This window comes from Mytilus californianus, unplaced genomic scaffold, assembly GCF_021869535.1.
Source record: "Mytilus californianus isolate M0D057914Y unplaced genomic scaffold, xbMytCali1.0.p SCAF_16, whole genome shotgun sequence".
In the NCBI taxonomy this organism is placed as follows: domain Eukaryota; kingdom Metazoa; phylum Mollusca; class Bivalvia; order Mytilida; family Mytilidae; genus Mytilus; species Mytilus californianus.
Genome location: NW_026262648.1, coordinates 3,151,620 through 3,221,348, shown reverse-complemented (window position 1 = coordinate 3,221,348; position 69,729 = coordinate 3,151,620). Strand labels below are relative to the sequence as shown.

At 33.5% G+C, this 69,729-nt stretch overlaps 1 protein-coding gene across 2 annotated transcripts; it reads right to left on the bottom strand.

Annotated features, from left to right (window-relative positions):
• Window positions 1–25,035: 25,035 nt before the first annotated feature.
• On the bottom strand, window positions 25,036–45,682 carry LOC127726090 (uncharacterized). 2 transcript variants are annotated; one of them, XM_052233427.1, is made up of 4 exons: window positions 45,647–45,682; window positions 44,488–44,967; window positions 32,538–32,696; window positions 25,036–25,915 (listed from the first exon to the last, which is right to left on the bottom strand). In XM_052233427.1, exons 2-4 carry the CDS (start codon window positions 44,903–44,905, stop codon window positions 25,749–25,751), a joined length of 744 nt encoding a protein of 247 aa, XP_052089387.1. In that variant the 5' UTR covers window positions 44,906–44,967; window positions 45,647–45,682; the 3' UTR covers window positions 25,036–25,748. The 2 variants fall into 2 exon arrangements, with proteins under 2 accessions (XP_052089387.1, XP_052089386.1); XM_052233426.1 differs by lacking the exon at window positions 45,647–45,682 and having other exon boundaries at window positions 44,488–45,238.
• Window positions 45,683–69,729: the final 24,047 nt, after the last annotated feature.

The following is a 69,729-nucleotide window of genomic DNA, read 5'->3' as shown; positions in this document are numbered from 1 at the left end:
AAAAGACCTCAGGTCTCTATAAGTTATGGTTTTTCAGTTACAAATGCACATCACTTATATCAAATGCATAAGAGTAAATAACTCTCATATGGAGTCTCGAGATAGCTTCGGTCAAAATTAATCAAATCATCCTGAGGATATAACGAGCAATTTGGTAAAATAAATTAGTCAGTTTCTTATGCGGTTGCGACGTATTAGTAATAACAAGAAAAACAGTGTTCTGGGAGGTAACTCTTACATCGAAAAGTTTTTGGTTACGCGGTGTCAGTTTCAAAAGCGTATTAACTGTTCGATATCATATACTATAGGTCTAAGCGACATCTTGCAAAACAAAAAAAACAGCAAAGGAAAAAAAAATAGGCGGAAGAAAAAAAATAATAATCAGAACAAAACCAAAAGGTCTTTCCACGGAAAAGTGGAAAGACCTAATAATCAGAAGAAAACCAATAGGTCTTTCCACGGAAAAGTGGAAAGACCTAATAAAAGATTGAATGAATTGATTTTGATTCAACATATTTCCCAGATCTATAAAAAAGACGTCGAAGATATGAAAGGAACATTCGAAACTCATAAGTCGAAGATAAACTGACACCGCTATTGCAAAAAACTCAGACGAAATGACTAACAAGTCCACAAAACACTACATAAAATATAACAGACTAAGCAACACAAACACCACCAAAACCTAGGGGTGATCTGGGGTGCTCCGGAAGGGTAAGTAGATCCTTATCCACTAGACACACATCTATGTTGCATATGGTTAGTAAAAATTCAGGGATAAATCTCATTCGGTGATGTCACAATGTAGAAAAAGATTGATTTATTGTTTGATTGTTGTCTTCTTTGCGTTCATTGGGAGATATTGCATGCATGTTTATTAGAACGATGAAAGAAAAGAGGACGAGATTGTGGTAACGACAATTTTAACGTATCCGTGGTCATCTGTGCCAGACACATTCAATAACGCTCAATCAACTCGGGATGGCGTTCGTAATACGTCTAAAGGAATTACTTCAACGTAACAATTGGGACCCTTGATCCAATATCTGTCCCGTAAGCAGCAACCCTTTATCAATAAAATCATGATAGGTAACGCAAGCTCTGGAATATCGCATCGACTGGGAGGTGTTTACTCCACAGTCGGCCCTGCTGGAATGTTTATAAATTACATAGAAGTGTAAAGTTGACCATTGGAAGGCTGAAATCATCCCTTTTTGCGCAATACTTGTTTTTCAAAGAAATGAATAAAAAAGCTAAGCAGAGATCAAATAATAATTAAAGATTTAGCTCAACTTTGATTTCAAGTTAGAGTTTAGGTTAATGTTAGACTTCGAGTTCCCGTAAAAATTCGATTAAAAAGTCTATTGCAGTTCCAGATAAGTGAATAACTTTGTCTTTTATCCAACCGCTGATTTAAGGCTTGTCTCTTGTACCTTTATTAAACTGCAGTTTCCTGCTTTTCAAATGTACGATTATATCTTTCTATTCATTTTTTCTTTTCTTTTCATTTTATTATATCATACAATTACATATAAGAGAATATTGATAGGCTGCTAATATTCTCTACTTTTAAGTTTTGTTTTCATTTCATTTCTATTTTTTTTTCTTTTTACATAACAAACGCTTTACACTTAAGCTTGTTCAGTCGATCCATCTGGCGATCAAGTTCGGGACTAATGACTTAATCAGTTGACGATGAGACGCTGAGTAAGCGATATCCTACATATTTGAGGGACAGAATATTACTCTGTTTACACAGACACTAAAAAAAACTATTATATACTTTAATATAACACATATTAAAGTATATAGGTACATGTATTATCTTTTTCAGAGACAAGTGCCTGTGTCTGTTTATGCCAAATCACCAAAGTAATAACAAGGTTATCACAAGATAACATGTGATAATGTGTTATAATCAAGAGCTCTCTATGGAAACAACTCACTACCAAATTGGTTAAGTGACAATCAAATCCTATTTAATATTGTCGCTAAATGTAGTATAAGACCTGAATTACAGGATACATGTACTGTACTTTGCATTTTTGGGGAATCATTTGAAACCAATCTTAGAAATAATAAAAGTATATAATTTTAATATCGATATTCATGCATGATCTTATTGTAAAAATGCGTTGAAAGTGTGAGTTAAGAGTAAGAGACCACTGGACTCCAAAGTACATGCGTGCGTCTGCCACCTTTGCAAATTATCTGTCCGGTGTCGGCACTTAATATGTTATTCTTGTCTAGCTTCATTGCAACTAGAGGTAGATTCGAGTCTTTTGTTGCTTATTGTTTATATGGTAATATTTTGGTTTGAAGCTACGGAAGCTTATTTAAAGCTTAAAAAATTAGATTGCAACCCTTCGTTGAATTAATCTTAGACTATTAGCAGTTGATTGTACGTCCGCATTCTGATTGAAACTTTCTTATCATTCACGCAAAGACATTTCACATTGGTTTGAGAATTTTAACAGTATTCCTTTACAAAGTAAACTTTATATACGGAACAATTGTAATCAAAAGTTTTAAAACCAACATTTTCTGAAGAATGCTTCTAATATTGTTCGATTCCCGGAATAGAAAAATGTTATAAAATTAATGTTTAAAATGATACCATTTTCTTTTGGCGAATTTCTCTCTTTTGGCATTACAATCTTAAATAAGCCATGGTTATAATTCCGTAAAAGTTTCGGAGACAAAGCAAACATTTACGTCATTTGGTCTGGTGAATAATTGTCTCATTAGCAATCATACCACATTTCATTATTTTTATATCATTCTTGTATTACATGTATTAGAAAATATAACAATGTATATTTTATCCCACATTCATTGTTAACCCTTAAAATAGGATTTAGTTTGGTAGATTGAAATCTCTGGATATTTTCTTTAATTCTTGATAATCAAAAACTTAAATGTTCTAAATAATAAAAGTAGTATCAATAAATTGAGCTATTGTTTCAATTAAAATCACGTTAGCTGGTATATGGGTTTGCATAATCAACTAAAATCTGTAATTATTTTATTTTGCTTAATAACTTTTATTATAAAACGCATTTTTTTTCAATTTGAATTATTGGTAATCCGATTGAAAACTAAGACTGAATAACCAGACTATGCACTTTGCATGTTTAAGAATTATTAGAGCGTAATCTATTAAATTAGAGGACTAATTTGAATATCAATATGTATGCATGATTTTATTATAAAACGCGTTGAAAAATGTGTACTTTGGAAAAGGGACAGTAGTTTTCAACTATTAGGAGAAGCAGTAGAATAATTGAACTATAAGTACACATAACCGTATTTAACTTTTGCAAATTACCTGTCCCGTCCTAAGGCAGGAGCCTGTAATTCAGTGGTCGTAGTTGGTCGCTTGGACTTTACAAATTAAAATATTACCATTGAAGATTACCATTTAACATTGTTTTATCGTTTCCGAATCCAATTCTACTTATAAGTTCTCTAGCTTAATCCATTTTTACTAAAACGATCTTACTATAAATAAAGCAGCTTGATCCTAATACATGGAGACACAAGCAAAATAAAAGATACACACTGATAAAAAATAAAGGTTTCCTTTTGCACCAATGGTAGTTGATAAATTAAAAATTTGAATTAAAAAATCATTTGCATATCAACATGAATCATTGCAAAATGGAGTGGGGCAAATTCAAATGACTTAAACTATTATACCTAACTAGACATTTAGACTAATTAAGCTGTTAGGGGGCTACCATTTGATTTTTATGGGGGGGGGGGGGGGGGGGGCTAGGATGAAATTTGAAAAAATAGGCAGGACAGGAGTTTTGAGTTAAAAAAAAAGGCAGGATGAGACACTTTGCAAAAAAAAGGCAGGATGAGACACTTTGCAAAAAAAAGGCAGGATGACAATTTATGTAAAAAAAAAGTCAGGACCGAATAGAGTGAAAAATAAAAAGGCAGGACAGAGATTACAACTAAAAAACTAGATGATAGAATATTAAAACATAGTTTGAGGATAAACTTTTCAATAAATACTGCCCAAAACAAAAATAAAAGTGGGGATCACTGAGCTTGTTTTCATGCTTTATTACAAAAAATGAAAATAACACTTAAGGCAGTTCGGGTGTCTACATGTTCGACGATTGATTCTTGAAAATAAAAAAAAACATAAATTGTCCTATCAAATTCAATATAATTATCTGCCCTTATTTTAAAAGGATTTATTTTGAAAATTTTAAATTCTTTTAAACGACACTTCATCTTTTGATAGTTTAAGCCTAAACTTTCAAGTTTTAGATGTTTCTGTTGTATATTAAATAATACTTGGTAAACATTTTAAAAACAAAAAAAGTATTTTTGCAACATGCCCGGAAGGGATGATCAGAAATTAAAAAAAACAACAGATCTACCTTAATAAATGTTATGCGTCCGAAGCGCTTTGCTTGAATTATAGTTTAAATCAGTTTTTACCTCCTAAAAGTTTGTCAGGGACTGCCAAGAGAATGGACAGTTTGTAGAACGGTTCTCTTGACGTCTTTGAATAGTTTTTTCTGATAGAAGCGGTTTTACCCTTAAACACCTTTTTTTTTTACAGTTCTTACCTAGTAGAACCGATTTTGACTGTTCTACCCGATAACTGATTCTGACAGGTTTACATTATAACATATAATGACAGTTGTTTCTCTATAACAGTTTGAATTTATTCATATATATAAAATGGTTATTTATTAAATTCATCTCCTCAATCTTACTAATTTCATAAATTTAAAACTAATTGAAATATTAATTTCATTTCTTTATTTCCTTATTGTATTACTTTATCAATTATATTATTTCAAACAAATTTGTTTCTTTTTCATTCCGTACTATTCATTGTTAGTAAGTGTTATTTTTTTTCACAAGCTAGTTTCATGAACCGTTGTTAAATAAATATTAAAAACCAATTGTTCTGACACTGAACAATTGAAGGTCTTTCCACTAAACCCAAGTAAAATTGAGAATGGAAACGAGGAATGTGTCAAAGAGACAACAACTCGACCAAAAAGCAGAAAACAGCTGAAGGCCACTAAAGGGTCTTCAACACAGCGAGAAAATCCCGCACCCGGAGGCGGGCTTTAGCTGGCCCCTAAACAAAATGTATACTAGTTCAGAGAAAATGGACGTCACACTAAACTCCGAAACATATAAATGAACCAAAATTTAAAAAACATACAAGACTAACAAAGGCCAGAGGTCCCTGACTTGGGACAGGCGCAAACATGTGGCGGGATTAAACATGTTTTGTGAGGTCTCAAACCAGTTTATAAAACAAATTTGGTGATAAATAATAGTTTCTGGTCTAAAGTCAGTTCCATTGTAAGAAGATAATTTATTTCACACTGATTGAAAAAAATTATATAGATTTAGGCATTTTTTTTCATGAATAAAGGGAGACAATTAGCAACTTCCGATTACACATAGTCAACTGCGAACGCGTAATTACTATTCGATACCATGTACTGAAAATCTGTTCGATATCTTGTCAAAAAAAATATCAATTTCAAAAAGTGGTGGAAGAAAAACAATGATTATTTAAACTATTTTTTCTGAGAACAATTCTTTCCACCTCAAATGCACATCATTGGATTGAAAAAAAAACTAACTTCCGGATTAAAATGTTATCTCCGTTGTCAGAATATATTATCATATCTTTCACTGATTCCAATTCGGGGCCTTTTATAGCTTACTATGCGGTACGGGTTTTGCTCATTGGTGAAGGCCATGCGGTGATATATAGTTGCTTATTTCTACGTCATTTGGTCTCTGGTTGAGATTTGTCTCATTAGCAATCATACCACAAAAAAATTATCTTTCTTTTTTTTTATAATACTGTTATTTGTAATAATAATCACAGAAAATTTAGATGTATATTTCCTGACTGTAAATGAATTACGTATCAATATGGAATAAAACTTAAGAAACGCATAGTCAGAATAAGATTCAAACGACGAACAATCAATATCATGTCACCCACTTCCGTGTTCTAAATCGACTCTTCCGATTAACTTAATCATATGAAGAAGAAAAACAATAGGTAACCAGCAGACAGATATAGATCAAGTGTCAGCAAAATGATATATGAACTTACAAACGAGACGTAATGAATCACGACTTATCGTGTGTTACAAAATAACAAATGAGCTGGTAGCCATGGAAAAGAATAACTACATAAAACATATTTATAATACAAAAGATTGCAGGAAATGGTCCGTCTTCCAAAACACGAATCAATGACTTGAACAAACTCGTCCAAATATCGACACAGCAAAGTCACTTAAGATATTTAAGTCTAAAGTGACCATCCCCATGCAGAAACTAACCAATTCAACAATATTGTTCAGCCAATCATTAATCACACACAACTTGCCAGAATATTTAACCTGTTGAATGGACAGGAAGTATAAGGAAAAAGAAGAACTTTTTCAACAAATTTTAATACCATACTAGTAATATCCGTATTTTCATGCCAGTACCAAAGTACATTTAAAAATCCATAACTTATTAAAAAAATGACAAAAAGTAAAGCCAAAGCCAGGCAGGGAATGAAGCTTTGCCTGGGGGAGATATTTCCCTAAATCTAAATAATAAAATAGTTTCCAAAATTTTGTAACAGCATTTTTTATAACACAATATTCGTATTTTTCGGTACTGGCTACTAGGGTGATAATTCATTTACACCACTTCTAGATATATTGGATAGACACTTTTTTATTGCTGCAGACAAGCTCGGGGACGGGAAGTCGGGGATGTCTAATAAAACCAAAGACTTTAATATTGGTATTTGCTACTTCTCTGCTATATATAAGCACGAGGCTTTTAGGAGTAAGAGGGTCGGAGTCAGAGTAATGAGTTCGGGTGAAGTAATATGTTTTCCTGAGGACTGTTACCTTGCAAACTAGCACGTTAAAATCCGACTCAGCGTGTCTGTCGAGTACAAAGCAGGATTCATAGTTATATCGCATTAACCTGACTGTGTTCTCGGCCTAAATGTGCATTTATCTTGTCACTGGACATTCAACAGCCACCCACTTGTACATCAATAGTGAGACTTTTCAGTTATTTTTTTTATCAAATAGGCTAATTCTTTTATTTCTGCTAAATTAACAAGGAGCCCAAGCTCAATGTTTTTTTTTTTTTGCCAATTGGATAGACAAATACAAAGTACAAATTCTGTGTAAATAACTTTTTTGTACTTAAGTCAAGATTTTGCGTAATTTTGTAACTTTTAGGATGCTTAATCCATGGAAAGGGTACATTGTAAACGAAAACAGTAATGTTGAAAGTTCCAACATATATTACTACGAATCAGAGAAAGTTTGAAATATATTTGATTTTAAATCCAAATTGGCCCCAAATCGTGCCTCCGCCTAAGATGATCTATACGATCTCTTTTAAATATACATCTTACATAAATTTCATAAGATATATATCTCAAAAGGCCGAAAAAATCAAACAATTTTTTGAATGAGTCCATTGAAGCATCACCATTTACAAACTAATAGTGACAATAACGTTTTGTTGTAATGTATTCGCTTCATTAGACATGCATACGTTGGGCTTAACTTTTTAGAACGACTTTCAATACAAAAAATCAATTTATTGAAATTCGAAAATTTTAAGCTTTCAATTATAATATTCAATAGTCTAGAGAAATGACATCACCATTGAATACTTCAAATATATATATTATATATATATAACATTATATTATTATCAAACATAACTTGTCAATTGTGACATATTCAATAGCAATGGAGATAGAATATTCTCAACTATTTTGGAGAAATTTTCGACAATCGAGTCACAGTGACTTTTTGTAATCTTTACTGTTTATATTCAAAATACTATAGATACCGAAATGTATGGAACTTATGCATATTCGAATGGTGCTAAGGTTCTTGGTATTTTAGTTCCGTTATTTCTGACTATAGCTTTAGTTATGATATGTGTTGGTATCGGATTGCCATACTGGATCATTTTGGGAGAGACAAATTATGGGTTATTCCAAGTGTGTAACAGTACCATGTTTACGCAGTGTTTCACCTCGGTGTCATATTTTTCGAATTATTCAAACAACAGTAAGTACTTGTAAACTACAATTACTGATATAAATACGTGTTTTTCTTAACAGAATTTACAACAAGGTGCTTAGTAGGAAGAAAATAATTTCTATTGGCAGATGTAAGGACGAGAAATAGAATGGGGGCGTTTGTTCAAAACATATGAATGTAGAAATGAACCATTGACTACATTGACTACGTATTAAGCCTCCTTTTGATTTGTGAACTTTAATGCTATATTTAAACATTTGACTGAACCTTTTCTCCACATCTCAAATGAATAGTTTTAACTTGTAACATTTTGAGGTGTAATTGCGCCGTATGAATTGTCCGTTTTTTAGAGTAAGAATAGTCTGTTTGCCAATGACCGATTTGATTCTGTTACTACACACTTTTAACACAAGTTGTTTCCCTTTGTCGATTGTAGAATGGATCTATACAAGAAAGCATGGATGGGACTTTAGAATAGAGAATAATGGGCAAAATGTGCAGAATATATGGCCCAAAAAAATTAAGAGAAAAATATGGCAAAAAAATATTAAGAGAATAATGGGGTGCTAAAATATAAAGAATACAGAATGATGGCCAAAAATATAAAGAATAGATCATTGATTGATTGGTGTTTTAAAGCCACTGTCAGCACTGTTGGCCATTTCGTGACGACCAGTTTTTATTGGTGGAAGAACCAGAGTGCCCAGAGAGAATTACCGACCTTCGGTTGGAAAACTGACAATCCTATTCAATTAAGTCGAACACACCTGCCATGTGCGGGACTTGTGTTGACAGTCAGATTAGCGATACAGTAGTTAGACTACTTAGACCCATCAAACACCCAGGCTCCCTATAAAGAATAGAGAAATGGCCAAAAAAATAAAGAATACAGAAATGGAGGACCCCATATGAACCCTCATACAATGAAATTCATACTGAAAAGATGGGCTGCTGCCCATGCAAATAATAATAATAAGTTGAAAGTGATAGATACATGTGTTTTAATCAATTTTTAATGAAAAATTAATGTTGATATCAAAAGTTTTTATTATATAAATATATTAGATATAATCAGAAGATTTGAAAACTGAAAGATATTACACATTACGCACAGATAAAATTGGTCTTCTCGATAGCTCTTTAATGTCGATGAAAATGTATGTCCCTCCTACTCACAGACACTTGTCTCTTAAAAACAAAAATTCCTGTAAAACTTAATATAACACAAGGTACTTAACTCGCATTTCTGAAAAATAAAAATTGGTCGCGAGCTTTCGTAACATTTCGATTCCTCGGTTGTCTATCCCACTAAAACTATTTTTGTTACCTTTGTTGTCGGATTCATTCGTAGCAGGCCTCCCATGTGTGTCAACCGTAACTACTTTGTCTTCTCAAAGCCCTTTGGAAATAGAAGTCTCGCAGTAAATGGTGAACTATAATTGTCCCTTTGGTATCTTTCTCTTCTCTTATACATATCTCGCTTTCCGATTGGTCAAATCTTATTGCTAAAAATAAATGTTTTTTTGAGTCATCTAAATTTTATTTGTAAAGTCCAAAAAGAGTCTAAATGACATTGGTGGAATGGGAAAATTTGACACATAACACCTAATTTGTGAACATCATGCATCCTTAGAACATTGTATGGAAAGTAAGAATATTGATCTTATAAATGCGTCTTTTTGTATATTTGCCCCCGGCTATAGTGTTCTGGAAAATAAATCTTATCATGAAGAATTAATGTGGGAACACTTTGTGCACTGCTGCGTAATTGAGTCCATTAGTTTGGCCTTATAAATCTTAAATCAAAACAAAATAGAATACTTAGACATTGTGATAATTATCAAAGAGTTTGTGCATCTTGTAACCGCCATTGTTCCTACTCCACTGATTGGATTTCAATGATAATTTCACTGAATTGTGGAATGAGCAATTAAAACGTTCAGTTGATTTCTATCAAAGGAAGTGCAATTAATACATAAGAAGACAAAACATGCTTTAAATTTTGTCAAAGCCAGGGTTGAATGTGACCGAGTTAAAAAAGAAATCCACAAATGTTTGTTACATATAATGTGAAATATAAAATAGACAAAAAAAATTAAAAAATTAAAAACAATTACATGTGTGTGTATATAATGAACTAAAGTTTCTATTGCAGGTCTAACATTTTGGTACACGATGATTTTCCTTGCTTGTTTTGGAGCATTGTTCATGCTGATATCTGAGATTTGTGTGTTCATCTACCCATGTTATAAAGTCATTACAACACAGAAAATCATCGTTGGAGTTGTTTTGGTTATTTTTTTGCTACTTGGGTGTAAGTAATGATATGAAAGAGGTTTTTGTTCTCTCATCCCTTTTTTGATAGGGGAAAACAATTGCTGCGATCTTTTCAAATCAACGAAAAAACCTTATGAATTACAAACACGGACAAGAGAAATGACAAAACATTTCTGGAAACATGAAATGAACATGGCAATAAATATTTTACGATTTCCATCTTGGTTTCGCAATTCATGAATCAAATGTTTTGGTGCGCCGTTATTTTATGTGTGTATTTGTTCATTCGTTTACCGTATATAAACCCTAATTTCTTTCTACATTTAAGAAGCTTTTAAGTAGATTTCTACCACCAGAAAAATATTAAAACATCTTGTTTAATAACTCCACTGACGCCTGAAGTAATATTCCAAAGTATTCAAGGGCAAGACAACAAATCTTAAGTAATAAAATTAGTATCGTTGCATCTACTGGTTAGTTCTACTAACATCATGAAGCATTCCTCCGACTTAAACTCAGGGGTGAATACAAAGTGATATTTGTGGCTCAGGCACTTTTAAACGATCACCCGACGTTATTGTTGATTTTCCTTAAAAGACTTTTAAAATAAGCATTCTTATATCATATGAAGAACATTATCTCCATGGGTTAGAGTGGGAAAACTATGTTCCGGAAATGTCATATTCACCAACGAGCCAATTTGTTAAAAAGATTTACAAAAATTAAATGTTATAACATGCAAGTTTTGGTATATGTACAGTTAATACATATTTAGAAATTTCCTGTACACATAAACTTACAATGGACCAGAGGAAAACAAACCATTTAAGGTGTATACGCTGGTGTATAAAATTACAGGGAACACAGGAGTAAAACAGCAAGTTTCTTTATTTTAGTTGTTAGTACAGCATCTTTGGTTAATTTCTCAATTTGTTTGAATTTACAACTTTAATATTTTTTTCTTAATTACTTTATACATTTATATTGGTGATAATTATATAGACCATTATTTTTCTTTCAGCTTTCTTCATATTATCAGTTAATGGACTTATGATAGGAGTTGCAGTGGAGTCTGCGTTGACAAAAACAACAGCCAGCCAGGCTTTCAATTATGTGGGATGGACATTTTACTTATGTGGAGTTGGGGGAATAATTTCTCTTGTAACGTCTATTATGTTTATAATTCATCTCTATTTGGCTGTTTACCATTAGTTATATTACATGTACTTTTTTAAATGCGATGTAACAAGTCTGATAAAGCAGCGACATGACAAATCTAACATTCACCTCAAGATATTCGAAGTGGAAAAAATTATAATTGCAATAAAACTCAGTTAAACGTCAGGAATTTTTGGTGAGAGGCGTTTTCAGTACATTAATCTATCTATCAATATTGATAACCTAAGCCCTTTAAACATATGACAATAAAGACAAACCATTTACACCTATCATGTTTATGAAGTCCTTGCAGTATTTCAGAAAAAAACGAAAAGATCGATGGTTGGTACATGAAAAATGTCTACGGTATGAACTGATTGCATGAAATATCTACTCTATAATCTCTTACAATTTGTTGGCGCTACAACTCTTCATATTACATTCATTACAATATACAATGGTTATTTGAGTAGATTAGTGAAAAAAGTACGTGAATAAAAGGAAACAAAGTATTATAATCCGAGGTCAAAATTCTCCTTTGCAACTGGTGAAAAGGTTTATATATTCAGCGATATTCACCGCGGAAAAAGTGTACATTTTTTTTAGTTTGGAAATTCCTCTATTTACATCGTCCGATCAAAACAATCTGTATATTCACAACTGAACAAATATGATTTCAGTTGGCACCGCTGTTGCGTATGTGAAGAAACAATGTTTTACAATGAAAAATAGGAACAAAGAAAAACAGTCATTCAATATACAGTAAGCTAAAGATCAGATCCGTTCATGTTTTGAAGAAGGAAGGAAGCATAAATGCACAAACTTAAAACAACAAATCAGAGACAATCACCCCCCCCCCCCCCCTTCCCCCCAAAAAAAACAAACAAAAACCCCCAGAAAATGACACTGTTGTCTTGGGTGCACTTATTAATTGAACAATTTGTTCTTGATACAACAAAAGGATCTTTTCAAAAACGGTTATTTAGGCGAAGTGAGTATGATTTTTTCTTCAAAAAATTAATTACACATCAAAGACAATGATTGTATGATATCTACTTTCGATAGGGTTTTTTTTATAATGAATAAAAGAATAAACAAGAATGTGTCCTTAGTACACGGATGCCCTACTCGCACTATCATTGTCTATGTTCAGTGGACCGTGAAATTGGGGTCAAAATTCTAATTTGAAAGATAATCTCATAGGGAACATGTGTACTAAGTTTCAAGTTGATTGGACTTCAACTTCATCAAAAACTACCTTGACCAAAAACTTTAACCTGAAGCGACAAAAAACTTCAACCTGAAGCGGGACGGACGGACGAACGAACGGACACACAGACCGAAAAATATAACGCCCCGCTACTACCGTAGGTGGGGCATAACAAAGTCGTGGGATGTATGTCAATGAGACACAATAAAATAAAATTCCAAAAAATGAAGGCCTCATCATTATGTAAAAATAGGCTCCTGTGTTTTGTTTGAAGATACTCCACGCTCATTTTCTTCTATGGATATGCAAACTTTGGTTCTTCTATGTTGCAAGTTCTTGTGAATTAAAAAGATGACCGAACAGCTTCAATTATGCTGAGTTGAAACAGATAACTCTTTTGTCGACAATTGTTTGATGTCGTATGAATGTAATAACAGTAAACCAAAAAAAAATCACAATGGAAGCTTGAAAAGTTAACAAAATCTGGTGAACATCAATTTCAGCCGGATTAAATTTTTTGCTGTCGCATGCAAATTAAAGTGATTCAACGTAATGAACTGTCCCTGCTATTTATGACAGGATGTCTTACTGTAAACAACAAGTGAGATATAAGAAGATGTGGTATGAGTGCCAATGAGACAACTCTCCATCCAAGTCAAAATTTATAAAAGTAAACCATTATAGGTCAAAGTACGGTCTTCAACACAGAGCCTTGGCTCACACCGAACAGCAAGCTATAAAGGGCCCCAAAAATTACTAGTGTAAAACCATTCAAACGGGAAAACCAGCGGTCTAATCTATATAAAAACGAGAAACGAGAAACACTTATGAACCACATCAACAAACGACAACTACTGTACATCAGATTCCTGACTTAGGACAGGTGCAAACAATTGAAGCGGGTTTAAACGTTTTAATGGTACCAAACCTTCACCCTTTTTCTGAAACAGAAGTGTAACATCACAACATAGAAAGACACTATAAAATATCAACTGAAATTGCTTAACTCAATCAAAGGACATATGACAGGATGTCTTAATGTAAACAACAAGTGAGACAACGATCTTGTGACAGGATGTCTAACTGTAAACAACAAGTGAGACAACGATCTTGTGACAGGAGGTCTAACTGTAAACAACAAGTGAGACAACGATCTTATGACAGGATGTCTTACTGTAAACAACAAGTGAGACAACGATCTTGTGACAGGATGTCTTACTGTAAACAACAAGTGAGACAACGATCTTGTGACAGGATGTCTAACTGTAAACAACAAGTGAGACAACGATCTTGTGACAGGATGTCTTACTGTAATCAACAAGTGAGACAACGATCTTGTGACAGGATGTCTTACTGTAAACAACAAGTGAGACAACGATCTTGTGACAGGATGTCTTACTGTAAACAACAAGTGAGACAACGATCTTGTGACAGGATGTCTAACTGTAAACAACAAGTGAGACAACGATCTTGTGACAAGGATGTCTTACTGTAAACAACAAGTGAGACAACGATCTTGTGACAGGATGTCTTACTGTAAACAACAAGTGAGACAACAATCTTATGACAGGATGTCTTACTGTAAACAACAAGTGAGACAACGATCTTGTGACAGAATGTCTAACTGTAAACAACAAGAATGACAACGATCTTATGACAGGATGTCTTACTGTAAACAACAAGTGAGACAACGATCTTGTGACAGGATGTCTTACTGTAAACAACAAGTGAGACAACGATCTTGTGACAGGATGTCTTACTGTAAACAACAAGTGAGACAACGATCTTGTGACAGGATGTCTAATTGTAAACAACAAGTGAGACAACGATCTTGTGACAGGATGTCTTACTCTAAAGAACAAGTGAGACAACGATCTTGTGACAGGATGTCTTACTGTAAACAACAAGTGAGACAACGATCTTATGACAGGATGTCTAACTGTAAACAACAAGAATGACAACGATCTTAAGACAGGATGTCTTACTGTAAACAACAAGTGAGACAACGATCGGGTGACAGGATGTCTAACTGTTAACAACAAGTGAGACAACGATCTTATGACAGGATGTCTTTCTGTAAACTTCTGTATTTTACTGACAAGTCTATTTTAATCATCAACAATGATGATGTCGCATAACAGCAAATCATGTGAAAATGACAAATTGGTTTGACTAGATTCCAGCTGGGTTTCAGTTTTAATCATCAGAATCGATATATATATATATATATATATATATATAATAAACATTACCATTGCTCTAGGGATTCAAAGGATACACGTTCTAGGATTGAATCAATGTCTTGTCTCGAGATGATTTTCCATATTATTGGTTTACACTATGTTTATGTGACTATTAATAACAGGCAAATGTACAGATATAAAGACTGCATTGAAGAACTTCATACCATGATATTATCAATAATATTAAACAAAATTTACCTTTCATTTGATTTGGATCTAAAGGGTGAAAAAAATATAGAAAATTATTTATCCCTATGTGATACCATGAATGTATATCACAGCGTCATGACCAAAGAAAGTGAAGCATAACAAAATGGTCAAGATGGTTGGTTACCTATCAATTGAAATGCAGGTCCAATACTAAGTATTTTTTTACCAGCATTCTATATGCTGCCATTTCTATTTTTCTGGATAGAAATCACTGTAGCATATCAATAACAAGAGTGCACACGCTACTAATCATTGATATTATGTTGATAGTCCTAAATATAAAGCTTTATTACAACTGTCACATAAACTTAACATTAACCAAGTAAACTAAACATTGACCAATGAACCATGAAAATGAGCTCAAGGTCAGATGAACCATGCTAGGCAGGCATGTACAGCTAACAATTCTTCCATACAACAAATATAGTTGATCTATTGCTTATAGTTTAAGAAAAACAGACCAAAACACAAAGACTTAACACTGAGCAATGGACCTTGAAAATGAGGTCAAGGTAAAAAAAAACCTGCGTGACTGACAAATATATCATTAAATATTTCCATACACCAAATAAAGTTGAACTATTGCATATAGTATTAGAAAAAAAGACCAAAACTCAAAAACTTAACTTTGACCACTGAACCATGAAAATGAGGTCAAGGTCAGATGACATCTGGCAGCTAGACATGTACACCTTACAATCATTCCATACACCAAATATAGTAGACCTATTGCATACAGTATAAGAAAAACAGACCAAAACACAAAAACTAAACTATAACCACTGAACCATGAAAATGAGGTCAAGGTCAGATGACACCTGCCAGTTGGACATGTACACCTTACAGTCCTTCCATACACCGAATATACTAGACCTATTGCTTATAGTATCCGATATATGGACTTGACCACCAAAACTTAACCTTGTTCACTGATCCATGAAATGAGGTCGAGGTCAAGTTAAAACTGTCTGACCGGCATGAGGACCTTGCAAGGTATGCACATACCAAATATAGTTATCCTATTACTTATAATAAGAGAGAATTCAACATTACAAAAAATCTTAACTGTTTTTTCAAGTAGTCACTGAACCATGAAAATGAGGTAAAGGACATTGGATCACTATCCCTATGTCGAGCTTTCTGCGACAAAGGTCGCAGGCTCGACAAAAACGTTAGTTTGATGATTTCGTCCTGAACACGCATGAACTATTCGTACTTATATATGCTCGTCCTGATATGTGGAACCGGAAAACCATTTTACTAAATCTTACCGCAGTTATTTGAAAATTGCTCATCTTGTATTAATTAAATGGGACAAATTAACCCGAATATGTTCAATATCAATATTTTTTTTTTAATTATATTTTCTTTTGACTGCTGTAAGCTGTTGCCTTTTTAAAATGAATTATTTGAACAAAAAATTTGATTATTTTACAAATTCTTTGAATTAAGTCAGTAAATCTGTAAACAAAAAATTGTAATTATTCCGGGGATTTTAATAATCCCTAGTCACTTACATGGATTTTATAAAATCACAAATCAGTTCAGAGATTTTACAAAACTTCTGAAATTTCAGGGATTTTACACATTTACTATAACATATATATATATATCTAAACATGGCTTGCGACAACTTTAGGACAGACGTTCTCCATTGGATAACCCATGGTTAAACAGGGCTAATATCATAATATTGGTGCCACGATATCTCAATAGCATGAGTTCGAATCCCTGCCAGGGAAGAACAAAAAATTTGCGGAAATCTCACATTGTTGGGCTGTTGTTTAGACGAATTATATGTATTATATATATATATATATATATATATATATATTAAATGACTGAATAATAGCCAACGATAAATCTTACGGGGCTATGGATCATATAATTATGATACAGTACACTACAAAATATAATATATAACCAGTCTAAAAGGGTACAACATCACCAAAAAATAATAATAAAATGAACAAATGTAACTATAAATATTTCGGATAACAGATATCCTTCATCAGTATGATCATGATGTAAAATGAATCTTATCAGCCTATTCTGATTATAAAACTATAGCAATCTTAAATTCTATACAAAAAAATACAGTTTTACCAGAACATCATAAGAGACGCTAGTACAATTCTAAAATTTCCAAACACGGCGCAACGACATACATGTACCTAAAATAAAAATAGTAATAATATTCGATATGAGCTTGTACAACTTTAAAATTCCAAAGGTGACGACAGTTAAGCTTTTACAACAACTGCGTGGAAATACATTCCCAATAAACAGCACTGACCGATCTAAGCTTGTATAATATTTCAAATTTGACAACGGTAGCGTAATTAAAATAGAGGCTGCGTATTTAAACACCCCAAATAAATAGCAGTTTCATAATGATAAGAAAAATAATTGAACGTGACTGCGTACTTTTACATCCATCCCAAATGGGTAGAACCCTGTAATTAAAACTAGTATAATAAAAAAATTCCTAAAAAATGTAGGAGTCTAGTACAGAAGCCGGAATCATTGGAAACAAGTGATGGCAGGAAAATAAGTGATGGCAGGAAAATGAGTGATGGAAGGGAAAATGAGTGAAACATTCTGTGTTTTTTCATTTATGCCCTCTGAGGAAACTGTCCTTAGCTTTCTTATCCAAAACCTTTCCCGAGCAAGTCTGTCGGCCCTTGACCAACCCTCGTTGTGGTCTATGATTGTGATGGTAAGGTTTTTGAGATCAGCTTGGGCGTGCCCAGGTGATCTCAAATGACGATTTACGGGGAGGTCGGGCTTGTAGGTGTAGTCACTTCGATGACCATTCATGCGTTTGTTGAATGGCTGTTCTTTCTCGCCAACATACTGCATGCCACATCGACACTCAAGAAGGTATACAACATTTTGGGTGTTGCAAGTTACATTACAAAATATAGTGTACACAGACCCAGTGGAGTGGCAAGTAAATGTTTGAGTATTTAGTATTTGTTGGCAAGTCAGACATCGTCTGTTACCACACGACTTGCACCATCCTACAGTTGAACTGCTTTTATTAGAGGAGACGTCAGCTCTCACAAATAAGTCTTTAAGACTTGCCTGTCTTCGAAAAGCTAAGACAGGAGGATTGGGAAAGATCTTGGATAATTTTGGGTGCTTGGCAATAACTTGACAATTAGCACGGATCAAACGTGAAAGGTTAGTAAAGGCAGGATTGTATGTTAAAACAAACGGAACTATTATACTGCGACTCTTCTGTTTGTACTGTAACAGGTCATTGCGGCTGTTATTGTTGGCACGCGCAAACCCCTCATCTGTGTCCCATTTTTTATAACCTCGTTTGGTCAAAAATCTGCGAAGTTCCTGTAACCGTTTAGTAACTGCCTCCTCAGAGGAGCAAATCTTCCTTATTCTGAGAGCTTGACTGTACGGGATACTTTTTGTACAGTGTTTGGGTGACAGCTTTGGGGAGAAAGGTACTGATGTTTATCTGTAGGTTTACAGTAGAGGTCTGTTGATATGACACTGTCCTTTATAGATGTAGTAGTGTCTAAGAAAGATATTTTAGAGTCGGAAATTTCACATGTAAATTTAATTGACTGGTGGGCGTTGTTTGCATGACTGATAAAATCGTCCAATTTTTGTTGGGATTCAATCCATTTCATATCAACATCATCGATGAAACAGAACCAAGACAGAGGTTTGGATAAAGATGTTGAAATAATTTGTTTCTCTAATTTGCCCATGAAAATATTGGCGGAAGACGGTGCCATTTTCGTCCCCATCGCTGTCCCGTTTATCTGTAGTCAATGTTCACTATTAAAGGCGAAATTGTTGCATTTTAGAACCAGAGTAAGCAGCTGGACTAAACATTCGGTAGGTGGTTCTAAAGGTTTGCGCGAGTCCTATATTTCTTTACACGATTGTATTCCGTCATCATGAGTTATGTTGGTATATAGTGAGGTGACATCTAAAGTGACAAGGAGGGTTTCCGGAGGAAGAGGGTTCATGGATTCCATTTTACGAAGATAATCTGTAGTGTCTTGAATGTGAGAAGGAGATTTTCTACATGAGATCTTAAATGAAAGTCTACGAATTCCGAGATTTTCTCAGTCGGGTGACCGTTTGCGGATACAATGGGTCTACCAGGGTTATTAACCTTGTGTATTTTGGGAAGAAGATACAATCGACCAGGGTGGCGTTCTCTGGTTTTAAATATCCGATTGTATCCTCATCTATGTGACCGTCATTGTGCATGTTTTGTAATGCAGTAATAATTCTGGAACTAAACTCGGAAGTAGGGTCATAGTCAAGCTTCTTATAAAATCTCTCATTAGAGAGCTGACGCTCTGCTTCCGCGATGTAGTTAGCTTTGTCCAGTTCCCTTGTCTGCTGGTTTTATCACAATATCATCTCGGTTTCGCAGCGATTGTATGGCTTTTTTTTCGTCAGAAGAGGTGTTATAAAACGACGATTACTTGTTGCTAGCTAGATGAACAACATCCGATTTTATTTTGTCGATAACATCTTCCAGTGTAGCAGATTTGCTTGGTTTTGGAATCCATGAACTCTTCTTTTTAAAATGCGGAATTCTGATTTTTTCCTCAGATTCAGACGTGTCTGAGTCTCCCTCATTATCCTTGTTACCAAAGTATTCTTTAATTCTGAGGGTTCTGGCAAAGTTATTGAGGTCATCTTCCAGTTCCATATTATCTATGTTCTTGGGAGTAGGGCAAAAATTCAAACCCTTAGATAGAACTTTTATTTCATCCTCAGTTAAAGAGACTGTTGACAAATTAACAACCGTGTTATTGGGATTGACCGGAATTTGACTTTGTCTTCAAAATCTACGGTTGCGAGGCTTTTTAGTTGAATTTTTTGAAGGTCAGCCTCTGTTTAAAGGGTGGTTAATTTGCACACCATCACGTTTAAATTTGTTTATCTGCTTGACGTGAAGCTTATGTGATTCAATACGTTTGATATCACTAAGACGTACTTGAATTTCTTCAAGTTCAAGCCTCTGTTTTAATTACTCAGATTATAGCTAGATCTGCGTCAACAAAGGAGAAGGGTCGGTAAGGGGTAATTTCGGCCTAAATTTTGAAGTACATCTCATGAATGATTTTTGACATATTTCAAACACTTAAGTGTCTACTTTAGTTGATTCAATTAGTTAATGTTAAAGATTTGAACTGATTTGGTCATTAAAGACGCTCAAATCCAAGCTGAAATATGAAAAATATATCAAATATGACATAAAACGTCACTTGTCTGAGGGTTTTTTGTCTAAAATGGAAGTGGCTGCATTCGTGTTCAGACTCAACATTCATATATGTTATGTATTATCATTAAATACAACACATATTTAAATATCAAGACTTAACACAAGTGCTGCCACTTCAATTTTAGACAAAAACCGTCTGAAAATTAGCACAAATGCTAAAATTGTGAAAATCAGTATTGTTGTATGCAATAAATAATGATGCTTGTACCTGATGCATGTCCATTGTATTGTCAAAAACAGACCAAATTTATGTAACAAAAGTATTCTACTTTCCAATAAATAGCTAAAAGTTTTCAGTTTGAACAACTTTGTAAAATGCTCCATTTTGGGGCCAAAAAGGGGTCTTACCGATCCTACTCCTTTATGTTCTTTTCCTCAGCGGGATTTGAACCCCTGCCTCTGTGACATCGTGGCAAAACAGCCTGCACTGTGTCAAGCGCCCTAGACCACTGGACCTACTAGGCTATAGCAGGGGTTCGAATCCCGCTGATGGAAGAATAAAAATTTGAGCATGTGATAGAATTATGGGATCGGGAATTGCACATAATCCTTTGCTTTTTACATTTAAACAAGGAATTATTTGAATCTGAAATAATTCAAATTCTGGAAAATTGATGAGAAATGTATGATGAAAACTAACCCAACTTTAGCGCATGGCTAAGGTTCAAATTACTTTCACTGATATTTCAGTATGAAATAACTAACCCCGTAGCATGCATGACTAACCCTCCTTAATTGGGTTAGTTTTTATCATACATTTCTTATCAATTTTCCAGAGTTCAAAATTATTCCAGAATGCTGCACCCCCTTTGCATTTACATGAAAGAAACCCCTGACCACCAGTTTTTAAAAGCTTTTAAGCTGCTTCACGTAACGAAAGATGAAGCCCATGAACCGTTGCTGCGAATAAACGTGTGTCTTTAACAGCTTCAATTTGAATTCTAGACAAATATCCTATAAAAAATCCTACAGCTGTTCCAATGCGGTACAAACAATCCTTGGTGAACACATGGTTGTGCTTTCATATATTATTCTGGACTAGGTTCAATATTTCTTGGACAAATTTATCCTGCTGATTAATAATGCTGGCCCTGTTTACAATATATCAACAAATGTGTAAACGACCAAAATAGTGTTCACAAACACCGGGGATATATACCTTTGAAAATTTATTAAAACAATTGACCCCAAATAATGAATATTCCAAAAGTGTTCAAGAAGAGTTGAATGCAAAACTGTTTTCCTTAATCCAATTAAATTTATTACTGTTAAAAATATAACAAAGGCCATCTTTTGTATCATGTTAAATTATCATATATCCTTTGTACAAGTTATAAGTGAATTTCAGTCAAATTTTGTACAAATTGTAATTTGAACAAGAGTTTTTTGGACAAATCATATTTTTTTATTTTTTGGTGGAGCAAATGCGTTTTATTCGTACGGCCTGGCTGTAGGGAATGCTCTTGGTGCAATGCTGTAAATATGATTCCATCCTTCACTAGCGTATCAGTGTCAAAAAATGTGATCTTTAGAGTCAGAGTTTTTATAAGTGAATTTTATTGAGGGATGGGCATCGTTGGCACGTTGAATGAACACGTCGACTTTTTGTTCAGTATTATCCCACTTCATGTCAATATCGTCGATGAATCGGAACCAAGAGGGAAATTGATAAACAGAAGAATTGAGAATTTGCTGTTCTATTTTGTCCATAAAAATATTGACATAAGTCGGGGCCATCTTTGTTCCCATTGCTGTTCCATCAACCTGGAGAAAGTGTTCACCATTGAATGTGAAGTTATTGCATTTCAATACCAAAGTTAGAAGCTGGACTAGACATTCAGTTGAAGGGTGTGCAAGAGTTCCAGACTTCCCTGCAGGCTTCAATACCATCGTCATGCGGGAGATTAGTAATAGAGAGAGGTAACAACAAGCGAGACAAGGATTGTTTCAGATGGGAGAGGGTTCAAGTATTCCATTTTATTAAGATAGTGTGTTGTATCTTGTATATAGGATGGTACATTATCTACATGTGGTCTTAAATGAAAGTCAATAAATTCTGATATTTTCTCTGTAGGGTGGTCATTGGTAGAAACAATGGGTCTACCTGGATTATTGACATTTGTGTATTTTGGACAGAAGATAGAAACGCCCCGGCTTTGATTTTTCAGGTTTTAGATATTTAAATCACATATGATTTTCAAGTTTGTGGTGACCTCTTTGTTGAATTGAGGGGTTTGGTCAGAGTTTAATTTCTTATAAAATATTTCATCAGAAAGTTGACGTTCTGCCTCTTGAATGTAATAACATTTGTCCATAACAGCGCCGTCTTTATCTGCTGGTTTTATTAAGTTGTCTCTGCTTTTAAGCAACCGAACAGTTCATTTTCTTCAGACGATACATTGTTGAATGTTTGGGAAGTGGCGGTGGACACAACTATTTACACCACTGGGTCGATGCCACTGCTGGTGGACGTTTCGTCTCCGATGGTATCACCAGCCCAGTAGTCAGCACTTCGGTGTTGACATGAATATCAATTATATGGTCATTTTAATAAATTTCCTGTTGACAAAACTTCAAATTTTTCGAAAAACTAAGGATTTTCTCATCTCAGGAATAGATTACCTTAGCCCTATTTGGCACAACTTTTTGGAATTTTGGGTCATCAATGCTCTTCAACTTTGTACTTGTTTGGCTTTATAACTATTTTGATCTGAGCGTCACTGATGAGTCTTATGTAGACGAAACGCGCGTCTGGCGTATTAAAGTATAATCCTGGTACCTTTGATAACTATTTAGGAATCCATGAACTTTTTTTCCTGAATCTTATATATATATATAATAAAAACTATAATACAAGTTTCCATACGTTTCGGCCATTACGAACCTTTTCATTGGAATTAAATATCTACATTAAAACAACGATTACATCGCTTGGATACATTACGTTACGCTGACAGCCCACCAGCAGCAGTATCGACCCAGTGCTGTAAAAATGAAAACAACACTTTATAAATGTCATGCTTGTGTTGACATGAATTATCATTATAAGTGGTCATATCTACATGTATAAACTAACTGTTTACAGATCTTTCAATTGTTTAAAATACTAAGGATTTTCTACCCAAGAAATATACCTTAGCAGTATTTGCAAAACATTTCAGAATTTTGGGTCATCAATGCTCTTCAACTTCGTACTTTATTTGGCCTTTTAATTTATTTTTTTTGATTCAAGCCTCTCTGATTAGTGCTTTGTAAACGAAATGCGTGTCTGTCTCACAAAATTTTAAGCCTGATGAATTTATGATACTGTTTTATGATATTTTGGTCAAGTGGTAATTTAGTATTTTTTTTTCTGGTAAATTTTTAATCATGAACTAGGCGCGTTCAGTTATCAAAAGGAAAAAAAATGTCAACTTTGGAAGTGAAATAAGGGTAAACCGTTTGGTTGACTGATTCGATCAACAAAAACTCATTCTTATACAGGTAAAAACGATGATTAACATATTTGTTTAACCTATAATATGAAATCAAACAGACCTAGAAAAATCCAATTGCACGAGTTCGCTATCTATTTATATCTATATTTATGTTTATATCGGGTTAAATGACCGTCGGCAGTCTTCGGAGATCATCTCGGTGGTTAATTAGATGGCGTCTAAACTAAAATACACACGAAATGTTGATACATATTATCGTGCTCATGCATCGTAAATTGTTTATTTTAGACTTTTTATAATTTGGATATACGTTTTATTATGTTATAAGTCGAATATGAGAATTTGAGTCAAATCGGTGAATATGAATTTGACAGCTAATGCCCCCTTAAACAAAACGAATTAAAGTTAAAATTGAAAACGTCAGAAACAATCTGTAATAGGGGGCTCCGTTACAAACTGTCTGGACTTGAGAACAATTCTAAGAATTTCTAAAGTCTTAACCGAGACTGATAAATGTGACTTCAACACCAATTTAAATTAGTATTTCATGGTTTTTGAGATTATCAACAAGATTGACAACACACTTTAATGTACGAAAAGATAAACATACGAATCATAGGAAGTTAGGCAGGGATATTAAAACGCATGTTTTAGGTCATTAAGAATTCCACTAATTCAAAGTGACTGTTATAAATTGATGTTTAAGATTTTGAGACATGTCCCCCTGACACAACCGAATCGGTATCCACAATTGAGATGGTCCAACGACGAGCTGCTCGGTATATCAGCATCAGGTACCACAACACAAACATGCTTAAAACATTGAAATTACCATCACTACCAGAACGTAGGGTACTCACAAGATTGGTAATGATTTACAAGATATCATACCATCTTGTTGCTATTCCATCTGACACACTAATACTAGCAGTTTCAAGAAGCAGGAAAACCCCTACACTCACATACAGGCACATATATACATCAAAGGACTTATACAGATACTCATAATTTCCATTCACAATATCACAGTGGAATCAACTTCATGTGGTACTCGTTCAGGGACCATCAATTGATAGCTTCATGGAACAGCTCACTTCTGCTGATCTCTCCACTATTGTTTAATCACATAAATTAAGAATGTAATACAATATAGTTATGATCACAAATTTATTATTTCATTTTCATTGCACTAAATAATTATTTTCTGTTTAATTTTGGGTAAAAATTTAAATAAATTGTTCACGTATGCAACAGTATGTTACAGTATTTATTGGATGTCAATGGTATATTGTATAACTTAAGAAGAAGAAGAAGAAGACTTGCAAGCAAATAATATCAGGCGAGGAGAGGTCACCGATCGTTCAATTCTGTGTTGAAATAAACACGACATAAACAATGATTTACAAGCCATGCATTGCTAACACTCTGTAATATGACTCGTATATCTCCTACAAGTTTACTTCGACCCTTACATTCATTTTTTTGTTAATGTTGATGCCATACTTTAATAATTATTAACGATGCGTTTTGCTGTAAAAGGCTCTAAAAATTGAACTGATTAATAAAAGCATGCAAAGTGTTCTTTTATTGTATACGAAAAGGGTGGAAAATATGCACTTTGACTTGTAGGTTAATAGTTTTACCAAATTCGAAAATGTTCACAACTTTAGGGTTCAGGAAAATAATCAAGAACAATTATATTCATCACATAAAAAGAGTTGTGTAATGTTGTTCATTAACCAAGTCCGAAATTCAAAGTTTCAAAGATGGAAAATGTACATCATTTTCGTTTTAAGTATCATCAATCATATAATTTGATGAATGCATTGGAATTATAACATAGTATAATCTTTTTATGTAATATCACTCAAACGCCAGTGCAAATATATAAACAATCATAATACAGAAAGTTATGAAAGCAAGGCCACCACCAGACATCGCTACATAGAAAGACCAGTCCAATGAGTATAGTTTGTCAATATCAAAATAGTACCACACCATAACTGCCATTCCACTTAGAATTGCTCCAGCTGAAACGATATAAAGTTTTATTTAAAAATCTAAATAAATCTGTATGAAGTCTGCATGAAAAGGTGGTCTAACTTTGGGGACAGAAATTGTACCTTACAATTTTTAACATCCTAAAAACAATCAATAAAAGTGAATGTAAGAAAACAATTAAACAAAAAGTAATTGTTTCATTTATAAAATCCACCATACCGGATTAATGTCTGCAAGAATTGCATATGGCACAATGTTTCATCGTGATTCTTACGAATAATAGTACTGACAAAGCTCTTGAATTATTTCTTACAGAGATGATGAAATGTCCAGTATCAGCTTACACGCGTGCTTTTGTTTAATATCAGCAGTTGCTTTCTATTGCGACTTTGTTTCTAGGATGAAATGTACGAATTCAATTTGAGTATAATTGTTTTGAATAACTGAGTATTACATTCCAGGAATGATTTAAAGAAATTTCTGAACTGTTATTTTGTCGACGCGGAAGTAAAAAAAAATAGAATTCAAATAATACTATAATTATAGTTCCCATGTGGGCAATGGTTTGCACTTATAGTAAGCTATAAAATTTGTTATCTGCTGGAAATTTTTGATTGCAGAAGTATCTATCAGTGTTAAATATACCGTAATAGAAAAAAACTGATCCGGATAAAATTCTTGTACAATTTCCGATTGAGCGTAGTATATATATATATGTTGCCCTCTTTTTCTGATTTTATTATATATTGATTTGGTGTTTTACTGACGTAAATCTCATATCATGTATACTACATGATTATAGGGCGCATGCTGTAAAATGGGTTTGTCGTTCTGTTTGTTCTGTTTGCATTTGCGTTTTTGTTTTGTTTATTACATTGGTTTTATTTAATAATTTATTTATTTTTTTACATTTTATTGTTTAAATAAATTGATTGCAATATCAGCATAGTGTGATAATTGTCTTTTGTCATCTGAAATCATCAACAGACACATGGTAAGGTCCTTTCCAACCAAAACAGTATACCAGTACTATAAGGTATAGCACCACTAATTCGGGCCTGATAAAAAAAAGTTGTACATATTCTTACGCATAGATGTAACTTTACAAAAAGTAAATTATTTTGGGAATTTTTGTATCAAAGAAAGCTAAAGACTTTGAATTTCTTTAGAAATATTGTTGAAAGTTAATTATCTTGAATAATTACAAAAATGAAATTGAAATAAGAGGGCATATCTTGCCTGTATCTCAGATAAGAAGTACCTGTTGTAGTACTATGAAACATCTGAGAACCAGTTCTCTCTTATAAGAAATTTAAGGTAAAAGTATCGATAGACTCCTTTGTCGGAGTATTTAGGTCAATCATGTAATATAAAAATGTGAAGATGTGGTATTATTATCAATGAGACAACTATCCACTAGAATTAAAATGAAGTGGAAGTAAGTAATTATAGGTCATCGTACGGCCTTCAACAATGAGAAAAACCTTTACTATATAGTCGGACTTGAAAATGTGAATCAAATCAAACGAGAAAACTAACGGCCTAGTTTATAACAAAACAATTTACTAAAAACAAATATGACAGACATGAACCTCCGACAATGTATAGTTCTGGTATCTTTACTTGAGTACCATAACGATAACGTAAAAAAGAATCATACGATTCAATAATGGATTGATTCTTTAATTTCAATAGAACATGCATGTATATACTTTTGTACAGCAATCATCTATTAAAAAAGTTTAAGAATAGTTGACATTAAAAGTATAATGGTATTATACTTTTCAACAAGGAAAATAATTAAATGTTTTAGCATGAAGACTAATATTTGTGTTTATTTTTTTTTAATTCATATACTAGTAACATGAATCGACAGTTAAATATGCTGATTTAAAAAATAATGTACATGGATCGATAAATTCAAAGCTGAAATTTAGACATCATTGATAAACTTAACTCGGCTGAAATGATAACTAACACATGGTTTTATTATAACGTATGTCAGTGCTCCGTTATATGGTTGTCAACACGTAATTGCGACCACAGCCTAACGATTAAAATAGAGTTTCGGGGGTCTTAGGTAACCATCAAGACATTTAATACTTGTTGCTTTAACTCAATGTAATATTAACTACCACGGCTGTTCAAAAACCAATATGTTGTTAGTGGTGACAATTTTCACTTTTGACGTTCATGCGCTAGAGTAATGATACGTCATTCGACAATCGCACTTTATGCAATAACTTATGAACCTTTTAAACAATGCTTTTCATATTTTAACACTATGTTAATGATGACAAAGTTAAGGTCATTCAATATTGATTATTGTAACTTTTCCTTCTCAGGTGGTATTGGAAAATGGCGATTAATGCTGTTTCCATGCTATATCTTGAGAATGTTCCAGGCAATTTATCATAGTGCCATATGATGTTACTGTTGACAAATTGAGGTCAATGTAGATATGATGGATTGGATCATGGCATTTAAGTTGTTACCGTGCATTAAATTGAAAATATTGCAACAAATTCGTTTAGATTTAATACTACAACTGACACAACTGAAGTCAAGTTTCACTTGTATTTTTCTGGCGTTATAGTTTTTCATTGTTTTACCAGTGACACTAATAAATGTAATAAAAACCCGGTTTCTTGTCATTTTGACATTTTTTATGAGGATCAAATTCTATTATAACTGTAGAACTCTGCACTTTGTATCATAAAATAAATTTCAAAGGTAAATAGGTGGAAGAACAACTGAAAATAACAGTTGTCAGGTGTAATTGCATATATATATAGTTGATATTGAGTTGATATTTTCATTTATTTCTATTATTGCATAAGTTTTAACTCGTATGAATTTTATAACTTTATCTTATTTATGATGACATTGTTGTATTTTTATGATGCAATTGTTGTTAATATAAGGTTGATGATCGACAATGATGAACTCAAGTTTGTATTGATCTGATTAATCTCCTCATGATTTCATGCTAAAACATTTAATATATTTTGTCATGCCATTATTTGTTCGTGCACGCTGAAGTTGGTAACGTACGTTTTATGTTACAGGTTCACAAAATGATTATTGAATTCATCGATATCAGATCATGGCATTATTTGTAACCAATAGGTATAGGAAATATATATTTACAACTAAACGTCATGACTTATGATATTTTTCTCGCCGTATTTTATCTGTAAAAAAAATATTATTTTTGGTATATTATTTTGCAAAGTTTATACACAGTTTGCTATTGTTTAGAATGTTTTTTATATTTTATTTCAGTTCTTATGATCGTTATTTTTTCCTTACTTTTGTATTTTGCCTTATATTTGTCAGAAATATTTGGGTAATGTGAATCCCGGGTGCTCAAAAGTTTTTGGTGACAAATTAAGTACAGCAGTACCACTCACATAGGTGAACCCTGTAGTAACAGGTTATGTCGTTTATGATAAAAACAATCAAAATAGATGATTTGAATTAACGTGGTCCGAAAGTAGTTGTAATTCATAGACAATTATAATGGTAATATGATAACTTGCTTCATATAGATAATATTGCAGGGAAATTTTTAATTCATATACATTGGTGGCTTTTGCAGTCTTTCTTAATTGCAACCTTTCGGAACACATCTGAGCGTTCTATAGTGAACAGGTACTTCTGGAATACGGCTTCATTCGAGGTTCATCTACGAAGTAATAAATTGATCGAAAATAAAATGCAATTAACGTTCTTAAAATAGTTTCAGGGATAAAATAGAAGCTCTCTTGTATGGCACTTTTCCAATTAGTATTTACGAGTTAAATCCATCTTATTTATATCTATTCATTCCCCACAGCCATAGCATAGGTGTCATTGTCGAACAAGACTAAGTTTCTATCAGTGTACTATGTATTAAAAATTAATAAAATAATATACTATGACAATCAATATCATGCACCGAAACAAGTGGTGTAATGGTAGCACGGCTGCCTGAGTGCTAGAGGTCGTGGGTTTGATCTTTGGTAGGTCAAACAAAAGACTTGGAAATATCGTCATTTGCTGAGAAAACGCAAAGGACTTTCAACTATGTCGTAGTATAACTGGTGGTTGAGAGTCAGAGTGTAATGTGCAAAAAAAGTCTATGGTTCAAAATATTCTACGGAAGTGGGTACATTTGAAACAGATCATAACAACTAGTGTACATTTAACAATCGATACAACCATATATAAGCTTGAACGTTGTCCATATTCATCTGTTTGTTTACAGGACATGTGAGAACACAGCATTTTATTATAGGTATTCCAATTACTTTTTAGCTCACCTGGCCCAAAAGGGCCAAGTGAACTTTTCTCATCACTTGGCGTCCGTCGTCCGTTAACTTTTACAAAACATCTTCTCCTCTGAAACTACTGTGCCAAATAAAACCCAACTTGGCCTAATTCATCCTCAGGGTATCTAGTTTACAAAATGTATCCGATGACCCCGCTCATCAACCAAGATGGCCGCCATGGCTAAAAATAGAACATGGGGGTAAAATGCAGTTTTTGGCTTATATCTCTGAAACTAAAACATTTAGAGCAAATCTGACCAAGGGAGAAAATTGTTCATCAGGTCATGATATATCTGCCCTGAAATTTTCAGACAAATCAGACAACCCGTTGTTGGGTTGCTTAATGGTAATTTTAAGGAAATTTTGCAGTTTTTGGTTATTATCTTGAATATCATAATAGATAAGAGATAAACTGTAAACGGCAAAATTGTTCAGCAAAGTAAGATCTACAAATAAATCGACTTGACAAAAATTGTCAATTGACCTCTTCAGGAGTTATTGCCCTTTAAAGTCAATTTTCACAATTTATCGTAAATTTTTGTAATCTTCTACAAAAATCTTCTCCTGAAATTACTAGACCAAGTTAAACTATACTTGGCCTTAATCATCCTTAGGGTATTTAGTTTTAAAAATGCATCCGATGACCCCCCATCTACCAAGATGACCGCCATGGCTAAAAATTGAACATAGAGGTAAAATGCAGTTTTTGGCTCATGTCTCTGAAACTTAAGCATTTAGAGCAAATCTAACGGGGCCAAAATGCTCATCAGGTCTACATTACCAAAATTTTCAATTGACCCCTTAAGGATGTTCGCTCCTCGTGTTTTTGAATTTTTGCCAGTTATTCGGAATCCTCTGGTTTTATCCATGTAGTACCATTAAAAAAAATACCTGAAAACCCCTACTTTTCTTTTTATTATTTTATTACACATAGTTTAAAAAGCCATATTTGAAAATCTTAAATAATACTTGTTATTTTTTCATAGCTTTTGAAAGAAAATAGTAGCCAATCTTAAATTCATGAAAAATCTAGAGAGAATTATTTCCAGCCAAATTTAGATGGCTTATATATCGAAAACAAGCTTATAATCTTTTACAAAAATCTTCTCCTCTTAATCTACTTGGCCAAATGGAATTAAACTAAGCAACAATTATTATTAGAGTATCTTGATTGAAAAATGTATCCGATGACCCTACCATACAACCAACATGGTCCACCATTGGTAAAAATAGAACATAGGGGTTTACTATATAAGTCTACGGGAAAAATGTAAAAAAACAATTTCAAAAGGTCACAACTTGAAAAATAATTTAGATAATGATAAGGGGTCTTCAGTAACTATTGTAGGACTACAATGGGATGACTTGATTTTTTTTCCAGGGGTGCATTTTTTTTCAGGGGGTGGTGCTAATAATTTCTCCTTGATATGTTCCATTATTCAGAATTATTCAGTGTTACTTTTTCTATAAACCATTATTATCTTTTTTCTTTCAGCATACTTATATTGGGTGAATGCCCCCCACCCTCACCCCAACCCGGCGGGTAAGTCGGGGTCAGGGGAACCCCTGCCCAAATTTTTTTTGAAGGGTGTTCCATAAAACATTTAAAGGCATTTTCAGCATTATACAGGCCCTGGATGAAATAAATTTTGGAGCGGAGGAAAGGAAATTTTGTATTTTTTGTTAATTATCTCGAATATCATTATAGATTGAGATATACTGTAAACAGCAAAAATATCAAGCAAAGAAAGTATACAAACAAGTCAACATGGCAATTGACATCTTATTGGAGTGTTTGTCCTTTTATCCGTTATTTTCTGCAATTTATTGTTTAGTTCATAGATCCCTTACAAATTTTTGATAGTGAGTCGTTTTGTTTTATATTTTTGAAGATGTTATGGTATTGGGATTGAATGTAAGAAATTGTTACTTCTGAATAGATGAGAAGCCAGGACACTCCTAAATTACGTGAACATATTTTTAGGAGCATATGAAGAATATAACTGATATAAATTACTTGTTATTAGGTTCATGCGTAGAACAAGTAGAAGCGTAGCATGTTACTATGTATATGTTAACCAATTAGTTCAAATGAAACTTCTAAACTGAATGCATATAATCCGACTATTGACTGAGCCTTCAACAAGTCACCAAGACTCTTGACAGATGGTTAATCTGACTATTGACTGAGCCTTTACTACGTCACCAAGACTCTTGACAGATGGTTAATCAGATTATTGACTGAGCCTTTACCAAGTCACCAAGACTCTTGACAGATGGTATTCAATGGTTTTAGTGTTCACTTGTTAAGTTTTCGTTACTAATACGTTTTACTTACCACTCAGCATTACAAGTATACACAATAATACACCACAACTGACTTTCCGATAATCCAAAACAGTGCAATGAATAAATATACAGTAGAATATAAGACACAGCAGCAAAATACAACATCCTGATATATCCAGACCAGTTACTATTATCCATGTATTCATCGCTGTAATGAAATGGAATAAAAACTAGCATTTTTTATTTGTTTAAAAGCCGATCTAAATTTTATGTATAATTTTATAAATGATTGATTAATTGTTATTTGCTTTTCGTCCAGTTATATTTCATTCATGTTCAGTACAAAATTTAATACAAGTATTTAACTTTAAATTAAGATGCATTGCACCTTTTATGGATGTATATTGAAATCATCATCCTTATAAACAAGACAATATAGACTAAAGAATAAGCTAAAGATTTTAAGCAAGATGCTGTCAAAATGCAATTTTCCAATCAATTAAGGAGCATAACTTCTGCATGGCACAAGTGAAAATCGTCCATATCAAACTTTACTTTCATTTTGTCATCAGTTACACCATATCAAACTTTGGAAAGCAATTATGTAAAAATTGTACAACAAAATAGTGATAGTGATAGTGATATCTAGTCATGGGAAGTACATGAAACAACCGATATCACTTATGTAAAAATGCACGAAATTGACAAAGTACTATTTTCCAATTAATCAACGATCATAAAATTGAGAATGGAAATGGGGAATGTGTCGAAGAGACAACAACCCGACCATAGAGCAGACAACAGCCGAAGGCCACCAATGGGTCTTCAATGCAGCGAGAAACTCCCGCACCCGGAGGAGTCCTTCAGCTGGCCCCTAAACAAATATGTATACTAGTTCAGTGATAATGGACGTCATACTAAACTCCAAATTATACACAGGAAACTAAAATTAAAAATGATACAGGACTAACAAAGGCCAGAGGCTCCTGACTTGGGACAGGCGCAAAAATGCGGCGGGGTTAAACATGTTTTTTGAGATCTCAACCCTCCCCCTATACCTCTAGCCAATGTAGAAAAAACAAAAGCACAATAGTACGCACAGTAAAACTCAGTATAAGAGAAGTCCGAGTCCGATGTCAGAATAGGAAACAAAAGAAAATAAACAAAATGACAATAACTTCTTAACAGCAAAAATGAAAATCGTCGATATCGAACATGACCTCCATTTTGTTACCAGTAACAATATACACAATTTGAAATCCATTGGTTGAACGTTATTGCAATCATACAAGAATTATAACTCCTGAACGACAAGCGAAAAATCGTGAATATCGAATTTGACCTCTATTTTGTCAACAGTAATAACACACATTTGTATTAAAATTTTAACAGCATATCATAAGTTAGTGCAACGGAAACAAGCCCGCCGACCGATCCACCCGAATGCCCAATCGTATGCCATATGACCCCAAATCATTAACCGGATTTCCTTCGGAAAACATTTATCAGTAATAACATATTTTGAAAAGCCCTCAATGAGCGCAACTCCAAAACAGCAAAAAGTGAAAATCGTCAAAATCAAACTTGACCTGTTTTTTTGTCATCAGTAACTACATATTTGAATTTGAAAAAAATTGATGATCTGTGATCATGTAATTGCAATAAAATAATTTATAGACTATTTTTGATTAAATCAAGGACCATTGCTTATTAACAGCTAAATTGAGCCTTTTAGTCATGGAAAGTGCATGAAACAACCGACATCACTATCACTATCTATTGTGTTGTACAAATTTTTCCTAGTGAAAGAATCTCATCCTATTTTTCTTGAAATCTGGATTGACTTGGACTGGTATTGTCCAATCACAGTGCAGTTATCTTCTTTGACCAAGTTTTTGATGAAAAACGTTGATAGTGACAACAGATGACTTGGACCAAGTTTACCTGGTCAAAGGTAACTTTGACCAAGTAAATTTTGATAGTCCCAACCGGGCTATAGAAACGTTTTTCATTCATCGTAGGCCACTGTATCTAAACTACCCCGGCGAAAAATGTTTGGACTCAATAGTATCTAATGTCCGGTACGGTGACGGACAATCAACAGACAGAGAAATGTAGAAATTCTGTTTATTTATTTGTTGTTTTAATGATATTGAAGAATATACATACACATATAACTTTTTTCGATAGTGTGATGTAATATTTTCTACCACCGTTCTAGATTTATGGAGAAATAAGTAAAAATGCACATCAAAATGGTGAATTGAGTGAACCCTGCCTCGAATTTGTTTAATTTCTCTTTAAATTGAGCACATTGTACGGAAAGAAAGGTACGGAAAGAAAGATATTAACACGGAGATTTCAAGACTTTTCACTATGATCGCCTCAATATTTGCATGTCTGTGCATGGAATGAAAGAAGTGGGTCATGTCAAAATTGAAGCACCCGGTTTTGTCAATGTGTACGACCCGGTTTTGTCCTTAAATTTCACAAAGCAGACCCGGTTTTGTCATAGAAAATAATGCATAATCGCATGACGAAAATTAAAATATGGCGTTCAACAGCAGTTTGAGGGATCGTTGAAAATCATTTTCTTTCAGAGGATAACTTATAACCTTTTTGAATCCGTAAACACTTGAATTCCTGCTATATTAGAACAAAGCAAATTTCAATTTTATTTTGTATAAAAAAAAAGGAAAAATTAAAAAGAAATGAAGGTTTTGAAACGGAATTAGATTTTTTTATATCATCTATGTAAATTTAAGTGTCCAAACTTAATTAGTGTACGGCCTTGAAAATTTAAGGACGCACATTTGATATGTGATTTTCTGGGACAACAAGATGGTTATCTTAGTGTTCCGCTCTACTTAAAGGGAAGACAGTATAATCGTTTGAAAATAAATATTCTGAAACTAAACGTTCATTATAAAGCAAGAGAATAAGACAAATGTATGTGCATGCAGAATCGCCCAAGAAAAGGAATTTCCATACGGCGCAAAGGATCACAATAATAGTGCGTTAAAAATCTGTTTACCCCTCCTTGTTACAATAATACAAAGTATAAACTAGTATAAAAAAACTTAGGCCATCCGGAAATTGCAATAATGATTATTTGATTAGTAGTTTTTATAAATAAACGATGTTTTATCTCTCTTTTTTTTCTTTTTTTTTTTTAACATTAACAAATTCTTTAATGCACTAGTATCAAGTTGTTAACAACTGCCCTATATAGTACAACTATTATATATAGGTTTATCTCTTCATTGTATAATGATTATCGTACATTGACAAATGTTCTACAATTTAAGCAATTTGGTCAAGTTTAAAATTGTCAATAAGCAATGGTGGACCGAGGCCATGATTTTTGAAAGGAGCGTATTCATTAACGGATTTTATACCGCTGAGCGTAGCTAGGGGAACTTTTTTTTAACGATTTTATGCTTAATAAAAAATCATATATAAATGCTAAAAAACATGATAAAATAATTATTTCTAGCCACCAAAAAAGGGGGGGGGGTCGGCGTACTCCCTCTACTCCCCTGAATCTCCTCTGATATAATGTAACTATATCGTATACCATCATAAAATTTAATAAAAGACGAAAAAACAGAGACAGCCACCAATCGCATATTTACTATAGGGGCTCTGTAATCAAATGAGTTAAGCCTTTTTCAACTCACTGAATTTTATAGTTTGTTCATATGTTGTGCTGTTATACCACTTTTTTTGTTGTTGTTTTTTTGGAGGGGGAGCGTGGGGGGGGGGGGGCTTACACGTTCAACCTCGCCATTCTGTATGTACCAGTACCGAATTCAGGAGCCTGTAAATCGGTTGTTGCCTTTTGTTGCTATATATCATACATGTATTTGTTTTTCGTTTTTTGTTTTGTACATAAATCTAGGTCGTTAGTTTCCACATTACTTTTTTGTTTTTTACAGTTTTCATTTCGGGGCCTTTTTTAGCTTGCTATGCCATATGGACGTTTCTCATTGTTGGATGCCATACGGTGTTCTATATTTGTTAACTTTTACGTCATTTGGTCTCTGATGGAAAGCTGTCTCATTGTCATTTTTCACGAGCTAAATTGCCAATTAGGTTGTTCTACGAAGACGAAGATATTGGACGTTATAATGTTGCAAACCAACTTTTATTTATAAAAAGAAATAATTCTTTCATGCCATGCTCAATGCCCATTTTAACATAGGAAGGCATTATATTTGTTAAAATTTTTAAACCAAGCGATAGCCAGGTATAAAATATTGACAAATATAATGCCTACCTATGTTAAAATGAGCGTAGAGCATGGCATGATAGAATTATTTTGTTTCTAATGGGGAAGTTTAAAACTTGTGTATTTCGAAGCGGACATAAAATACACGTTCGAAAGGCAACCGTTTTGATTGAGATATCCAAAACGTTCTAATAGATATAAGAAGATGTGGTATAAGTGCCAATGAGACAACTCTCCATCCAAGTCACAATTTGTAAAAGTAAACCATTATAGGTCAAAGTACGGCCTTCAAAACGGAGCTTTTTCTCTCACTGTCCGTCAATGGATGAACGAATGAGTAAATATATTGTAAACATAGCGTATAGTGTAGTAAAGCATACTATCCTTACTCTTTTGATAAATTTATATGGCAACACAATCATTCCACAAATTCTTATTTTTACATCATTACAGTAGTATAGAAAACAAACAAACATTTTTGAGATGTATTTCTATTTGTATCCATCTGATGACTTAAGCCTTTTTCAACTGATTTTTATAGTTCGTTCTTATGTTGTACTGTTACACCAATTTCCTAGGTTAGGGGAGGGTTGGGATCCCGCTAAGATGTTTAACCCCGCCACATTCTGTATATATTTACCTGTCCCAAGCCAGGAGCCTGTATTTCAGTGGTTGTCGTTTGTTGCTGTGTTACATATTTGTTTTTCGTTCATTTTTTTGTACATAAATTAGGCCGTTAGTTTCCTCGTTTGAATTGTTTTAAACTTGTCATTTCGGGGCCTTTTATAGCTGACTGTGTTGTATGAGCTTTGTTCATTGTTGAAGGCCGTACGGCGACCTATAGTTGTTAATTTCTGTGTCATTTGATTTCTTGTGACGAGCTGTCTCATTGGCAATCACACCACATCTTCTTTTTTCTATCATAAGGATTTAATGTCAGTACATGATATAAAGTATTTATTTCCATTTAAACTTAGTTCGAAGATAAGATCAACAAGGTATACGTATAGCATTCAAAAATGTCTACTCCCTATTTCGAAAAGTTCCCGTTTGAAATATATTTTAACACATGTTTGTATTGCAATAACATCTTTATAACATCTTTTTGACTCAAATATTTAATTTCTTCCGATGGGCAATGTCCAGATCCGTGCTAATGTAGCTTTTCATAAATTTGTGGTTTCAAAACAAAACAAAACCGGGTCCTATACTGAGACAAAACAGGGTCCTTGTGTAATAAACAACATTGACGAAACAGGGTCCTTCCATTTTGACATGACCCATTTCTTTCGTTCCATGCACAGAAATGCAAATATTGAGGTGCTCATAGTGACTAGCCATGCAATCTCTGTGTTAATATCCTTCTTTTCGTACTTTTCTTTCCGTACAATGTGCACAATTTAAAAAGAAATTAAACAAATTCGTAGCAAGGTTCACTCAATTCACCATTTTCATGTGCCTTTTTACTTATTTCTCCATTAATCTAGAACGGTGGTAGAAAATATTACATCACACAATCGAAAATAGTTAGATGTGTATGTTTATTCTTCTATGTCATTAAAAAACAAATAAATAAACAGAAATTCTACCTTTTCTCTGTCTGTTGATTGTCCGTCACCGTACCGGACATTAGATACTATCGAGTCGAAACATTTTTTGCCGGGGTAGTTTAGACACAGTGTAGGCATCGAAAAGTGAAGAATGTGAAACGTAGTAAAATTTTAACATTATGTTCACAAATAATATATTTCAAAAGATATCTCACATTGTTTTTAAATGATACTTTAAATTTGTAAAGATCGTACTAGGTTGAACTTTAAAAGGAAGAATGTTTGTGAGCAGTTTAATAAGGTTGCTGTATGTCTTAATTATTTATGAATACTTCTTTTCTTCTTTAAATCATTCATAGAAATTAAGCATATTAGCATTTTTGTCTTCTTATTTTCTCCTGCTAGCATGGTAAGAATAGCTAGACAACGTTCAACTCAGCCCAGAGCCTCCACTGAAATTTCCCGTGTTAATCAATATTGATCGAAAAAAACTGATTTGGACATCTCTGGTTTCCAATTTATTTGTTGCCTTTGAATTATTTTACTAAGTATCAATATTTATAATATCATAAGAAAAAAGCATGCGTGGTGTGTCCCTATGTTTTCATGTACGTTACAATAATGACTCTTTTAACAATCGCCTGGATAAAATATGGAAGAGTGAAAAGGGCATTAGCTGTCAAATGCATGTTCACCGATTTGACTCAAATTCTCATATTTGATTTATAACATACTAAAACGTATATCCAAATTACAAAAAGACTACTGTAAACCGGAAAATTTTCGCGCCGTCTTTATTTCGCGATTTATTAACACAATCTAAATTCGCGCCGTTTTGAATTCGCGAAATCCCAGTGGTCTATATAAATATTTTCATAAATGATTTAGAAAGTGAGCAGCTTCACATGTATCGTCAATCAAGTAATAAAATCAATCTGAATCTTTTGATATCGGTTCATTAATGTTAAATAAGATTAAAAGTTGTGTCATGTTTGCTTGTAAAAACACATACACAATAAACAGAAAGGAAGACCTAATTCAGTGTGAATCAAATGCTGTCAGGATTAATGCTAATTAACCGATCTTTTGATCTGATTAATCTGTGTAGCAGATTCAATGAGATAATACTTTTAAAACTGACTGACAGGTGTCATATTTGTAACGAGCGTTGTTTACATAACAATATCCATAATGTCCGCTTGCTTTAGAATATAGCAAAGTGCTCTCGACCAATGAAATTGTAGGATTTGATGTCTCTTAATTGTGAAGAACGAATGTAAATCATGTTCTTAGTAAGGGATTATCCTATTATTTCGGTCTATTTACAGTTCAAAACAAAGAGTTTCTATAAATGGTTTACAACTGCCCCGAAGCAAATTTATCAGATTGAAAGGATTTATCACAAAGTGATTGAAACTGACTTAAAGTTAAATTGTGAAACAAAAAAATCAAAATAAGTTTAATAACTTTAAATTACTATAAAACTAAAAAATATCAAAGCAATGCAAAAAAAGAAAAAAAAAGAAAAAAAAGTTTTAAAATCAAAAACAACCTAAATCTTTAGCTTTCCAAAAACTCTGATAACTGGACTAGCGGTTGGGAAGAATAGTTATTTCCAATATTCCTTTAAAATTAAAAAAAAAAGGAATTTAATTTAAGTTTTGAATATATTTAAAACTTTTAAAGGCATTTTATTTGAACATTCCCCTGTTATAATGAAATAGTATTTGATTTAAGAAGCCGGACCAAAATATTGGCTGTGAAAATAAAATTAGTTGTAACTCCAATATAGTTATTTATTTAAACTGTAAATAAAAAAAGGATAATTCCTCACAAAAATAATACATTATATAAATTCATGCTCACAATCAGGAAACATATACAATTCCTACCTTTTCTTTGGACTGTTGTCACCTAATGTCTATAACGCATTTTTTTTTTTAATATTTCCCAAGTTATAAGAATGTCCTAACATCACTAAAACTAATTCATAAATGAAATGCCGAAAAGGGAAGTCATGCATCAATTATAAACATTGCACTGACAAAGACACTAATTCTTGAATACAACCAATCAAGAGATCATTTGAGCCTTGAGCACTTTACAATATTCTAAGTTTGTAAGAGAATGATAATCCCTTACTTCATGATAAGTACTCGCTAACGCTCGTACTTAATCATGAAGAAAGGGATTATCATTCTCTTACATATACTAAGATGTCTTCCATGTTAAGAAAATTAATTTGAGTTAAAGTCATGATTTCTAACATTGCTTTTCATTTAGAAATACAGTTATGATTTGAGGAATAGATCTGTCGTCTGTAAAATTGGTGTTATACAGTGGTCCTGTACATATCCTTGTCATATACGTACATGAATGGTCTTCATCTTATGAATAGAGTATCCTTGAAATTTTCGCGGTCGTCTTATTTTCGCGTTTCAATTCTTACCGCTAAAATAGCGAAAATAAAACTGCCGCGAAAATTTCCTTGTTTACAGTATGTGGTATGGGCTTTCCTCACTGTTGAAGGCCGTACGGTGACCTAAAGTTTTTAATTTCTGTGTCATTTGGTCTGTTGTTGAGAGTTGTCTCCATTTGCAATCATACCACATCTTCTTATTTTTATGTAAAATAAACAATTAATAATGCATGGGCTCGATAATATGTATCAACATTTCGTGCGTATTTTTGTCTAGACGTCATCTAATTAACAATCGAGATGACCTCCGATGACTGTTGACGGTAATAAACCCCGATATAAACATAAATACAAATATAAACAGAGAGCGACCACGTGCAATTGGATTTTTCTAGGTCTGTTTGATTTCATATTATAGGTTAAAAAGTTAGTTTATCATCGTTTTTACCTGTATAAGAAGGATTTTTTGTGAATCAAATCAGTCAACCAAACGGTTCATCCTTGTTTCACTTTCAATGTTGACATTCTTTTCCTTTTAATAGCTGAATACATGCGTAACCCATCACAGGAAAGGTCACACGAATACGGATTCAATGAGGTCGAATTATTCACTTGCAAGTGAATAATTAATCAGCGATGTTTTTAAACTTATTTTGACAAAATTGAACCAAATTGGCTTCTAAAAGCGAATTATTATTTCACTATATCACTTTCATTAATGTTTGAATAAAAAAAAATCGTGTTTGATTTTTTTTTTTTTTTTTCATATCTCGTAGATAATGCCCCTTCAAGTGTGCGTTTTAAACATTACAACATTGCAGGAGTTTTGTGCATTATAGGGATAAGTGTTTACAATTTGTTCCTGTGTACCAAAACCAAAGGGTGACTGGGGAATTGAAATATAGTCCATTTTGGTCTTCTTCCGACTGGGCAGTAAATCCCTTGGCAAAGTGGGGCGTCCATTTGGCTGTGTGGGATGTACAAGTACGCAGCCACGTCCGGTCAGAACGGGGACGTTAAATCCGATGCCTCGTGTAGTGAGAGTGCCACGCAATTTGCACGTTAAAAACTCTTGCACATCTCTGAGAGGGGTCCGTATGTGGGTGGTTGCACGGCAAAATTTCTGTCCCTATCCAATACACGGATGGGTTCTATTACAGGATCTACCTATTGTATTTATTGTTAATTTGTTCTCGTCCTGAATATGCATGAAATATTTGCCAGCGGACATTGACCAACGAACAATAAATAAATCAAATAAATCCTGTGTACCAGGATTGATAATAATGCAAACTTTAATTACTATAATAAAGAGTTCAAATCCGACACTAAACGGGATTGAAAGACATTTATTAGGTGTCAAATTTTCCCAACCAATCAACGAACTAAGATTTATTACTGTCAGTATTATCTTCCAATGAGGTAGAACCCGAAAGACTGTGCATTATTCAACTTCTAATACCGTCTTCGGGGAGACGGCAATAGTAATATATCTTATCCCTACTATATGGATCCGAAAAAGAAATAATGCAAATAATGATAGCTTCTGAAACAACTCCTTCTTTTCTCCTAACTATTTACATAAACACAAAACAACAAAGGCTGATGTAATATATGAAACTGGGAGGCACTCCGTACCTTTTCAGAAAGGTTAAAAAATTTAAGCCTATATTTTAAAGTTTCGGTGTTATCCGGTACAGTGTTATATCTAAAATATCTAAAATCCACAATCATAAGGTGCATGTCATGTGATCAGCTGAATACGTAAACATATGTTATGTTTAGTTTTCATACATTTAATCTGAACCATATTTGTTTTCTTTTGTTTTTTCATTCGTGGTGAGGGATTTGCTTAGACCCTTGTATTCCCAGTATGTTTGGGTGGGTTAAGATATATTTAACTATAAAATGAGAATTCAATCAAGAAAATGGTGTTAAAAAAGTCAAATATAATATTTTATATTACATTTGACGTTTTTAACACTATTATATATCTACTCATAAAATGACAACACCATTTTCTTGATTGAATTCTCATTTTATTGTTAAATATATTTTAAAATTCAGTCCTCAACCAAAAGATCTAAATCTTTTGAAAAAAACGGTTAAGTTGTAAAATTGCAAATTTCAAACATTTTTTTACTGGAAAAGGGGAGGGATATCGGGAAACCCCTACTTACTTTTTAGTTATACAATATGAACATGTTAAAGTACTATAAACATTGACCCTGCTTCAAACTAGATCGGCACGCTGAGTCTGCAGGCAGATATGTCACCCTACCCGAACATATTATTCTAACTCAGAGCCGACTATTCTCTGCTCTTACTCCTTCATTCGGCGTGCTTAGCGGAGAAGCAGCAAATACCAATTTCATTTTTGTTTTGTTTTGACAGGCCAGGGTTCGAACACACGAACTCCCGCACTCGAGAACGGAACACGCTACCACGAGACCATTGAAGCGGTCTGATGCATTGAAGGCCAATGATAGTTTATGGTTCATACCATTATCTGAGATGAAGCCGCTCCCTTAAGTGGCGAAAATTAATTTATTTCTATCTTTATCACAAATAAGAATAAGATGTGGTATGATTGCCAATGAGACAACTCTCCACCAGAGAACAAATGACGTAGAAATTAACAACTATAGGCCAACATACGACCTTCAACAATGAGCAAAACACATACCCAATAGTGAGCTATCAAAGGCCCAGAAGTTACAAATGTAAAACAATGCAAACACAAACGAGAAAACTAATGGCCTGATTTATGTACAAGTACAAAACAATAAACGAAAAACAAATATGATTAACAGCAACGGCAACCACTGAATCACAGGCTTTTGACATGGGACAGGCACATAAGGAATGTGGCGGGGTTAAACATGTTTGCTGGCGACAAAAAATAACATTTAAGGAATTACTGTAATATTGTTTTCTGTCTATTCGAAATAACATAAAACAAATGTGGTGCACACTTTAAAATAACCCGCTACGCGGGTTATTCAATGTGCACCACATTTTTGATGTTATTTCTTCATCGACAGAAAAAAATATTACAGTCATTCCTTAAATGTTATTTTTCGAGACGTCAAACTGTGACATATCGAGAAGAGATGCATTTTCGACTGATTTTTATCATTCAGACTTATTTAACTTGAAAACGAGTTCATGGTCCCCTCTTTTTAAAAATGACATTAGGCTTGATTATGTATGAAGATTATTTGTGCCAATTTTTATATACAAATCACCGATGGAATTCTTTTAAACTAGATAATTATACAGCCAAAAATGACGATTTTTGACTAAAATCATGAAAATATGATAAAAATGAATTATTTCCAAAGAATTGTTACACAAACTCAAAACACACTTATGTTAAGAAGATATTCTAGATTTTGTTTACAAAACTCCGCTTGCGTTTATCTTTTGAAACAAAAAATGTTAAGTATGTCAAAGACATTTCCATTGGATAGAAATGTCCAAGAAACCGGAATGTCCAGTAAATTTTTTAAATTTCGACCCCATTTATCTCTAAAAGTAGCACATGAAGGTATATTTTTTATTACATATTTGAATTAACTAGGTGAAAAATAGCTTGGATGCAAACTTCCGTCAAAAATTCACCGTGGGATCAAAACTGTATCGTATGTCCTTAATGAGATCTCGATTTTGTTAACACACGTATGGAATTGGTTTTTTCCTGTTTTGAAAAGTCGTGATTTTCATCTTTTTTTTTGTACGAAACCCTTAAATACAAATTTTCAAATGACTTGGAAATCCATTGTATCATCAAACTTACTTGTTGCGGGTGCAGATTCCGTAAAGGATGAAACAAGGTCGCAGGTTGAAGATTTTGTACAGACCTTGAATAATCCAACATTTAAGGTTCCAGTGTCGAGCCAATATGACGTCGTTGCGCCAACTGTAGAAAGAATAAACGATATCAATAGGAATATTCCTATGATATAGTTTGTAGCTTTTAAACAGCAACTAACATCTTTCATTCTTTTGTTAGCAGTCAACGGTTGTCTGTCTTCCCTTTGTTGTGGCAATGTTGGTGAATCGTATTCACGATATGATGGTGGTTGTGACGGATAACCGTTTTTAAGGCTGAAATTGGTGTAGCTATTATTCTTTAGGTTATCCACCGCTTCTCTCCATCGAGATTTCTGCCAGATTGTTTCCATTGAATTCTGTCCAATTCTGTTTTTTGACATTCTCTTTCTTAGGACTATTCCTTTCGCTGTATGCAGACTATACACGTCTCCGAATTTTCACACTAAGTACCGATGGAACATAGTAAAATTTATATCAACAATAATATTTGTACAATTTCTTCATTGGGAAGTATTTATGATAAGATATAGAACCAAAATTCTATTCAGTATTGAATAATCACAAATAACAGGTTTTAGAAATATTAATCGATCGCTTTGTAAAGTTAACGGAAAAATGTATCTCTAAAGAGGATAAACAAATCAAATTAGATTTTACTTGTCCGGTATATGTTGGTAGTCGTGAGTATTCAAAACAAATTTCATTTTACCTTTCCTTTCATACTACAGTTTATTCAGTAAAGTGAACAGTATAATGTATTGAATATAATAGTTCCTATTCATTACTTTCGTCAATAGATGTATTAAAGCTATGATTCAAATGCGTCACAGAATGAACTCCATGTATTGCGAGTATGAATGTATTATTTAAACATCAAAATAAATGAATGTCAAAGTTCAAAACTTAAACGTAATGTTATCAAAATCAGTTTCAAATGATTTCGCGAAAATATTTAAATTAAGGATGTTTGTTTAATTCTTGATAACATATTTTCATAGCATCATGCGATGTACTGTAACAAATTAAAAAAATATTGACGTCACGTCATGCATTGATCAAATGACCAATCAATTTGAGTAGTAAAAAAGATAAAACGAAAAGTTAATGTCAAAAACACTTACTTATATATGAAGATGGTTGTTACTCTATTCGTTCAAAAGATTAAATGTTTTAACTAAAAAGGAGGCCAACCCAGGCTTCTGAAATGCATTTAAACGTATAGAAGTAATTCGTAGTATCAGAGGAAACAGTGATGACGAGATAGTTTTCTCCCTTTCAAACAGATCTCTTCACAGTTTTTTGCAAGTTCTTTGCAAGGACGCTATTGACTATTAAATCACAACTAACGTTCTGGAAAAATTATAGTAAATCAATTACCTTAAACAGACATTAAGGAGTTAATGTTATCATTTATTATAATATTACATACTAAGGAAACCAAAATCAAAGGATTTTGCGTAAGTTTTATAATATTGCAATGCAAACAAAGTGCATACATATTTACCTCCTTTTGTTTTTCTACTAGCTGTATATCTCACAGAAACACATCAATACCGCTGTGAACACTAACCTAGACAAGGAAAGTTCAAGAAAAGAGAACCAACAAAATAGAAAAATATACAGCCAAGTTAATACCTTTAAAATTAAGTCACTTGGGTAAACTGAATGTGGCGGTTTTTTTTTTTTGAAACGCATGATAAATGCGATTATAGATATAAAGAGATCGTACATAGGCATTGATGTCCAAAAACCGAGAAGACTATTGATTTTCATCTCTGCCCCCGGCGACAGTGGGTTTTTTTTTTAAAAAAATCCCCAAAATGGATTATTATGTCATCGAAAAGAGAAAGCCGAGTACACCTTGTGATGTTCAGGCGTGTTTGAGTTGACTATTCAGTCTTGAAAAGTCTTGAAAACGTTTAAAAGAAAACTATTTAATACATTATCTCGCTTCAGATTCTATTATCTTTATATATCTAGACTATAGGATTAAAAACTTACAGTATTAAGAAATGAAATATATGGGTCACGTGAAATATCTTTCTCATGGGCCATAACAACAGAGTAGGTGGGTTCGAATTACAAATTTTTACGAAAAGTACTTGACGACAGACTTTACAAGTTGATTCTAAAAATGCATAACTTCAAAAAAACTTCATTTTTTGTGTGTGTTATCTAGGGTATTTAGTCCTCAACCTCTGAATATTTTAGTCTGCCCTTCAACGAAATATTTAATTAGAAATTTTTTTAAATATTTTTGAACTTTCGAAAATTCCCCTTGACAACCGACCAGACAATAGTTTAAAGTTGACCAAATGCATAAAAGTACATTAAATGATGCTCAATAGCTAGTAGATACATTTGTATTTTAAGATACAACTGGCATGTAAGGATCGTAATGATGCTATGTGGATAAATTGATCGGTTTTAAAGAGCTAAATTGACAGCGCGTCATCACTACAATGGCTTCCATTTTTACGATTATGAAAACAAGTTGGCGTAATGGGGAGATAATTTGACGAAGAAGACTCCTGACTGTATCATAGTACGATAATTATTAATTAATGTTACAATTAAACTACATTGTGTATTATTTGTACGATACAGCGTCATTTCCAAGAACCATCCTCGCAGTGTCCATTGTTTTTATCTGACTTAATATGTGTACATAATTTGAATAATAAATATCGATTCAACATATTTATAATTTACATGTCGAACAATTTGAATAATAAAACTAAAGTTATAGCTCCCTCAGAAAAAAAGCTGCTATGTTCCTATCATCTGGATTGATGCCATTCATTTAATGTATTTAGCTTTCCAAACGTTTGGCCCCAAGCTTATGTTTTATATATAAACTGTACCAGAAACACGCGTCGTGTCCATTGGAATCGATTTAAAAGTTTAAAGTACCTGTAAGCTACATCCGTTACTCAAATAAGATCTTCGAAATATAAATGAACGAAGAAACTTTAAGGCTTTGTATCATTTATATCTACACATGATGATTTTCATAATCGTATTTTAAAATGTAGTTTGTCATGAAGGGCAATACAAAAGATAATAAAAGCAATTTACATAAATGAAAAATCAAAATGAAATTCCAGTTGTCAGACTTAAATAGTTTTAGAGTGTTTGAGTTAAATGAAATAGGAAAGTAAGAATTTCAAAGCATTTTATGATAATTACCTTTCACAAACAAATGTGTTGAATCTAGCACCTTGTATGGGCGTATTTATTCAACAAGAGATTTAAATGTAGATAAATAAACTGAAATAAGGGATTCAGTGAATACCGACTTTGATGTAAAATGGTACTTCTCACTCCATTCTCGTTTGCAACTTTTATAATCTGGTATTCAGTTTAATCATTAGATTAATGATGTAAGCGGCAGATGCAGTTATAAATAAATGATATAAGCAGCCGCATGGCGCAGTTTTTGCATTGACAATTTAACATAAAATAAATGGAGAATGTGTAAAAACGCATGAGTCAACTTCCACATACAGATGCAGGATTCACGTTATTAAGACTGTTTTGTGATTATAAACACAAGTTTCATAACATTTGGTTGAGGCAAACTAAAGTTAGAGAACGGAAACGACAGATTTAGCATTTTTTCCTTTTAAAGGGGCATAACTCATGAACGGTAAAAGTGACGCCACCCAATTTCGAACTTGTTCTGTGCTTTATGGTAATGAGCATTGCGTATAAGTTTCATAACATTTGGTTGAGGCAAACTAAAGTAAGAGAACGGAAACGACAGATTTAGCAATTTTTATGTTTAATATGAGGCAGGCGTTACCTGTAAAAGGGGACGAAGTCTGTTTACATTATTTTTTAAATTAAACCATATTTTAACTTCAGAATCTGTCAAAAAAGAAACGGAAATACAAAAACGTTTCCGATGTTGGTCCTGTTGTTAGGGATTTTAGTTGTGCGTCATTTTCAATGTAAATAAAGGAACGCTATGATTTCACTAGTATGTTGATCTTTATATTGATTTTTAGTTTTATTGATTTTTAGTTTTATTAATGAGTTAATGATTTTGAGTTCATTAGTAGATTGATTTTTTTTAATTGATTTCTGTAATTAGGGACAAGGGGCATAACTTATGAACGGTAAAAGTGACGCCACCAAATTTTGAACTTGATCTGTGTTTTGTGATAATATGCATTGTGTATAAGTTTTATAATATTTGGTTGAAGCGAACTAAAGTTAGACGACGGAAACGACAGATTTAGCAATTTTTATATTCATAAAGGGGCATAACTCATGAACGGTAAAAATGACGCTACCCAATTTCGTATTTGATCTGTGTTTAATGGTAATATGTATTTTGTATAAGTTTTATAATATTTGGTTGAGGCAAACTAAAGTTAGAGAACGGAAACCAATTTCGGGGACGGACAGACGGGACGGACGGACATGGGTAACATGTAACCTCCGCTACGGTGGGGACATAAAAAAGTCAAGAAGAAGCAGTAGGGCAACAGCAGGCAATCCTCTAGATACTGTCATAGCATCACTGAAGACCCCGTCTATTGCAGAAAGGGTAATTTCTAGCCCATTGCCAGATGCAGTTCAGTCGCCAGCGGCAGGGCTCGCCAACGGTAAAAGTGCATGGTCCAGAAAAGGCTATGGCCAAAATGTTAAAAGATCTACAGTCAAAATATGATTCCCTTGAATACGAAATTAAACGTCTTCGACAGGAAAAATCAATGAGTAAACGTATAATTACCTGGCCATCTTCTGGTGTGGTAGATCAAGTCCAAGAACATATAAATCAGTTACAACTGCAAAACTCGGGTGTAAGAGGTAAGAAAGCCCGTAAGATAACAGACTTTGTTTGGCCAAATCCCCTAAGACTTCTTAGAGAGCAGGCACGTAATTGACATTGGTAAATGTAACCAAATTTGTACAGATGGGTTAACAAAGAAATTGACACTTGGTCAGGTCTCCATTGAACAATATGGTTATGTTGGTATTGAGATCATGAATGACATGCTTGGTAGTGGAAATTTAGTAAATGGGGAACTGCAACACTATTTGTGTTACATACAATCTATTTTCGGTTAGCAGCTAACAATGTTTGGGCTAGTGTTTTACTTTATGATATGGAGTACAGGGACCGCCAGACGCTTAAAAATTCAAATGGGGTACTTATATATCTAATCTTAGGGAGTTTCATCTTGTTCAGAAACCAGATAGTACTACAGTAAAGGCTATTCAAGAGATCCATAATGTGTCACGTAGTGCAAACAATGCTAGTTATATAAGGATCAAAATTCAGGCTTTAATAGTTACAACAAAAAGATGGTCGCACTATTTGTAGGCGATTTAACACAGGTGATTGTTATCGAAAGGACTGGCACATCACTGCACAATATGTTATGCTAACAAGAGTGCACACGCTGAAATGTCTCGCCTGTTTTACTGACCATTGATTTTATGTTGACGATATTGACATGAAGTGGGATAATACTGAACAAGAACTCAATGTGTTCATTCAACATGCTAACGATGCCCATCCCTCAATAAAATTCACTAATGAAATATCTGACTCTAAGATCACATTTCTTGACACTGCTACGCAAGTGAAGGATGGAATCATATTTACAGATCTGTATTGCAAGCCCACAGACAAACATTCATATCTTTCTCCTTTGGGTTGTCATCATAAGCATTGCACCAAGAGCATTCCCTACAGCCAGGCCATACGAATAAAACGGATTTGCTCCACCAATGATACTGCACAAAGGTGACTACAAGAACTTCGCGGTTACCTACAATATCGGGACTACAGAAGAAAAGACATTGATAAAGGTTTCTCTCGTGCTAACAATATCAGCCGAGATGAACTTTTACAATATAAAGACAAAAAGGTCAACAAAAGAGTGCCGTTTGTGCTGACTTACCATCCCAAATTTGACAAGTTATCACACCTTATCCGCGAAAATTGGAAAGAAATCGAAAAACATTCTAAATCATCTAAGATCTTTCCCGAGCCACCTGTACTGGCTTTCCGTAGTCCCAAAAGCCTCAAAGACTTGCTGGTGAACGCTAATTTATCCTCTAGATCAGGCTCTTCGTCTGTGGGCTCTTGCAAGGGATGCGGAAACAAACGATGTCTGACTTGCAAGCAAATACTGAATACCCAGACTTTTAACAGTCAATCCACTGGTACGGAATACACCATAATACGTGGTAAACAGTATGTTCGCGAGTCAGAACAGCCATTTCACAAACGTATGAATGGCCATCGTAGCGACTACGAATGCAAGCCAGACCTGCCTCTCAGTCGACATTTGAGATCCCCTGCCCACAATAAGGCAGATCTCAATCGACTGACCAATACAATCATAGACCACAACACTGCTTGGTCTAGGGAGGATAGACTCACTCGGGAAAGATTTTGGATCAGAAAATTAAAATCTTTGGCACCAAATGGGATCAATGAAAAGGTGTGGTTCTAATTCGCACAGTGCTTTTCATTTGGTTTATATTACATATTACTACGCAGTCTCTGTTGCTATTCCTTTACCTTTGTCAACTCTGAAATTCTAGAACTATATCAGTTTAAATCGAAGGGTGCTATTCATTCGGGATGTATAAATATGCAGATACGGTGTAATTACTTAACCTTTGTCAAAATTTTAAAAACTTTAAAAAATATCAAACTGCTATTTATTTGGGATGTGTAAATACGCAGCCTCTGTTGTAATTACTTTACCTTCGTCTAATTTGAGTATCATACCAGCTCAAATCGGTCAGTGCTATTCATTGGGAATGTATTTCTACGCAGTCTTTGTTTTAATAACTCAACTTTCGTCACCTTTGAAATTTTTAAAAATGTACCAGTTTATATCGCACATTACTATTTTTGTCAGAAGCATATCTATGCAGTCTCTGTTGTAAATACCTAACCTACGTCATTTTTGAAATTTTAGAATTGTACAAGCGTTGTTCGGTTTTAATTGTATAAATTTAAAGATTGTTAACGTTAAATCAGAATAGATTGATATGATTCATTTAACATCATAATCATACGGATGAAGGATATCTGTTATCCGAAATATATATACTTACATTTAATGTTTCTTTTTTGTCGAGCCTGCGACTTTTGTCGCAAAAGCGAGACATAGCGATCCTACATTCCGTCGGCATCGTCGTCGTCGTCGTCCGGCGTCGTCGGCGGCATCCACAAATATTCACTCAGTGGTTAAAGTTTTTCAAATTTTAATAACTTTCTTAAACTATCCTAGATTTGTACCTAACTTGGACAGAAGCTTGTTTATAATCATAAGATAGTATCCAGAAGAAAATTAAGAAAAAAAAATCCTGTTTATCCGTATTTTACTCATATATGGACTTAGTTTTTCTGCCAGTTAATATAACATTCACTCTGTGGTTAAAGTTTTTCAAATTTTAATAACTTTTTTAAACTATCCTGGATTTGTACCACACTTGGACAGAAGCTCGTTTATGATCATAAGATAGTATTCAAAAGTAAATTTTGTGAAAAAAAAAATCCTGTTTTTCCGTATTTTACTTATAAATGGACTTAGTTTTTCTGCCAGTTAACATTACATTCACTCTGTGGTTAAAGCTTTCAAAATTTTAATAACTTTCTTAAACTATCCTGGATTTGTACCAAACTTGGACAGAAGCTTGTTTATGATCAAAAGCTAGTATCTAGAAGGAAATTTTGTAAAAATTTATTTCCTGTTTTTCCGTATATTACTTATAAATGGACTTAGTTTTATTCCAGTTAACATTACGTACAGTCTGCAGTTAAAGTTTTTAAAACATTTATTAGATTCATAAACCTTCTTGGATTTTTACCAAACTTGAACAGAACTTCTTACAATCAAAAGATAGTATCTAGAGGAAAATATTTAATATTTTTTCCCCATTTTTGTTGAGCCTGCGACTAACAGCAAAAGTAGGCGAGAAACTGGGTGCCGCGGAACCCTTACGAATTTTTCTAATATTGGTGTTGTTTTGTACACTTTTTAGGCGTTTATATAATTTATTTGTTGTGTACAGGTATCGTTACTCGCGCCCTCGTAAGAAAGATTGTTGACTAATATCTAGACGTTTTATATATATATATATTAATATATTGATGTTTATTTATTATCGTCCGCCAAAAATGCAAAAATGTGTGAAAATTGTCATTTCAGTGCAATACCTACTATAAGGAATTGACATACGATTTCGGCCATGTTAATCGTATACAAAATATTTTTTTAGCTGAACAAATTTGCTGCATGAAAGTTTTTCTCTATCAATTATTGTTTTCGAGATTATACATGTAGCCAAAAACTCCTAAATAGGTAACAATCGTCATTTAAGGGCGGGCAATAACTTCTGAAAAGAGTCGTATGTTGACTTGAACCATGTGCCTTGTTTGTAGATTAAGATGTTCCTCTATTCATTTTGAGATTGGTGTCAGATGCAAGGTTTTGCTACTGAACTCCGAATGGCTGTTATTGTAGAACACAATTTAACACAAAACCCTATACGAATGACATAGAAGAAACCGTTTGTCAAAACAATATCTGGCGGGACACCACAATTCATAAACTCGCTGTAGAAAACACTGTCATACACACTAACACTATTCATAGAATTACCGGAATACCATCCACACTGATCTGTTTCCACTATTGTAAATGTAGAAAAAAAAATGGTCAAAGTGGTTTTTTAATCATTTTTCTTTAACTCTGTTCTATGATTTGATTGGATAATTATTGATGAATAATGCCCCAAGTAGATTTTTATATTGCACAAGCTTGAGAGAAACAACAGAATGCAGAAGATGAAAATAAGAAATGCCAAAGTCTGATTTGTTCTTCGCAGGTACTTAATATTTGCTGGATAAAATGAATTGTATTAGCGTTGATTAAGAACTTAGAACAATATTGACAAAACGTGCATTTTGACTGCTAATAGTTAAATTGAGATATGATTAATTTGTTATACCTGGTTAACGGTACGTTTCTAGTTTAATCGAAGTATAAGAATCATTTAATTAAAAGTGTTATAAACTAGCTGTTTCTGTATTGGCCCAGGTATAATTATAGCTTCTTGATTAGCTGTAGGCCCTTGACTCTTCCGAGTCTCTGAACCAATACAACAACCTCGAAAATATACCGCTGCCAATACAGAAAAGTATATATGTGGAAGAAAAAAATTAACAAAAGTGAACACGCTGAAATGTCTCGCCTGCTTTACTTATGATTAATTACATGTTGAAGGTCTGTTATATGAAGGTTTTACTAAAAGTATCGCATAAACTTAACATTACCAATGATCCATGGAAATTAGTTAAGGGAGGTGAACAGACATGTACACCTGACAATTATTCCATACACCAAATATAGTGGTCTTATTGCTTATAGTACCTGGAAGACAGATTAAATCTTATACACTTAACATTGACCAATGAATCATGAAAATGAGGTTAAGGTCATATGAACCTTGCCAGACAGACATACACTCCTTACATTAATTCAATTCACCAATTAATATAGTTGACATATTGCTTATAGTATCTTATAGTATCTGATAAACTGACGAAACTTTGAAAAATTAGTATTGACCAATGAAACATAAAAATAAGGTCAAGGTCATCTGAAACCGACCAGACAGATATGTACACCTAACAAACATTCTACACACCAAATATAGATTACCTATATAATTGCTTATAGTTATAGTATCTGAGATACGGACTTGGCAACGTAAACTTAACATTGTTCACTGATCCATAAAATGAGGTCGAGGTCAGTTGAACCCTGCAAGGAAGCCATATACCAAATATACTAATAGTTATCCCATTACTCATAATAAGTTAGTATTTAACATGACAAAAAAGACCATAATTTTTCTTTCAAGCAGTCTTTGAACCATGAAAAAAAGTATAACAAAAATACTGTACTCCAAGGCAAATTCAAAATGGAGAAATCCATAAAAACTGACAAAATTAAACGCTGTCAATCAACGGAACTAGTGAAAAACAACTGCCATATTCCTGACTTGGTACAGGCATTTTCCGAAGAAAATGTTGGAAAAATGAAGTCAAGGACAATGGACATATGACAGACATAAACTTCGTAACATAAGATATCTGCAAACAAGGTATTAAGGCATCCAGGTCTTCTACCTTCTGAAATATAAATCTTTATAAAAATAGTTACGCCCGATTTTAAGCCATATGTCTCGCATTCTGTGTTTGTCGTCGCTGGCGAGACTAAAACTATGAAATAAATGTGTATTATGTTCATTTATTATAGCTCTTGTAAGTGTGTATATCCTTACAGTCTGTCAAACTAGAAACTTTACCACTTCTGCCCGTCTAAATTAAGTAAAATTCTACAAGAAATATTATCTTTCAGAGAAGTTCATTGTTTTTCACGAACCTACCAAATTATTTATTATATGGTATTTAACTTTGTTTTTTACATATATGTGCGTCACGCATGTTATAAATTCTGAATATGATAAAGCTCATACATTAATGAATACAACAATTGCATGACTCAGTTAAAAAACAATCAAGTTTTTGTGCACATTTCCTTTTAAATCCCCCACCCATTGATATCTTTCATAACGAATATTTTTATAATAACAAACACCGATTGATCTCATATGCATACAATAAAGGTTATAACAAATATATACATCTTTAAGGGTGGTTAAACTTAATTGAAGCCGATTTAATAAAAGATTGAATCGCAGATGTCATCAAGTTACTATATAATGTGTTTAATGCCTTACAGCTTCAGAGCAAAATAAAGGTACACTTTTTCTATCTCGATCAACGTCAAATTAATATTGGAAGTTCAAAGGAAATTCACAAGGCATTTACATACTGAAGTACTTTAAGCAAAAAATAAACGATATCTGGAGGGAATCATCAAAATAGAGAAGGAGACAATCACAATGGTAAACCATAGACAGCATTGTGTAAACTAAAAGTACATATATCTGCAAGTTATTTGAGTTCACATTGATCAAAGTACTTTGCATCACATTACATGAAATAATTTTCTAGTTTTCCTCTTAAAAAACCACAAGAAGAGGACCTGAAGAAATACCATTATTAGAAAAACTCAACGAGAATATTGAAATATTGCATTATACGGCCTAGTTTTGAACAGAACAATAATTAATAACGGCTTACTAGTTCGTAAAAGGCATTTTTGGTAGACAACAGAAAATGTTATTTAACATTCAGAAAATCAATTTGGTTTAAAAAAAAGTTTATAATAGAATTAGATCTGTGTTCCTTTTCATTTTTGATCACGTGAAATCAAATTCAACCTCGAAAAATATCACATCATGTGATATGGCAACTTAAGGTTATGTAATTTCCCTGACAGTCCACATTGACCGTTATTAGGAGTCGGAACGGCGATTTCGTAGAAAAATTGGTGACCGCTGAATGTGTTAAGGAGGTCGCCGCTTAAACTCAATAACAACTAAAGAAACAATGTTAAATTCATAATGATACTTAGATGATGTGGCAACTTATTTGATGTGACCATTACGACAGGTTTGACTGCATGCCATTCCTATATTTATCTGAAATTAATATTTGATTATGACGTCATATAAAAAATGTCATATCACGTTTTAGAGAAAGTATAAATAGCTGTCCATTCCGGGCAATAAATGGAGCGGAGGCCCATAGGCCCGTAAGGGCCTCCGCCCATTATTGCCCAGGAATGGACTTTCACCAACTTAAAATACACCTTAAATATTGAAAATGAATCTAAGTCTAAATATTTGAATAATTAAGGTCTTTCCTTATCCAAAAGGGAAAGACGTTACTGAATTTCTTCTTATAATTATTCGTTTTCCGCCTAACTTTGACAACTGTAAGACAAGTCTCTTTCAGGCTCACAAATTCCAATCCGGAACGCACCCTAAGAGTCGTTTAATTTTGTATTTGTGGAGTTATTTGCCAAAATCCTGAAAACCTTGTTATCGGATAAACACCGTAACCTTAACAGGTAATCAAAAACCGAAGGATGCAATTTGTTAAGGAACATATTCTGTTTGTTCGTTAGTATATTTGGTCCGAAAAGATTCAAAGACTCATTGGTAGGGTTATAATGAGACTCTGTGGCCAAGTGGTCTAAGTAGTCCAGCTGCTGTATCACTAGCCGGTAATACTGAGATTGCGAGTTCGAACGTCGCACGTGGCAGGTGCAGTCGACTCTAAATCTTTATTGATTAGGATTGTCAGTTTTTCTACCGAAGTGTAGTGGCGTTGTTTTAATTATTTTTAACCCTCAAAAAAGTCTGTCCATCAGTGCCGTATAATATTTATATTTTTAAAATCCGAACTCTTAAGTTAGACCGAATACGCCATCTCAACCATTTCAGCTTCTTGAACATTATGTTCTTAACACAATATTCTTCCAGAAACACTAAAAAGTATTAGGTAATTGATACTTATGTACACCAACCTAGTGTCCACTATCTTTAATTTTCTGTCAGATTTCCACTATTTGTATAGGTTTTCAAGACAAAAGAAAAAAACATGGGTTTTTTTGCAATGGCATTGAGGACCCAATATTCAGTCGACTCTAAATCTTTATTGATTAGGATTGTCAGTTTTTCTACCGAAGTGTAGTGGCCTTGTTTAAATTATTTTTCACCCTCAAAAAGTCTGTCCATCAGTGCCGTATAATATTTATATTTATAAAATCCGAACTTTTAAGTGAGACCGAATACACCATTTCGACCATTTCAGTTTCTTGAACTTTTTGTTCTTAACACAATATTCTTCCAGAAACAACGTATTACATTGTAAGTAAACGATACTTATGTACACCAACCGAGTGTCCACAATCTTTTATTTTCTGTCAGATTTCCTCTATTTGTAAAGGTTTTCAAGCCAATAGAAATAAAACATGCATTTTACCCCTATGTTCTATTTGTAGTCATGTCGGCCATGTTGGTTTGCAGGTAGTGTCACCGGACGCTTTTTTTATAAACAAGATACCCAATGATGATCGTGGCAAAGTTTGATTCCGATGGCCAAATAGTTTCAACAGAGAAGATTTTTAAAATTAGCGAAGGACAGACGACGGATGCCAAGTGATCATAGTAGCACACCCTGGTCCTTAGGGCCAGGTAAACTAAAAATATAAAAAGAAAGGCAATTTTTAATTCATAAAACATTACAGAGAGAAATGAAGAATGACAACACAAACCTCAGTCACACACGCGAACTCTTTGTAGGTTTACAATTACGACGTGCTGTTTTCGAGAAGTAAAAATTCGATTTAAATTCCTTGTCGTTGAGTGGTTACGATAAATGAAACAAACATGCCCGACAAAGGCATTTGCCTTAGTGATATAAACAAACGAGTGAAAAACTTTAAAACTGTACAGATAAAAGCAAAGACCTCGGAAAGACTTCCTTTTGAACCCCTCTGATTGACAGAATAAGCATCGAAATATCTGAAGGGGTGTTCAAAGTGAAGTTTTGCCAAGAACTCATTTTGATTCTATAATGGATGATAATTCAAATTAAAGCCTTTTATGAGCAGTTATCTAAGATTTAATCATTATGGCGAAATATTTTTAGATATCGATCGAAAAGATTACATGTGTTATATACATACTGAAAAAAACTTAACTCTCAGCGGAATCTAGTTTTCATTTGGTGCCACAGGATGTATATAAGTTCAGAGATGATAGACTGTCCATAAGGACACAAAACTGGATTTGGTTTATGTTTCACAACATTTCATTTCTATCGCCAGCTCAAAATCACATGAACATATTATTATATTTCATTAATTAATGCACATTTATACCCCGAGGGGTTGAAGGCAAACAATACAACAATATACACAATGCAAACATTATATAAATAAGACATAGTTGAGAGGTGATAGAACAGATTGTTACCCCGAGAAAACATTGTCAACCGCGACGAAGCCAAGGTTGACAATGTCTTTTCGAGGAATAACAATCTGCTCTATCACCCTCTCAGGTATGTGTTATTTAATTTATTACACTGAATTTTCTGTTTTACTGTCTATTAAATTGTCAAATTAAAAGTAATAAACTATGACGTCTTGTACATATCAACCATTCGTATTTAATCAAGCGCACACTGGATCAAGCGTCTCCGTGAAGGGTAATAGAGTATTTACCATGGGATATGGTAAATTATCTACTTCGTATTAACCAATCAAAATCTGGCATTTTGACATGAAGTATAATAATAAAAGGTTTTAAACATCATATACCAATAGTATTATGTTTTGTAAACAAAAGAGAGAAGATACCAAGGGGGAAATAGAAAATCATAAGTAAAACAAAACAGACAACAACATGGCCAAAAATAAAAACGACGAAAAGACAAACAACAATAACAAAACATTAAAAAGAAAACCAAAGATTGAGCAACTCGAACCCAAACAAAAAGGGGATGAAATCGTCGTTTTGCTCATGTAAGTTAAAACTCGGTATTGCCACAATCGAGGAAAACAGGTACGACTAGCTTAAAATGTATACATTGGCATTTCCAAAACACATTTTCCATAACGAAGCCAAATCATGATAGCGTCCGTAAACTTCCGAAGGGATGACTTGAACTTTACCACTTGAACCCTTGGTGCATTAGCTTCCTTATACGCAGTAACCCTCTATCAAAAAATCATGATAGAAAAGGCAAGCCCTGGAATATCGTATCAATCCAAGTACAGACGCTGATGGAATGTTGCTACACAGAAATGAAAAGTTCACAATGGGAAAGTAAATTTTCGTTCTCAACTGACTCTCATTTTCAATTTCTAAATGCAAGTCAAGACATGAGGAAGATATAACTATATCTGGTGCATCTTTGATTTCAAGTTTATCGGAATAAATGCAGTCATCATAGTCACCAAACTTTGAATTACATGACTGTATTCAGTGATAGGACATCATTAATGTAGCGGAAAGTGCAAATAAAGAATAATACTACGTTCCTTTCATTTTTCTTCAGAAACTAATTTATGGAGTCAGCAACAAAGGGGTACAGTTGGTTCTCATATGAATGCCATATGTCTGTTTAAAACACGTCCTCCAAGCGTAACAAATATGTTGATTAAAAACAAATTTAGCATTTTGATGTACTATTTGTTCAAATCGAGTGTATTTTTTTACAAAGTATTTTTACCAGTTTCTACATATGATATTTGTATCTGCGTTTGTCATTTTGTTTCACCAAGCAAAGTTGCACTTATTCCTTCAATCTGTCTTTAAGTTGAGAATGAGGAAAATGTGTAAGGGGTTCCACGGAACCCTGTGTTTCGCCTGCGATTGCTGCTGTCAGTGTAAAAGTGTTGTCTTAAAAGGTGAGTCCATTTATCAGTAAAATACAGAATTTAAATTTTCTTTAGATGCTTTTTCTTGGTCTTGAAGATTAGCTTCTGTCCAAGTTTCATAACAATCCATGTAGGTTTACAAATTTATCATGTCAAAAAAAAAATTAATCCCAGACTGTCTGTAAATGTTAACTGTAAAAAACTAAGTCCATCTATCAGAAAAATACTGAAAACGAAAAAATATTTTCAAAAGTTTGCTATAGACATTATCTCTTAATCATTAAAAAAGCTTATGCCAAAGTTTCATAAAATTCTAAAAGGTTTGACAAAGTAATTGATGTGTAAACAAACTTTTTGACTCTTAACTGTAAAAAAACTAAGTCTATTTATCAGTAGAATAAGGGAAAATAAAAATAAATATTTTAAAAATTTTGCTGTGGATACTGTTATTTGGTCATTAACATGCTTCTGTCCAAATTTCATAAAATTCCATGAAGGTTTGACAAAGTTAACTGAATAACTTTAGTCAATTTATCAGTAAAAAACGGAAAAATTAAAATAAATATTTTCAAATTTTTGCTCTCGATACTGTATTTTGGTCATAAACAAGCTTCTGTCCAAATTTCATAAAATTCTATAAAGGTTTGACAAAGTTATTGATGTCTAAAAAAAACTTTAACTACAGATTGAACCTTTATGTTGACGCAGACAACGACGCCGACAACACCGACGCCGACGACATCGGAATCTAAGTTACTATGTCTCGCTTTCGCGATATAAATGTCGCAGGCTCGACAAAAACTAGTTCTTAGAGCAGAGAAGTCAAATTCTTTTATACTATTGCATGGGGAGAGGGACCTCCATTTTGTAGTACTCTAACAGAACTTTTGAAACTTTTTAGCATCCACATCTTATTCACACCACCCCTACAGGAGGCAGTTTCACAGAAACTCCGAAGCCCGGTTTCGATTGCTGATAAAATATATGCTTATAATTTGGAAAGAGTATTCGTGGAACATTTGACAGACCCAGCAATATAACGTTGTTTGTATGGACACTTTTTATGGAATTTGGCATCCAGTAGAGTGACGTAAGATCTAGATCTTTTAGTTGAAATCCAAAAGAAATACACCTACTACCTATGATTGTTTAGAATTTCCACTTTATAAGTGTTGTGGGAGTATATAAATGTGTTGGATTTCAAAGTGAACTTTCAGCACCTAATACCTTAATCAAGCAGCTAATATAATGTGTTGAGAAAATTTGTCCTAATGTGATGTACATTATTGATTATCTTCTTTACGTACAATATCACATTAATATGGTTAATAACTTACGTTTTGTACAGGTCCTCTTAAATCTGTATATTTGAATATCTCGTTGCCCAAGGTCTGTGTTACTTTAAAACTAGGTGGATAAGTATGAAAAAATCAAAGTCGTTGTGGTTTGAAACCCTTTCTAACCACTCTAGTTATTTAGTTCTGTAAATGTTCTTCGACACGCACTACATTGTTCCAAACAACATTTGAAGGAAGAGTTAAATGTTCAATAAAATTAGAAATATATTTCAGGAGACTCTGATGGAAATATATTACAGGAGTACTTCTTGGATATTCTATACATATCAGGGATGAAACCAAACTGATAGTCCACATATTTATATTTAATCTTAAGCATTCTGACCATCGTTATCTGCTTTGTTGAATCAAGTCTTCACAATCTGCAAAAAAATAAACGTTTGCATATATCAAATTGGTATAACAGTATATGAGGAGCCATCCAAGAAAGCTGGTACAATTGTCTATGATCCTGTTTGGTTGACTGTGAACAACTGCAAAAACGAATCTATGGACTCGTTCAAGCAAAAATATTTCAGATATGGTTAAATTGTTCCACAATTAGCAACAATAAAATGCTTCAGTCTAGGCTAATTGGTTCATAATACGCATGCAGATGGATTTACGATAAAGGGATGAATACAAGACTTCAAGATGGAATAGGTAATTTGTTTGTAACATCTGACATGGCCTTATATTGATGTTTCATTGAAATAAGACTACAGTAACTATAAATCATTCGAATAATTTATGGACCACATCAAAAGTCAATGTTGGATAAAAACTTAATTCACATTAATTTTTCATGGACCTCCCACCCTCTTGTATCTTAATTTGGAAAACATTGATTAACCGGTATATGCACATGCCTTGAAAGAATGTTTTTAAATGCATTTTAGCATGCAATATCATGAGTGTTGTTTCATCAACAATGATTGATTGTTAGTTGCTTAACATTCAGTGGCAAACATTTCATGCATGTTCAGGACGAGAACAAATTAACAATATATACAATAGGAAGGTCCTATAATAGGGGTTGACTAGGATGAAAGGCTGGAAATTTGGACTGCCTCTTAAGAAAATGAGGGTAAATTGGACAGGGACAAAAATTCAGCCTTGCCCAGGACACCTACGGACCGCTTTTAAGAGTTGGTAAAAGAGTTCTTAGTGTGCAGTTAGCATGGCACTCTCTTTACACAAGGCATCAGATTTAACATCTCCATTCTTACTAGACATGGCTGCAAATATATACATTCGGTACAACCAAAATTCAGGGACTAAATTTAACGTTCGCCCAGTCGCCTAACTTAAGGCGACAATATTGGTTTTCATAGAAACAGCCATATTGTTCTGTTCTGCTCTGTTCTGTTCTGAACAGGTATAATCCTCCGTTATATATCGGAACACTCCGACTTGGGGTATAGGTTTAACACTTAACAAATATTTACAAGGATATTAACATACTGTGATGGGACGCTAAAATTTAATAGTTTGTATGCGGATGAGAACTGTGGATTTGAAAAACAAGTATTTATATATATGTGCTATTTACATCATTTATTGTTCTACCTAGGTTAAAATTGTAGGATTTAAATAATCTTTAAGTTTCTTTTAATGAGACAAAGGGACCATATGTTTAAAAAGTAAAAATTAGTAAAATATTAAAAAAAACAAGAATGTGTCCATAGTACACGGATGCCCCACTCGCACTATCATTTTCTATGTTCAGTGGACCGTGAAATTGGGGGTCAAAACTCTAATTTGGCATTAAAGTTAGAAAGATCATATCATAGGGAACATGTGTACTAAGTTTCAAGTTGATTGGACTTCAACTTCATCAAAAACTACCTTGACCAAAAACTTTAACCTGAAGCGGTACAGACGGACGGACGAACGGACGGACGGACGGACGGACGGACAGACCGAAAAACATAATGCCCCTAGTTGGGACATAAAAAATAAGTAAAACAAAGAAAGAAAAGGGAATAAATTAACTCAGTATGGTATCAGCTTGAGACGAGATAACTAAAAATAAAATATATCAGTGACTCAAATTTATTATATGTCGTAAAATTTGGAAATATGGTGTCTACATGTCAACAGGAAGTTCAAATTGAAGGGAGACAATTTTGGTGTGAAATGTATTAAAATCAGTATTGTCAAATCTTATGATATATTTCTGGTGGCAATAATTCAAATATTATAAAGTTATCACAAAATCTTTTGCTTAGAGTGTTACTGATGCAGTGGGAAATCAAGTGACAAAATATTACCTCCCCTGTAAACACAGAAATCTTGATCTTTTCAATGTTTTTCTCAGTTTAGCAAAGACGCTATTAATTATAAATTCACAAGAAAACGTTCTGGTAAATAGTAACAATAAAATTAGATTGATATAAAAACAAAATGTTCATATAATGTTATCATTTCCCTCCTAAAGTAGCAAACGACGAGTACAGCAGGCTATATGAACCCTGTGAAAAATTGGCTAAAAATGTTGCTATGCGAATAAATTCATGGAGTACTCTTAACTCCAATATATTCTTCTACTGGCTGTATTCTTCTCTGGAAAACACCAATTATACCTACATGTATACAACTAGATCAGAGAAGTTCAGGGGGGAGTCCAATGGAATCGATTGATATGCAGCAAAGATTATCACATTTGAAATTAAGTTACTAAGCAAATTAAAACGGACCTTATCACGATGAAAACATTGAATGTGAATAGATCGAGAAGACCGCAAATATATGGACAGAAATCGAGACGACCTTTTCCTTAAATTGTATAAAAGAATAATAAAAATCTTTTAACTGATAACCTACTTAATAAAAATAGGTATCTTTATTTTTTTAACCCGCACAAACATGACTTTTAAATTTTTATATTCACGAAAAGACAATATTCCTATATTGAATGTTCACGTGAAAAAAACTGACCGGTGTACTTGAAAACTTAAAATGTGAACAATTAGTATATTTTGGGAAATTGTTACATGCTAAAAAATGATCTGAAAGATCTTTAGATTTTGTATGTACATAATTTTTTCCAATTCTTTTTTATCAATATGTAGGAAAGATTAACATTTTTTTAAATTTCAGTTTCACAAGTTTCTAATGACATTATCTCTGTAAAAAATGAACATAAAACTTCGTGTCATTGCATATATATTTCTTATAATAGTTTAACAAATGATTTCTTTAAAATGTACGATTGTTTTTTAGAAATAACTTTTGATCAGTATCGTCCCCGGCATTGTTTTACATGTACTATTTATTTTTCTCGGCTCCATCATAAGAAGAGGTAATTTTCTATTGTTCTCGTTCATCAGTTTAGCCATTGTGGTGAGTCTTATGTAGACGACATGCGCATCTGGCGTACCAAATTATAAGCCTGTTATTATCGACGAGCTTTTCGCCCCCAAAAAAAGAAAATGAATATCCTGTATGATTTATAACCTTTTATTTGTATGAAAAGTCCAAACACATTTAGGATCTAAACTTCACATGTGTTTCTATAACCCGAAAAATCAATGTAGGATAACAAAACTTGCAGCATGTTTGACCCCCACCCCAAACTATGTGAATTAAGTTTGTTATCTTATATCGATCTTTTGATGTTGTCCCGTAAGAAGTTATGTAATTAGTTGAGAAAAGAAGTTTTCTCTTATGTTTATGGCATTTTATCTATATCTCGCACGAAGAGAAATTTTTCGTATCACACTGCTAGGAGTGTGATACCAAATAAATGAGTTTAATTTGATTGGCTTATTCAGCGTCATGAGACAGTATTGCGGTATTAAAATTTCATTGGCTATTCGTTAGGTCATTGATGAATTTCAAAGGTTAAGACGATGTACATTTCGTCAATGGCAACGGAGATAAGTGATTTCTTCAATAATGTACAAAACACTCACGCTTCTCATCTGAAAATCTTCTTTTTGTCAAATTTTATTACATTCTGAAGCATATAAAAGACTTTTGATGACTGCATATATTTTTCAATACTTAACAATGACAGTGAAGGTTGAAACCTACTCACATTATGTATTAGATACAATACAAAGGTAACAAAGAAACAGGCCGATAACAACCGTTGCCGGATAGTTTTTCTGTACGAGTAGTCAGGTGAAGGTCCGAGGCGATAGCCGAGGATCTTGACCTGACTACAAGTGCAGAAAAACTATACGGCAGTTTGTTTCCGGCCTGTGTTTTGTTACCATTGTTTTGTATCTGACTTGTACGACGTTTCAGGAAAGAAGTAGTACATTTTGCATTTAGAAGAGGTAGCAAAATTAAACAGATTAGAAACTTAAATTGCCATATACCAGTTAATGTAAGTTACAGTTTAAACCATTTTTTTACACTTTCCTTCAGCCGAGAGTTTTTTTCTCAAGAAATTCAAGAATTTAATAATTTTATAAAAAAGAACCATGTCAAGTAAAAGATGAATGTCGTACACATTTGAGACTTTTTAAAATGCAACTTCGCAAGTAAGTAATGTATGAAAAAGATGTTAGAGGCAAGCAAGCTAACATTTGACTTTATCTTTGGGGAAAAACGGAAAATTTAAAATAAACAGGCTTGATCCTTTTTTGTTGAAAAAATGCAGGATGTGCCATTCCATTCCCCCATTCCCCCTTAAAAAATAATAAAAATCGTACGTATATGAATTCAATATATATAAATTCAATAACAATATAAATGTATAAAACAAGAGTGCACACGCTGAAATGTCTCGCCTTCTTTACTAATCATTGATATTATGTTGATAGTCCTAAATATAAAGCTTTATTACAACTGTCACATAAACTTAACATTAACCAAGTAAACTAAACATTGACCAATGAACCATGAAAATGAGGTCAAGGTCAGATGAACCATGCTAGGCAGGCATGTACAGCTAACAATTCTTCCATACAACAAATATAGTTGACCTATTGCTTATAGTTTAAGAAAAACAGACGAAAACACAAAAACTTAACACTGAGCAATGAACCTTGAAAATGAGGTCAAGGTCAAATAAAACCTGCGTAACTGACATATAGATCATAAAATATTTCCATACACCAAATATAGTTGAACTATTGCATATAGTATTAGAAAAAAAGACCAAAACTCAAAAACTTAACTTTGACCACTGAACCATGAAAATGAGGTCAAGGTAAGATGACACCTGCCAGCTAGACATGTACACCTTACAATCATTCCATACACCAAATATAGCTGACCTATTGCATGCAGTATTAGAAAGAAAGACCAAAACTCAAAAATTTAACTTTGACCACTAAACCATGAAAATGAGGTCAAGGTCAGATGACACCTGCCAGCTAGACATGTACACCTTACAATCATTCCATACACCAAATATAGTAGACCTATTGCATACAGTATAAGAAAAACAGACCAAAACACAAAAACTTAACTATAACCACTGAACCATGAAAATGAGGTCAAGGTCAGATGACACCTGCCAGTTGGACATGTACACCTTACAGTCCTTCCATACACCGAATATACTAGACCTATTGCTTATAGTATCTGAGATATGGACTTGACCACCAAAACTTAACCTTGTTCACTGATCCATGAAATGAGGTCGAGGTCAAGTGAAAACTGTCTGACGGGCATGAGGACCTTGCAAGGTACGCACATACCAAATATAGTTATCCTATTACTTATAATAAGAGAGAATTTAACATTACAAAAAATCTGAACTTTTTTTTCAAGTAGTCACTGAACCATGAAAATGAGGTCAAGGACATTGGACATGTGACTGACGGAAATTTCGTAACATGAGGCATCCATATACAAAGTATGAAGCATCCAGGTCTTCCATCTTCTAAAATATAAAGCTTTTAAAAAGTTAGCTAACGCCGCCGCCGCCGCCGCCGCCGGATCGCTATCCCTATGTCGAGCTTTCTGCGACAAAAGTCGCAGGCTCGACAAAAATTAATTTACTATTTCATTAGTGAATGAAATGTTATGAAAAAATGGATTTTGTCTTGTTATTAGATATATATATATGCATATATTTTGGATTTAAAAAAAAAAATTCATGCTTATAGGTGTGTATATGTCTCAAATAGTGTTGATCAGGATTAAACACGTGTCAAAATATGATCCAATCATAGCTTACCGTCCAAAATTGGTGACATCAGTTGCATGATGTTTTTTCAAGATTTGCTGCATATTTGAACATGTATTACATGGACACTTTTTATTATTCATAGGATCAATCGTGCATTGGTGAGTTGATAGGGATTTTATCTTTTGATTAGATTTGATTTTTTAAATATATATTCCCTTTCTTTTTTTATTGGAATATAAACGTCGGTACCAGCATTTCTTTACTTTCAGCATTGTCCAGAATACTATTCATGTCCATATATTGAAAAAAATACATTTACGGACCGACCATTTAGCTTCAAAAGGGGTGTATGTTTTTTTCTGAGTAAGAAAATTATTTAGTTTTTCAACGCTATCATCCTAATATTTTTTTTTCGAAATTATCACTATTATATACGATATTCGGAAAATCAGGAATCAGAACATTATTTTGTCATCTGCTTGACCACAATATATTTTTTCTCATAAAATTGGGGATCAGAATATTTTTTAGGAAAAAACAATAACCCCCCTTTTTGAAGTTAAATGGTCAATCCCTTAGTGTACTTATATAAATAGTAATATACTGGCATTGTTTGAAAAAATATAGTTATTGATGCCAACGTAAATATTTTAATAAAAAGACAGGAAATATGTCGGTGAAATAAAAAGTTCAAATCTAATTGAAATTTAAAGTGCCCATGAACTCACTGATCATGCACGAGTGATTCTATTCATAAAAAATAACCGTGTAACAACTATAAACTGTTATCACAGAGATATGTCTCGCCTTTTTGTAATTTTGATAATGCAAATGTTGAAATTAAAATAGCAATACTTTAACATGTAAGTTAAGCAAATATTCAAAGTCGATGAACCATGACTGAAGGTACATGGCTAAACAATCTCCATGAAATGAGATGTGCAAATGCTAATACAACTGCATACCAAATACCATTGACTTATTATAAGTCGTTCCCTTTAAACAAACCTAAACACAAACATTAACTTGAAAACTATGTAAAAGTTTCAAAGTCAATGAACCATGATCAGGGGTGGGGCTATATAATCTCCATGGAAACGATACATGCAAATGCCAATAAATTTGCATACCAAATATCATTGACTTAACATTAGCAGTTCATCTAAAACTGATCTAATCACAAACTAATTCATGTAAACTAAGCAAACATTTCAAAGTAAATAGACCATGACTGAGGGGGTGGTGCCAAATATTTGCCATGGAAATGAGATGTGCTAATGCTTATACAACTGAACACCAATTAACATTAGCCCCTTGAACTGACCTAATCACAAACTAATACATGTTAACTTAGCAAAATTTTCAAGGTCTATAGACCATGACTAAGGGGGCGGAGCCAAATAATCTCCATGGAAATGAGATATGCCAATGCTTATACAACTGCATACAAAATATCATTGACCTACCACTAGTGGTTCCCCATAAATTGACCTAATCACAAACTAATACATGTAAACTATGAAAAGTTTCAAAGTCAATAGACCTTGACTGAGGGGGCGGGGCCAAATAATCTCCATGGAAATGAGATGTGCAAATGCTAATACAACTGCATACCAAATATCATTGACCTACCACTAATGGTTCACCATGAACTAGACCTAATCACAAACTAATACATTGTTGACGCCGTCGCCGTCGCCGTCGCCGCCGATGCCGGGACAGCATACCTATGTCTCGCTTTTTGACTCCGTCAAGGCGAGACAAAAAATTGTCCGTGTATCATCTAAAAAGTGTACGTGTATAGTCCGTTTGACTTCTATAAATCTTCAGAAAATTATTCTTAAAAATTCAAAGGGGGCGGAGCCAAATAATCTCCATGGAAATGAGATATGCCAATGCTTATACAACTGCATACAAAATATCATTGACCTACCACTAGTGGTTCCCCATAAATTGACCTAATCACAAACTAATACATGTAAACTATGAAAAGTTTCAAAGTCAATAGACCTTGACTGAGGGGGCGGGGCCAAATAATCTCCATGGAAATGAGATGTGCAAATGCTAATACAACTGCATACCAAATATCATTGACCTACCACTAATGGTTCACCATGAACTAGACCTAATCACAAACTAATACATTGTTGACGCCGTCGCCGTCGCCGTCGCCGCCGATGCCGGGACAGCATACCTATGTCTCGCTTTTTGACTCCGTCAAGGCGAGACAAAAAATTGTCCGTGTATCATCTAAAAAGTGTACGTGTATAGTCCGTTTGACTTCTATAAATCTTCAGAAAATTATTCTTAAAAATTCATTTTTACAAATAAACATTTTTTTTCTTGATGTATGTTAATGTATGATATATACGAACTCTGACTATGAATATCATAATTTTAGGCCAATAATTCAAAAAGTTTCCCATTAGGTCTCT

Bases quoted from the DNA above. Each gene is read 5' to 3' on its own strand.
- LOC127726090 (XM_052233427.1), bottom strand. From the start codon at position 44,905: ATGTCAAAAAACAGAATTGGACAGAATTCAATGGAAACAATCTGGCAG. The intron at 32,697-44,487 runs GTAAGTTTGATG...ATTTCATTACAG, and splicing joins GGAATCTGCACCCGCAACAA to CGATGAATACATGGATAATA. The intron at 25,916-32,537 runs GTAAGTAAAACG...ATATCGTTTCAG, and splicing joins TATACTTGTAATGCTGAGTG to CTGGAGCAATTCTAAGTGGA.